Source organism: Thalia democratica, chromosome 3 (assembly GCF_965202585.1).
Source record: "Thalia democratica chromosome 3, ktThaDemo2.hap1.1, whole genome shotgun sequence".
NCBI lineage: Eukaryota > Metazoa > Chordata > Thaliacea > Salpida > Salpidae > Thalia > Thalia democratica.
The window spans coordinates 35,682,645-35,754,733 of record NC_139167.1 but is presented as its reverse complement, the minus strand read 5'-3'; the positions used below and the strand labels follow the sequence as shown (position 1 = coordinate 35,754,733).

Genomic DNA, 72,089 nt, shown 5'->3' with positions numbered 1-72,089 from the left:
CCATGTGACATTCTATGAAATTAGTTCTCATTAGGACTCATCAGGCAGACATAGTCAAGTTAAACCGCTGTTTAAGTCTATCTAAGCAGGCTTAAGTACATAAGTACTAAAGCAACTGCTTCTAAACACATTTTAGATATACACATTGCTAAAGATTGCCACCAGTTATTACTACTAGTTAGTTGATTAAGCGAGTTTATATACTATATACTATAAATTCACACTGAATCTGACAACAATCTCAAAAACGGATGGTTTCGTCATTTATTATACTGTACTCAAAAGCGAATGCTTTTGTACTAATCATTTTGTTCAGACCTGAACAGCGGTTCATCTTGACTATGTCTGCCTGATGAGTCCTAATAAGATCTAATTTCATAGAACTTCGCAAAGATTTTTGGATGGCCTTACAGTGCAGTCAAGTGCTTTTTATCTTTTCTTTTTTAATATAAAACTAAATAAGTGTTTTTTATAGATAATACTTTGTTAAACGAGTTATCTTACATGTTTATTTTTAGTTTCTTTAACTAAATTGTTCAAGTATTAAACTGTTTGTAATAAATTAATAAAAATAAGTTAGTTTATTACATATGCATTTTTTTAATTAAAAAATATTTATTTTTATTGAAATATGTAAGCTAACACATCGAAACGGTATATTTAAGTACTTAACCTTAAAACTAACGTAATTAATTAAGTCTCTAAGTTTAAGTAAACTATAAATATTTTAAAACTTTATTTTTTTATGATTATGCTTAACTAAATAGCTTTGAAGTGTAGCTTATTTTTAAGAAAGTATTTTCTTTTCATATGGAAAAATATTAGCTAATAGCCTCTTATTTATTATTTGCATTAATAAAATATTATCACAAATAAACGAAAATATTGTTTTGTAGAACTGTGATTTAAGTCTCCACAAACCATTTTAAGATTTTAAGCTGCATTGAAATTTTATTCCAAATATAATATATGTGTATTTTTAAATTAATTTAGACCAATGGTCTTCACAGTGTGCACTTGTGCTACACAGAAGTGTGCATAGAAAACTTAGTTTTGCGAGTTTATTTTAATGAAATATTTTGTTTATATATAATATAAATACTTTGCCAAAATTTAAAATAACAGTACTTAAAACATTATTTATATATTTAAACACTTTAAAAGTAAAAGTACAATAAGTAAATAATAGTGTTGGTATTAAAATGAATTTATTATTTAGTTATTTACTGTGTACAGCATTTAAAAAAGTTGAAGAATACTAAACTAGATATAAAAAACATAAAACTATGTAAAGTTGATTTTTAGCATGTAATTAAATGAAAATCAAAAGTCGAAGTAAATTTTACTGATAGTACAAAGAGTATTGTTAGAAATGTTATTCAGTAGTAAGTTTGTCAATTTAAAGTTTTTTCTAAATTATACATATTAAACCTAACTAATAGATTTCCAAATAAATAACTAATATTCAGACTGTCAAAACAACTTTTGATTGTTTATGTCAAAAAAATTAGTATCTTTAAGAGAATTTAGAACAGATGAACTTTGTTGAAAAAAATAAATCCCTTAAAAAGAAAATAGTGTAGTACAGTGCTTATTCACTTATCCGGACACATTGGGCAAGATTTTTCTGTAAACATGTCCGAATAACCAAAAATCCGGATAAGTACAAAATCAATTTTTTCATATAATAATATAACTGCCCCATATAATGCAATGCATAATAAAAGTGTTATAATAAAAACAAATACATTCATAGTAATTGTGAGTAATATATATTAAAATAATAAATATTAAAAGCTAAATTTCAGATTAATTAATTCATTTTCTTAAGCAGAAAAACATTAGACTTACTAACCCTCTGCAACGATATACGTTTCTTGAGGGTTAAGCAAGTAAAATTTACCTTTTTTAGTTTCAACTGCCCTAACTATTAACTTTGAAAAAAGATTAATTTCTGTTTAAGAGATAATATAAATTTAAAAAAATTATTGATTAAATTAAAATTTTTATACTGACTTACTTTACATGCTTACAGATTATTGATAACTAAGCTAGTTATGAACAAAGATAGAATGTAATCTTTAATAGTATTATTACGTCATAATAACAAACAAAATTGTAAAATTTATAAAATCACTTTTAAATTCCTTATAACATAAGAGCTTAAATATTTGTATCATACAAAAATGTAAGAGTTTGATATTGAAATTTTTTTTTAATACTCTTCTGAATGTAACTGTCCGGATAAGTGAGCGTCCGGATAATTGAAGTCTGGATAAAAGAATAAGCACTGTATACCTTTATACATCTTTTAAGATTTTTTTAGAAAAAAAAAATATCTAAAGATAAGTATTACTTCAACATAAGACTTTATTAAAACTTTAAAAAGTTGCATACACGTTGTTGTAATCTTTATGGAAAAGGCAGTGATAAACACAAGTCAGACAGATATGAAACGATAAAGTTCGATAAATTCGAAAGAAGTCATGTATCACTTTCTTCGTTTATCGGCGATAAGCTTTATAATTGGTTCCTTTCAGCGGCAGTTTTATTCATTCGTTCTGACATCAACAGAGGACTGACAACTGTGGTATCGATTTTGGAGCTTTTATCGTTTGTTTCATTTACAAACTTTGTATTAGCAGTGTTCTTGTTGTACCTCATTGAAAAATTAGGAAATCGGAAGCATTTGTACAATTTTGAAACGACGTGCTTTCTTATGTACTTGTTAATGTCTCTCTGTGTTGTGACGTACACAATAGGGTTCAGTAAAACGCTGAAAAAACTTATAATTCGGACTGTTGTTATAATGGCATGACAGTAGTTTAGATCCTTTTCTTCGAAGCCCTACAAAGTTTATTTAGACTCAAATAAAAGTTATTAAATTTTATCATATATTGTATTTTATTAAAAATGTAGAAAAAACGTTTGAAAACTAGACAGTATGAATAACGATATTTTTTTTTCAAGTACAAAAGTTTTTACACGTCACATGATTATTTAAGTAATTATTTAAAGTTTAAAATTAAACAAATAAGCAAAAAAACAACAACTTAGTCTTAATAAAACTTTATAGATTTTGGCAATGCTTAGCTATTTAATTTTTTTAAACTGTAGTATTCTGTAATTAAAAATAAACATTTATTATAAATACCTCTAGTCTAGTCCTACATTTTTTTTTGCAGTATGTTTTAAAAGTAATTTTTTATGTTTCAGTACTAAAGTAACGACTTATAAACTTATTGTAACTTAATAAACGTTTATATTGAAAATTATCTGTTAATTTGAAGTTGAAAACTCTTTGACTTAAATCAAATATATTGTCTCACTTTTAAACTTTAAACTTAATTTATATTCTTTGTCTATTTGTTAAACAGCCGCTAACATTAAATAAATTACTATTTTTCAAGTCATTAAACAATAAACTGGTAATAAAACGTTATACCTACATTTAGATCAATTAGTTTTATAGTTGTATAGCATGTTTTTATGTGTAAGTGTTATTTAAAAATATAAGTTTCTAACCAGCAACTAGTTGCTAATATTTAATAAAAATGGTTCGGAAATTTTATGTTTAAAAATAACTGTTTTACTAAAGTAATGATCAAAAAAAATTAATAAGAATAATGAGATTATTAAATACAACTTCTATATTTTAAATTGTACTTTTAATTTTAAAAGCATTAAAAAAACGAAGAAAAGATTACTAGCTATAGAAAACAAGTTTTGTAAAAACGAAAACTGTTTTCTTGAATAAAAAATTTTGACGAAAAACAAAACTAAGTTTAAAAAAAAACAAATATAACATAGTAATCATAGATGATAAAAATTTGTTTTATATGTATATTAGAAATGTAATTAACCCAAAACAAAAGAAATTATTAGAAAAAAATTTCAACTCTTTAATTTTACATTCGATAAATTTCAGTAAAATTTCTTATTCTTATAACGTGTAGTTAATTATATTTTAGCTATTAAACAAATATCTGCTAACTATATTTGAAGTAATAGAATACTTTAATAGCTTTATCTTGCTTTTAAAAAATACAATAAAAAAACATTTAATTTTAAGCTCAACAAGAATATTGAACTGTATAATTATTTATATAGAAGAAGCAATTAAGATAAATAGGCTTAAAATATATCTAACGTGTTGATAGAGTGTTCTTAAATTTTTGGATTAGATACAAAAATTAAACTTAAAAACCGCAAAAAACGAACTAAATGTTATCATTTGTTAAGCTTAATCGTCAAGTTATTAGAGTAGTCTAACTTTTGAACAGAGAATTCTTTGTCAAACTTTTTAAACTTAAAATCGAAGGTCAAAATAGTTAAAGTTTAAAAGGAGCTCATTTTTATAACCTGTTTTAACATTACAAACCTGCATAATATAAACAACCATGAATATTTTTTGTGGCAACCAGCATATTGAGAAGACAATCACGTAGGCAGTCACTGTTTTTGCAATCTTGATGTGTTTTTCAGCATTTTTGTAAGCTGCGGTTTTAACACTTAAATATCCATCTGTAAAAAATGTTATTTTCAACAAACAAACAAGTTGTTATATTGTACTGTTAGCGTTGCCAATAAAAGCTTTAAAAGTTACTTTTATCATACTCTAATTCAATACATTTTTTTGCTACTTGACTTAATTAAGTTTAAAAGAAACCTATTTTATTTTTAAAATGCTTTAAGTCATACGTTATGTTAAGAGATAATTAAACAAATAATTTTACAAGTTAAAAATATTAAAATAGGTAATTTATTGCTTATATATACATTTAACAAAAACTAGAATTTATTGCTTTACTAGTAAACTTAATGTTAAAAACAAAATACAAACTTGTCAAAAATATTATTGTTTATATCAAAATTTATTTGACAAGGTCAGCTAACGCTCACCGAAACCAGGTAATAGACCAAAGCAGTACATAAACATTTGTTTTATCATATCAAAAAAGATAGAAAAACAAATATTCTTAACTATCTCATTTTATAAATTATTAATAATGTCCGTTTCAAAAACTAAACTCAACAGTGGCTATTTTAAGCACTATGCAACTGTTAAACTGTTATTTGAAATATTTTATCATAATATAAAAATATTTAAATTACAAAAGGCTAAACTTGTATTAAGCTTCGATTTTAAAAACTAAAGACATACTTTTATTTTTAGTTCTGTCGGATTTATTTTCTTCAGTTTTTGTTACGACTTCCTTGCTTCTACTTGGGCAGGTGAAGTTAGGCGGAGTCATTTTTATTCCCGGACTGACTTGAACGCAGGTCTGATCTGTGAAGAAGCTCTCAGTTGAACTCGCTGATGCGTTGCTCACCGGTCTCCTCTTCCGGTCCACCATCCTGTTCACCGGACTCAACTTCAGTTTTGGCACTGAAGACTTGTTGAACTTGACAATGGGGCTCAACGTGGTTTCTGTCGTATCGCTGTGCCTCATTGTGGAAACGTTGGAGTTGAACAAGCTCCTGTCGGTGTTCATTCGGCTCCTGGCTCTCTTGTTGATCATGTAGGCGATCCCTGAATAGCTGATTGCAATGGCGACGTAGGGAAGAAAAAACCCGATGACCACGTCGACTGCAATCTTGTATATTTTTGTTTTGTTTTCGTAGTTTGGGGCACATGTGTAGCTACTTTCAATTTGTTTTGTTCCATTACTCTTAATCCATTCTCCATAATAGTACAACAACCCTTCATATTCATTTTCTCTGATATCTGGTACCTCGTCTTCTGTTGTTTTAATGAAAATCTTTTAAATGTTAAACTCGGTTTTAACAAGTGTTCTGAGTTTTAGAAAATCCCTATGATTAACAGGTGTATGTAAAACTTTTTGATAATAATTGAAACTTAAATAAAAACAATACTGATTTTTAGTTTCTAAAAGTAATTTTACTGCATTTTAAGTACAGTAAAAAAATTAACGAAGATTATAACGAAAACCATCAAAAAACAACATTTTATTTACAAAAGCTTGAACTTGTCTTAATAATAATCAATAAACAAACCCAAACAAGAGATACGAACAGATTTTATGAGTTTTTATCAATGTATTATTAACTTCATATTAATTTTTTTAACTTTTTTAATTTCTAACTTTCAAACTAATTGTTTGAATTTAAAATATATGTCATAGTTTTCAAAAGGTATAGTGTATTTTTTAACATGACTTATTTTGTTACATATTATCACTTATAAACATATGTATGTACTAGTTTCTACCGATAAATACTAATTTGTAAGACTAAACTGTTTTAAAATTATTTTTTGAATAAGAGATAGTGCAAATTAAATTTATTATGAATAAATACCAATTCATGATACTAGTGCATAAGCATCATAACTTTAATAATAAAAAAAAAAAACAGTGTTTGTTTTGTATTGAGTATAATATTTACAACGTATCTATATATAAATAATTAAATAAAATATTTAAATGTTTAAATAAATATTTAAATAAATATTTAAATATGTATCTATTTATTTATTTATCTCTGACGTAATTATGAAAAGTTGTAGATTAAAAACATTCAGTGCAAAAATTAATCTTTTATCTCAACAAACAACTAAAACTCACAAAACTACAAATATGTGACTATTACATTAAACTTATGAAAATTTTCTGAATATTAAGAGGAGCTTTTTTATATGACGACATAATTCACTTATCTTATTTAAGTAACCCTATTTTTTCAACGCATACACAACGGCCGTAAGTTCTTCAACTCAATAGCTTTTAAAGTATTTAATGTAATATTCACTTGTTTGTAGTTTTGTGAATTTTAGTTGATTGTTTAGTCTTTATATGGAAGATTAGTTTTTGCACTGAATATTTGTACTCTACAATAATTCATAAGTACGTCATAGTGTTTTTTGTTCTTTTGTATAACTTTTGTTTTAATGTTTAGCAGAGTGCACTTAATTTCAAACCAGCAGCTAACAATAAAAAACAATGTATTTCTTTATCAAACATATGTTCCGTTATTTTTAAACTCAAACTTTCTCATTAATTTATTTAAAAATGATTTAGTTTATTAATAGTTTTATAATAGTTTTTTAATAATTTATATTGATATCTAATATATATATATATTAAACTGAGTATATATATATAAAATAAGGTCAATATTCAAACTTGAACAACTTTTACTGAGCCCACTTGAAGGGCTTTTAAATAATTAACTGAGATGACTATTTTAAAAATGTTGGAACATATGTTTCATAAAGACAAAAAAGATCGTTTCTAATCTTCAGCCAGTTCAAATTTAAAATAAAAAGCACTTTGGTAAACAAAGATGTCAAAGTTTACAAAAAAACTTCATATTGTTTTTGTTTTTTTGTAAACTTTTGCATCTTTGTTTACCAAAGTGCTTTTTATTTTAAATTTGAACTGGCTGAAGATTAGAGACAATCTTTTTTGTCTTTATGAAACATATGTTCCAGCATTTTTAAAATATTCATTTCAATAAATTATATATTTATATATATATTAAAATATATATATCGATTTCTTTCAAGTTATAAATAAGTTTAGTGGCTTTAAAAAATCATGGCTTTAATCATTATAGAGGAAGAACGTCGAAATACCAACAAGAATAAGTTTAACTAAAACTTACTATCATATTCACTAATGTCGTTTTTTAACTCTTCGCAAGAATAAACTGTTTTGACATTATAATATGAATAAGCGATATTGCACATGAAATTTGTGCAGTTAAAAGCAGATATGTTATATCCTGGAACGCTTTCTATATTAATGATATCAAGTTTATACTTTATTTTCCAATCAATTGCTTCTTTGAAAAGAAAATGGCAATCATTCCAATATTTCCACTCTGGTCCTTCGTTTCCAGTATGCTCGCTGAAACTGAAAAAAAAAGTTTTATAAGTGAACTATGTAAAGACTACAAACTTTTGTATCCAATCTTGGAAATTATAAAACAATGTTTTTATATAATTATAAGTGTATAGTAAAAAGTATTTAAATTTTCTAACAGATTATCATTTTTTGAACCAATTTGTTGTTGATCACCAAAACCAAGTTTTCCGTTAATAATGCTCGGCAAAACACAAACAAAAGCAATTATCCAAATCAATCCACTTATAATGTATGTTAATTTTTTCTGTAAAATAGTAAAACAATTATAACTATCAATAAGTAATGTTATATTAGTCTTACGTATAACAAAACAATATTTTCTTTAAATATATATTTTGTTCTAAATTTTTAATAGTAATCTTTTATAATAACAGTATTAAACTTGAATTGGTTCTTGTCTTAACTAAATTAGCAAAAAGCACTCGATTAAAACAGATACTAAGACATAACTTCAAATATGTAAATGATGATAATTAAAACTTAGAAAAACTAAATAAGTTCGAAAATTTTAGTATTTGTTGTAATACACAGTTTATTTTTCTTAACACGCAATTTTTATTTCAATAATCCGAAAAACGCAGTTTAAGCTGTTTTATTAAAATGCTTCTTTCAATTTGTGTGCCTAAATTTAAAAATAAGGGGTTATTTATACAAATTAACTTCTATAAGTATTAAATATAGATCTTTTAAAAGATTTTTTTTTATAAACCATTTTATCAAATGTTTATCAAAACGTTTGAAATTGTTTATTTCTTTTTAATTGTGTTTTTTTGATAGTAGTAGTAAACAACTTGAAAAAAATGATTAATAAAAAACATAAAATTATATAAAGGATCTTTTGATTTAGTCGAGCAAAAATTACTTTAAGAAAAAAAAAAATGATAACAAAATATGCTTATAATATAAACTTTGTTTTCTTTAAAAACTGTTTGTCTCAGGAAACTATATTATTTCTAAGTAATTTTTCAAAACATTTACAAAACAAAATAAAAAGTTAGACAAAACGATTTTTTATAATGAAGAAAATAATAATTTTGTTTTTTTTTTCAATTTTGCTGTTAGTCTATAGAAGTATTCAAAACTAACGTTAAACTGATATCTTTGACATCTAATCGACTTCCAAACAGCAACAAATCTTTCTACACTCATTGCAGCCAGTAGAAATATATTTATATAAAAATGAAAATTGTATACCGTCACCACAGAATTTATTAACTTCATATTGAAACTTGAATCAATTTGGTCGCCTCCTTCTGTAGTAAGTGGTTAATGAAAAAATATTTGTTTGTTCATTAGTTTCAATGTTTTTTTTTATTTTTTTAAACTTAAGTTAAGATTTTATAACGAAAGTAATGTGTTTATTTTTTAGTATTCATAAAATTTAGACTTAAATTTTTAAGACTAGTATAAAAATACTTCAAATCATATTTAGATAGTTTTACTTTTACTTTTATTATTTTAGTCTAGTTAGACAAATTAAAAGTAAACTCGTTTGAAATTTTAAATCATATACTTTGAATCAGCTAATCAAATATTAATACCAAACGTATTTACACTCCTTGAAAAATTTGTACTTCAAGCTATTTGTATTTTTTGTTTGTTTCATTAAAACTTTTCCTTTCTTGTCTTGATTAGTCTGCATACTTTAATTCAAAAGAAAAACTTAGTTTCAAACTAAAAATCCAGAAGTTTTTCGAATTTATCAAATATTAATGCAAGACTTTAAAGTTTTAAAATTTTGGTTTTACATAAAAGTTTGAAACATGTTAAGTGCTTTGAATTTGGCTTATAATAATCTTGTAATTGTGTTGATTTTAAACAGATAACGTTTTGTGTTAGTAAATGCTTAAATATATTTTTCTAAGTGAATGTATAAATACAGAGTTTGTTATCAATCTGTTCTATGTATTACGTTTAACTAATGGTTTATATGTAAAAGAAACAAAGTCTAAATATTTGAAACAAATATAATACTAATATGGTTTTAACTTTTGAAAAATTTAAATAATAATCAATGCCAAAAATATTCTAAAAAAAAAATCATAATTAAAATTAAAATAGCTAAAACCAATACAACACGCTTTCGTAAGAAAGAAACATGATAATTATGCAACATTTTCCGGTTTACTTCAAAAGAATTATAACAAATTCTAGGCTTACGTATGTTGCCTTGTGTGTTTTTAGTAAACAAATTCGAAGAAAATTATGACGGCGGTAGCATACTACATACATAAACTACTGAGTATTGATTATATAATATGACTAAATCAATAAATAGATCGAATGTTCTAGAAGTTTTTGCTTAAAAGGAAAGCTACTTAACAATGCTGTTTAAACATTCTTTTATTACGATTAAAAACCCACTAATTTTCTTGCTTTTTCAATATTAGCTTAACTCTTGGTAAAATATAATTTAAAACAACATTGGGTTTTGCCTACTCAAACAATCGATGTTTTTTGTAATGTTTAAGCACTGTCAATCAGCCTTAGTTTGAATTAAGACCAATTAAACACAAAAATAATTGAATTTATTCTGTCATTAAACAGTGGCAAATAAGTTTAAACTTCTTTTAAATTTCACTTGTAACAGTCAGTCTACTTTTTAAATTTTTGATTATTAAAGTTAGAATTGTTATATAGAAAAACAAATTACTTCATATTTAATTCAAAAAATTATTAACTAAATTCAAATGTTTTTAAAAGTTTTCAAGTAGACCGAACGCATATTTTCTTTAAAGTACGAATAATTTAAATTATTCAAATATTTTATAAACGAAGAAATAACGAAGTATTCAAACAAAACTTTTTGTTATTAGTTATTTCGAAAAAGTTTCAAACTAAAAACAATATGAAATATAAAGTAAAATATTACTACTCTTTTAACAAAGTTAGAAATATTTTTTATTAATAAACACTATACACACTTATTCTTTAATTAATAAAATAAAAAGCACTAGGTATCAACTATACAAAATAAGTACGAAACAGTTTATTAGGTCTAAATATTAAAAAAAGTCTAAACTAATAAAAAATAATGTTTATATTTTTAATTTAACTATCCAAAATAATAGTTTTTTTTTTACGTTTATCAAATTTTGAAGCTAAAACTGTTATATATTTTAAAATTATTATAGGTTATCTGACCTTTACACATACACAAGTATCGATCTGAATACGATTTTTCAGTTTTTTTTTTTAAATTATCAACTAGTAGCCTAAATGTGAAAAAATGGGAGTAACTTTGTTTATAGTTAATTTTTTGATGAAATTTATATTTAAAATGTGTGAATCAAAACACATATGTTGTAATTATGCAACTAACGGGAATAAAAAAAATTTAATAAAACCCCATACCCGAAAAAAAAAATTAAGTATTTAAACAACAATTAAAATTTGTGTATAAAGGCAGTTGAAAGTTTGTAGGCTATTTAATTCTAAAGTTTAAATAAATATCTTATTGTAAAAAATTAAAGCATAGATAAGTAAAAAATTTCAGACAAACGTTTAAAAAAAAACCTAGTACTTCTATTTTTTTTGCAAGAAAATATAAAAATTAATAATAGTTGTTTTTAAGATAAAAACTGCACAGTATAATTTGTTTCTTTAAAAAATTGTGTTAACAGCAAGAATAACACATAAAATCGTTTATCTAAAAATAAATTTTCATCTCAATAATAGAAAACTAAAAACTTAATTTCAATAAGAAAATAATTTTAAAGTTATTTTTATATTTTAAATCTAAATCTATTAGGACAACCAAAAATTTAATTTATATATTTTTGAGTTATTTATAAGTACAATTTTTAAAAAGTGTTTGAGATATAAACTTGTTTATATTAATCTAAAAACTTAAATTTAAAGCTTAAATTCTCCCAAAACTAAAAAATTATAAGTTAATTTTTTATTTGAAACTTTAGTTCCGATTATTTTTTGTACTAACAATTCAAACGAACCGTTTAATATTTGGTTTTTGTAGCTGAATTGGTTTATGTGATAAATATTAAGTGAAGAAAACAATAACCACGTGATACAAACTAATACGTCAGTGATTGCAATTTGAATCATGTAAGATGCGTACACTGATCCTCGAACCTAAAAACAGTTAACCAATTTCTTAGACGAATAATTGAAACTACTGCTCATTCAATTGAGCTAAAGTTTTCATCATTGAAATTTATTTAAATTACAAAAAAGTTACTCGTTATTGAACAAAAAACGTCTATGGATATAACTATATGGAATTTAAAACTTATACTTTACAAGTATATAACTTATAAACAGCATATAACAAGTATAAAACTTATACTTTACAAGTTGAAGGACTTAGGTTTGTTTTAAATAAATAAGCACTACAAAATAAATAATCATATATAAAAGCTAATTAAACTATAAATTAATGTTTAATAAGAATGGAATATAGAACTATCTTAGACATCATATTGTAAACTTTAAACCACTAATGATTAAGAAGTAATTTTATATTCCATATATTTTGTATAGCGGGAATAAATTATAGATGTATTATTATAAGATGAACTAAGTTATTATGATTTATCATTAGAAAACTTATAATATTTCCATCAAAAGACAATGATTTATACTACAATTAAATTAATTTTTCAAAACAAACCTTATAAAGTTTGTCTTATACCAGCTTAAAATAAAATTGGTAGCTGAAAATATAATTTTTAATTTCATTAGGAAAATCGAAGTTTCTATAAAATATTCATTATCCAATAAAACAAGTCAACAGACGAGTTTAAGTTTATTGTTACTTGGTTTCAGTTTGCTTTTTTAAATAATCACTTATGATAAGGTTTCACTTTCATATAAAATTAGTTTTGTTTAAATATCAAAGCAATTTTATTTTTTTTAGTTCAAGCTTTTTTTTATAGATCGCAATATTTCAATTTTTATAAATAGCATTTATTCTACAAGTTGTGTAACAATTTGTTTTATTTTTTATTTACAAAAAATTCAAAGTTTCCTTAAAAGTAGTTTTTTTTACATAATAATTTATATAAAAATTCGTGACAAAAAAAGATTACTACTTATTTTCAGAATGCCATTAACAGGAAAGGCTAATTAAGATAAATTACTTTACTGAAAATACATGTAAATTTTTAATTTGACTAAGAAACATACCATACTTTGTATAGAAATAAAGAAGTTAAGTAAATCGAAAACGAAAAAAAGTTACTTTTCTAAAATAAAATAAACAAGGTACTTACAATTATAGAAAACTTTAAAAAAAAAAAAGTCTGTTTGTTTCAAAAAACATTAAAAGTTTAATTAAAAATTTTAAAAAACTATAAAAAAAATCAAGAAATAAAATATTTTTAGACAAAAATAATTCTTTTCTTTTCTAGTATAAAACTAATAATTAATTTTTAACCTGTTTCATTACAAAGAATACAACTAATATTCCAGTGTTGAGCAAAACGCCAAGTAGACACTGAACTATAAAAATAGAGTGACTTATAATTGAATTTTTAATTAGCACTTCTTCATTTGTCGAATTCCACAATTGTGACGTCATAGTCACAGCTTTGAACTTGAGTCACACTTCTATGTTAGTGAAAATTGTTGAGCACCTGATAAACTGAATTAACGTTAAAAAGCTGTTAATTTATTCAAAGCTGATTAAAAAATGTACTTTTACATGTACACTTTTACAGTTTTTTTCAAAATGTATAATTAACTATTTTATATAAATACATCGCTTGTAATATTCCCATTATAATTTGAATTAGTCTTAATAGACATAAGGTAGTAAGATAGACAAAACTCTATTTTTAGTTTCTGTAAGGTGTTAATATTAATACTACTGTTTTTACGCTAATTAAGAGCAAAAAAAAGCTAAAGACTAAACTAATACTTTTGCACGTATAATGACAATTCGAAGTAAGTTTTAAAAGTAATAATTATGATGGTAATAACGTAACAAAATATGCCTTCCATTACTGAATCCCATATGGCATACATCATTTGTCATTAAGTCATTTACACATTTGTGTTTGCTCATGACATGTATAAATTAAAAAGTCTCCTAACTTTCAAATTTTTTAAAAAATTGGAAAAACAAAAGCTTTTTATTTCATAAAGTTTTTCTGTTTGTGTTTAAATTTTTTTTAGTTAAGGTTTAGCTGTTTGAAAAAGAAGAATTTCTAAATTTCAATTTCAAACTTTTTATCTTTTTTATGTTTTGTTATTTTTGTAAAACATTATTCTTTAATTTATAAATAGATCTGGTAAAAAAATTTAAAACGTTAACATCAAAAAGATTTTTCTTATAATTTATTAAAAAAAAAAAGAAAAAAGACAACACCTTTAATTATAGTTTTAACAAAACTGTTGTACAAAAACAAAACCTTCATAATACAGTTAGACTTCAAAAACCTGGTCGTTTTTTACTTGACTTAAGACAAATCAAACACTGTAATATATAATAAATAGAACCAAATACTTTAAAAAGAAACTTTTATCAAATGTAAACCACATTGTACTGAAAATCTACCTTTAATCACAACATAAATGCATACAACATACATATATTATTCTACATTCCTACTAAAAATGCTACTTAACTTGAAGTGTAAAACTCTTTTGACTTTGAACTTAATTAAAATAAAAAAAAAAGAAAACAATCCATTGGCTTAAGTTTGTCATGTTATAGAAAGTTTCAGTGAGCAAAACCTTCATCTTACATACCGCTGACCACTAACAATGCGCAAATGTCATATAAATTACAAATCGAATTTATTTACAAACTTCGTCGTTTCGATACTCACATGTTTCTTTTTACTTTTTTGTTCTCTCTTTTCGGAAGCGTGGTTGGATATCAGAACGATTTGAAATCTAGCACTGATACTTTTTAAGTAAGCTTAAATTCTGACAGGCGAACAAACTATACAAAATTTAAATATTTAAATTGGTTTTTGAAACAAAAGTTGAATAAATGTTGTTCATTAGAATGTCCTGTGAATAAAAACTGTTGTAAGGAAGTTTGTTAACGTTTTGTAACTAAAACTTGAATAAATCTTTCAGCTTGCTTGAAAAACACAAACAATTTTACAGAACAACTTTAAATTGATAACTTAAACAAAATAATTATGAGATATTTACATTAAAAAATGTTTTAAAAAATCAAATATGTTTAGCTGTAGGAAAATATTTTTGAAATATCGTAAAAAATCATCATGCTATAAATGTAACGCCTTGACGTATTTAAGTACTTTTAATTAATAGCAACAAAAATATATTGTCTATTATGAATTAACCTAGAGTTATCAACTTTGATTTAATACAAAATTATACAAATTATCAAAAAAAAAATTAAAAACACCTCTTAACATTTAAAATATTTGATTAATCAGCAGCCCTACCCAAAAGTACGCGCGTCGCCAGTTTGCCTTGTAACCAGATTTTTTCACAAATTTTACGTAGAAGGCATTTTTCAACAAACTCAATTTATAGCAAATGTTGCGTTGAGAAAATTTCATAATTACAGTTTAGTAACGCTGCTTCACGCTGGAAACATCACTTTTTCAATTATTCCGAAAGTAAAAGAATTTATCTTTTTTTTACGATTTACTTTTGAAAATTTTCAACTTAGCATTTTCTATAAAGTTTTATCTAACCACAACCTTCCTTTTGCTTCAACATTACTTAGATTTTACAATTGTACAAACTCAATTTTAGTAGTTTAATATTTTGTTTTTTAGTTTTGTTTTTGAAACTAATAGTTTTAAGTTCTGTAACTAAATATAATTTTACTTCTTTAGAAGTAATAAATGAACAAAAGTTTAAATGTTATTTTAGTTTAGTTTAAGTTTTAGCAGTATAACTGACTTTATAACTAAAATGTAAAAAGTTATAACTGAAAAACTGACCGTTTATAAATTTTATGATTGAAAATATAAAACGGCTACTACCATTATATTTCAAAAATCATTTCAAGTATTATTTGTTGTTTAAATACTAATATACCTTTTTTTTTTGATATTTAATTCATTATGTTTTTATCAAGATTAAATATTTAAGGAAACGTTTTGCGGCCTGCGTAATATTATTATTTTTTAAACTTTGGCAAACCATAAAATTTTGACCATTTTAATGTTATAAGAATAGTAATTAATAAACATTTTATAAAGTATTAAAGCCATATGTATAAAAGATTGTACTGAAAATATTTCAATTACTCTATTCAAAAACTAAAATTGTAAACAGTAAGAAAAAATAATTAAATAGTTAAGATTTTAAATGTAATTGAAATTATCTGAAACCGCTAATATATACATTTTTATTTAAACTAAGCCAGAATTTTGATACATTATTTATTCTTTTATGATAAAACTAAATAGTTCATAGGTAATAATAAAATACTTACTACAATAAATTTTTCTCATTATCATGTTAAAAGTTATCGTTTTTATTTACCGTAAAAAATCGTATGTACCTGATCATATCATATGTACATTATCACGTACAGTACAAAAAACTAATAAAAAGATAAACATCTGTTCGAACAGCGTTTTAAAGTTTTATAATTTTGTTTAAACTTATGCTACCGAAATTAAAGCTACGTAACATTAAATTGCTGATTAAACCTTAAAAAAATCAAATTTAAAACTAATGTTTTATAGCTATTAAACTAAGAATTTCATTAAATACCGTAAAAGTCGTGACTTATTGTTGCACTAATACAAAAATGTCCATAAACTTTCATGACCCGTTTGTATATACACATGAAAACTATAATTTGTTTTGTATAATGTTCCTTAGTACGTAATAAGAATGTACCAACATATTATCAACCGAACGTTAATTAGAATTTATATTGTATACAACAATACAGTCTGATTGTTGACGCATTATAAATTTATTATTAAATTTTCTGTTCACATTATTAAAAAATCTGAACAGAAAACTTATGTGAGGTCATATAATTTCAATTGGTGAACTATAACATACTTTAACGTATAAAATCGAAAAATTGATTTAAATAATAAATTTCAATAAAAAAGAACAGTAACACTTTAAGGTAGTATTGAATGTATTTAATTCTATTATATTCAATATAACTTACTTTTAATAAAAAATATTGTTACAAATATTTTATAACAATATAACCTAAATCTATTTTATAGCTAAAAAAGGTAACAAACATACATATTTTTATTTGTATTAAACTTCATATTATCTTGTTTACTGTAACAACTATTTTTTTCAGCAACAAAATAAAACTAACTATTTCTGCTGTAAAACTGTTTTGGTTAATAAACGCTTTTAACACTAAGATTTTCATACACTTTTTAATATCGTTTATTAGATTTTACAGAAGAACTTTGTTGTCTCTGTATTAAAAACAAATAAAAACATGCTACCATGACTTAAAATAAGCTCTTTTTTTTCTGTTGTCAATACAAACGTTTTCTATGATAATAATCTGTCACAATTGTATGAATATCCTTGGCTGAAGTTTTGTTTTGAATTAATCCACGCGCTAGTACATGTCAACCACGAACAATATTTATCTCATTTTTGCGGCGGTTACAAATATGTATCAAAAATAATTGAGCAAGTTTAATTCTGGTATTGTATTTTCTAAATATATACTTTAGTACTTTGAAATGTATTCTAACACAACAAGCTAAAAAATGTTTTTGAAACCGGTCAACTTTTTAAATGGTATTTAGTGTTAGTTAAAATTTAACTTTAAATAAACATACAACATTTTGATTAAAAACAAGATTATAGTTGTACATTTTTTATTCACTAAAGCTTATTGTATCAATTATAAGATGTTTAAATTTTTTTAAATTTTATTAAAGTAGGATCAAATAGTTACAATGTAGTCATTTTAAAATCTAGTTATGCAATGACGTTTGTTTCCATGATCAACAAAACTTAATTCCTACCATAATTTGAATAAGAGCGAACAAAAAACAATGACTTTTAGAGAAACCTTTAAACAAGTTTTAATCAAAAAACTTGCGTAATGTTTTAGCTCGTTTAGTTTAACCAAAGTATAGTTTAAAAAGATGTTTTGTTTAAAAGTACTTGAAAAAATAAGGTAGAAAACATCATTCTAAGTTTTAAAACTAGCTTAGAGGAGATATCAAAAATTCTTTACGCATTAATTAAATTTTCAGTAAATTTAAATATTCATAAAATAAATACCCGGCATTTCTCAGTGTGTGATATGTTATGAAAATTTTTAAATGTGAAAAACTGTTTAAAAAAAAGAAAAGTATTATTTTTGCTTTATAAAATATAATTAGCTTTTTATAAACTGATTTTTAAATACCGTTTAAATTTTGAGAAATTTAATCTAGGTTAAACTTATAATTAACGACCATTTGAATAATATTTCTAGTTTGGGGAAGTGTATGAACTACTTGTTTTAAAATGTATTAGTGCATCATTGTAATACTGATAACAGCCTAGTTGGAATATTTTTAAATATTGAAAATAGCTTAAACTAAAACTGTAAGAACTCATATAATTTTAAAATTATAAAGTTATTTATTTAAGTAGTATCTTAGTAAAAACTTCAACATTTTTTTTTAATTCTTCAACTGAAACATTTAATTATTGAATTTCTTATTTGGTAATCTAAAAAATGTATGTTAATTTTATAGATAAACATAAAGCTGAAAGAATTTCATAAAGCTTTAATAAATTTTATTCCGCTAAGAAGGAATATTCTCAATACAACAATAAATTGAATTTTTAGTGGTAAGGTTTTCAATTGTTACCTGCATAACATGTTGTAACTCATAACTAAAAGATACATTAAGTATGTAATGTATTAAAAGTACTTTAACTTTTTTTTTGTTCTTAAATTTTATATTTTTTGTATAGTTTTATTTTTTCAGTTATTAGGTTAAACTTTACAACAAAAAGACCTTTTCCATTTAAAAAATGTACGTAAAATATTAATAAAAGTAAAAAAAAAATTATTACTTTTTTATTCCTAACGAAACCATAACATAAACAATAACTACTTAAAATTTAGTTTAATTAAAATACTTAAGTATTTAAGTTAAGTTTTTATACATTTTAAACAAACCATTTTAAATTTGTAACAAAAGGCGACGTAGTTTAAATTCCATGTTTTGCATTGAACTTAAGGCTAAAAAAAAACATTCCGATCAAAAATATCTCAATTATAGTTTCGTAAAGAGCCAAAGATATACTGAAAGAAAAAGAAAAAGCCATAAAAAAAATCAACAGACACTATTCTTAAAAAACTCGGTTTGGAACTTGCTTTTTACTTTTAAAGATTTATGTTGCTTTTATAAAGATAAAATAAAGTTAAAAACGAACTATCAAAAAGTACTTGTAAAACTCAAAGATTTTAACAATTATTACATATATTGGTTGAGCTTTAGTATAAAGATATATGTATAAGTATTTCGGAGCTTTAAGTCAATATAGAAATTGAAGTAATTGTTTCAAATTAAGTTATGTTCTCTTTTCTACTAAAAACATTACAGTTTCATGAAGGTTAAAATGTTAATTTTTTTTATTAGAAATGCCCACTAGTTTGACTATTATTACTATTTAAATGAACAATATACCAGTAATATATTACTACTCTATAAATGTCGTTTGCAACTGTTAAAGAAACCAAAATTTTAATTATAATTATAAGATATAACTATCATACTTATTTATTTATTTATATCCATATTTATTCATACGCTTTAGAATTATTAAATAAAATGTTGATTTCATAACGATATAATCTAATATAAAAAAAAGGTCTGAGAATGTTTTTTTAATGCCATTATTTACGCAAAAATGTATCTATTTGCTTTCAAATTTAAATAAATTAATATAAGAGTGTTTTAGTTAAAGGTTTTTAGTGAGATAGAATACAAATTTTAACATACATCATGATTTTTAATTTTTCACATACAACATGTTGTCTTTTAACTAAAATTTCAAAGAAATTAATGTACAAAAACTGAAAAAAAAACATTGTTAAATGGTTTAAAATGTTTTAAACTTTGACTGAAAACGAAACATCTAAAGCAAAAAGACTATTTCTTCATATTTAGTATTTAATAAATTAGTTTTTTTTTTCTGTAAAAATTGATTCTTTATTGCGATTTTATAAGCACTAAACTTATATGTTTCCAATTAAAAAATAAAATATAAAAAAGTGGGTTAATATTAACGGGTTAATATCTAGTAACGAAATTTTACTAATTTTCAATGAAGCTAAGGTGTTTATTAAAGAACTAGACTGTACTGGATATTCATCCCACAATCCATGCAACATTCTATGAAATTAGTTCTCAATAGGACTCATTAGGCAGACATAATCAAGATAACCCAGTGTTTGAGTCTAACTAATTAGTACTAAAGCAACTGTTTCTAAACACATTTTAGATATAAACATTGCTAAAGATTGCCACTAGTTATTGCTACTAGTTAATTGATTAAGCTAGTACATACTATAACTTTACACTTGATCTGACTTCGATGTCATTAATGTTTAGGTCAATAATGGTTGCGTCATATATTTTACTTTATCAAAACCGAATGATTTGGTACTGATAAAAATAAGTTAGTTTATGATACATGCATTATTTAAGTTATGGAATAATTATTTTATTGAAATATGTAAAGCAACACATTGAAACAGTATATTTAAATATTTAGTATAAAAACTAATGTAATTAACTAAGCCTTTAAGTTTAAGTATACTATAAATACTTTAAAACTTTAATTTTTATGAGCTTGCTTAAATAAATGAATAATATTTTACGAAGTGTAGCTTATTTTTGAGAAAGTGTTTTATTTTTATATGAAAATACATTAGCTAATAGCCTCTTAGTTATTATTTACTTTAATGATATGTTACCATTTGATAAATAAAAGTAATACTTTGTAGAACTGTAATTTAAGTCCCCATAAACATTTTTAAGATTTAAATCTGCAATTCAATTTTTTTAAATATAATTTCTGTGTAGTTTTTAAATTAATCTAGATCATCACGGTCTGCACTTATACTAAGTAGTGTGCACAAAATATTTATTTTTGCGAATTTATTTTAATGAAATTTTTTGTTTTTGTCTGATATAAAGACTTAATCAAAACGTAAATTTACAGTACTTAAAACGTTGTTTATATTTCAACTACTTAAAGAATAAAAGTATAACAGTGTCTAAAGTGTTTGTAGTTTTGTTAACACATGAATTTAATATCGTTTATCAAAAATAATAGTTATAAACTGTGTACAGCTTTTGAAAATGTTGAAGAAAACTGAATTAGATATAAAAAAAACTATGTAAAATCAATTTTTATCATGTATTTAAAAGAAAATTAAAAGTCACACTAAATTTTACTGATAGTACAAAGAATGTTGTAAAAAATATTATTCAGTAGTAATTTTTTCAATTTAAAGTTTTTTCTTAACTTATACAAATAAAAACTAACTAGTATATTTTCAAAAAAAAAAAAACAGATTGTCAAAAGTTGTTTTGCATGTTTCTGTCATAAAATGAATATCTAAAAAAAAAAAACGATCTAAAAATGAACTTTTTCAAAACAAATAAATCAATAAATAAAACTTTAAAGTGTAGTATATCTTTATACTTTTTTTAGGAAAAAAATTATCACAAGATAAGTATTAGTTTAACATAAGGTTTTACTAAAAGTTTAAAAAAAATTGCATTAACGTTGTACTTATCTTTATGAAAAGGCAGTGATAAACACAAGTCAGACAGATATGAAACGATAAAGTTCGATAAATTCAAAAGAAGTCATGTATCGCTTTCTTCGTTTATCGGCGACAAGCTTTCTAATTGGTTAGTTTCAGCGGCAGTTTTATTCATCCGATCTGACATCAATAGAGGACTGACAACTGTGGTATCGATTTTTGGGCTTTTATCGTTCGCATCATTAACAATCTTTGTATTAGCAGTGTTCTTACTGTACCTCATTGTAAAATTAGGAAATCGGAAACATTTGTACAATTTTGAAACTACGTGCATTCTTATGTACTTGTTAATGTCTCTCTGTGTTGTGGCGTACACAATAGGGTTCAGTAAAACGCTGAAAAAACTTATAATTCGGACTGTTGTTATAATGGCATGGCAGTAGTTTAGGTCCTTTTCTTCCAAGCCCTAAAAAGTTTGTTTATATTTTAATATAAGTTACTATATGTATCATGTAAAACATTTTTTTAATCTTCTACAAAAAAGTTTAAATTTAGACAATATAAATAACGATATTCTTTTACAAGAATAGAAGTTTTTATACGTCTCATGTTTATCAACTAATTATGTAAAATATAAAATTAAACAAAATAAAAACTGAAACTAAGTCTTAATAAAACTTGGTACTTTTCAGGAAAGTTTAGCTATTTTGATTTTATGAAGTTTCTAAATTCTGTAATTAAAAGTAAATATGTATTTTAAATTCCTCTAGTCCTACCTAATTTTTGTGTTGCAGTAGAATTTAAAATTTTTTTTATTTTTCAGTTCTAAATTAAGAAAATATAAATTTCTTATAACTTTACTAACGTTTAAATTGAAAATTATCTGTTAGTTTACTAAGTAGAAATCTTTTTGACTTAAGTCAAATTCATTTTCTCACTTTTCAACTTTAAACTTAATTCATATGCGTTATCTATTTGTTAAACAGCTAACATTAAATCAGTTACTATTTTTTAATTTCTTACACAATAACTATATATTAAAACCTTTTAACTATTTTCAAATTAATTATTTCGTTGGTTAAATAGCAAGTTTTTAATTTTCAAGTATTATGTAAAAATTAAATTTGCTAACTAGGACTTATTTGCTACTATTTAATATAAATGCTTAGGAAACTTTATGTTAAAAAATCTCGGACCAAACAAAATTGAATAGAATAATGAGATTATTTAACACAAATTTACATGTTTTCATTTAAACTTTTAATCCTAAAAACACACTTAAACAACAAAATTTTGTAAAAAAATGTATTTATAGTTTTCTTGTAAAAGTATTATAAAACATTATGATATGAAACATTATTATTTTAAATTAAGCAGAAAAGTTTATTTCAATTACAACTAATGTAAAAGAAGTAATGTTCAAAGGTGACCAGTTATAGAAAATAAGTTTTGTAGAAAACGAAAATTGTTTTCATGTAATAGAAAATTTGCAAAATAACAAAAGTAATTTTTCAAGATAAATAGAACATTGTATTTGTAGATGATAAAATATTTTTTCTAATTTATGTATTAAAAATTTAATTAACCACAAAACAAAATATTTTAAAAAAGTTTCAAATCATTTTTTTTTACAATATGATATGCTTCAGAAAAACCGGTACTGCTTATAATGTGTGATTAATTTTATTTTAGCTACTAAATAACTATTATCTAAATATATTTAAACTTATAGAATACTTAAAATAATAAAAGTTAGCTTCAAGAAAATATACTATAGAAAAGTTTGTTTTTTAAGCTTAACCGAGGACAGTGTACTGTATAATAAGCTACTCAAAGTAAGCCAAAAAGATCAATATACTTAAAATATATGTAACGTGTTAATAGAGTCTTCTTAAATTTATGCTTAATAAAAAATTTAAATAAAAAATTAGATTTTAAAACCGCTAAAAATAAAATAAATGTTACAATGTTTTAAAGTTTTTCTTCAAGTAATTAGAGTATTATAACTTTTAAACAGAGAGTTCTTTGTTAGACTGCCTTTTAAACTTAAAATTGAAGGTCAAATGAGTTAGAATTTAAAATGAGATGATTTTTATAATATGTGTTGACATTACAAACCTGCATAATGTAAACAACCATGAATATTTTTTGTGGCAACCAGCATATTGAGAAGACAATCACGTAGGCAGTCACTGTTTTAGCAATCTTGATGTGTTTTTCAGCATTTTTGTAAGCTGCGGTTTTAACACTTAAATACCCCACTGTAAAAAAATGTTATTTTCAACAAGCATACAAGTTGTTATATTTTACTGTTAGCGTTGTCAATGAAAGCTTATTAATGTTATTTTTTATCTTTCTTTAATTTGATAGATATAATGTTTTGCTAGTTCATTTAGTTAGGTTTAAATGAAACCTATTTGATGCTTTAAGTCATAGTTGACATGAAGAGATATTTAAACATCTTAAAATTGATAATTTAAATAATTAAAAAGTAAAATTCTTAAAATACGTAATTTGTGGCTTATATATACATATAAAAATAACTAAAATTTTATGTAGTGCTATACTAGTTAACTTAATGTTAAAAACAAAACACAAACTTACTAAAATGATTTTGTTTATACCAATAGTGATAGAAAAATTAAAATTCTTAACTTTCTCTATTTTGAATTATTAATAATGTCTATTTCAAAAATTAAACTCAATAGTGGACATCCTAAGCAATATGCAGCTATTTTAATGTTCTGTTATTATTTTATAATAAGATAACTCATAAGATTCAAAACTAAAGACGTACTTTTATTTTTACTTCTGTCAGAATTTTTTTCTACAATTTTTGTAACGACTTCCTTGCTTCTACTTTGGCAGGTGAAACTAGGCGGAGTCATTATTATTCCCGGACTGACTTGAACGCAGGTCTGATCTGTGAAGAAGCTCTCAGTTGAACTCGCTGATGCGTTGCTCACCGGTCTCCTCTTCCGGTCCACCATCCTGTTCACCGGACTCAACTTCAGTTTTGGCACCGAAGACTTGTTGAACTTGACAATGGGGCTCACTGTGGTTTCTTTCGTATCGCTGTGCTTAATTGTGGAAACGTTGGAGTTGAACAAGCTCCTGTCGGTGTTCATTCGACTCCTGGCTCTCTTGTTTATCATGTAGGCGATCCCTGAATAGCTGATTGCAATGGCGATGTAGGGAAGAAAAAATCCAATGACCACGTCGACTGCAATGTTATATATTTTTGTTTTGTGTTCGTAGTTTGGAGCACAAGTGTAGCTACTTTCAATTTGTTTAGTTCCATTACTCTCAATCCATTCCCCATAGTAGTACAACAACCCTTCATATTCTAGTTCTCTGATATCTGGTACCTCGTCTTCTGTTGTTTTAAATAAAAAACTTTTTAAATGTAAAAATCGGATTTAACTAGTGTTCTGAGTTTTAGAAAATCCCTATGATTTCCATGTATATGTAATAATTTTTTGATAATAATTGAAACTTAAAAAAATTTTTTACTGATTTTTAGTTTCTAAAGCGAAATTCAACTTTATTTGAAGTACTGTAAAAAAAATTAACAAAGATTATAACAAAAAACGTTAAAAAACAACATTTTATTTACAAAAGCTTGAACTTGTCTTAATAATAAACAAACCCAAACAAGAGACACGAACAGATTTTATGAGTTTATATCAATTTATTATTAAATTCATATTATTTTTTTAGCTTTTTAAAATCTAACTTTGAAACTAATTGTTTGAATTTGAAATCTATGTCATAGTTTTCAAAATCTATAGTATATTTTAATATGACTTATTTTGTTACATAATATCACTCATAAACATATGTATGTACTAGTTTCTATTTACAAATACTAATTTATAAGACTAAACAGTTTTAACATTATTTTTTGAATAAGAGATAGTGCAAATTAAATTTATTATGAATAAATACCAATTCATGATACTAGTGCATAAGCATCATAATTTTAATAATAAAAAAAACAGTGTTTGTTTTGAACTGAGTATACTATTTACAACGTATCTATATATACATTTATACTTGTTTTTTTGAAGTCTGTTGATGGTGAGAGAGGCTCTCCACTTTTCGTAGGTGCCAATTATAGAAATAACATACACAAAATAAACTTTTGCTTGGTACAGCTGTTTCTGCGTTTAATACGCGTCCTCAGCCAAGTTTTATTCAATGAAAAGCAAACTTGTAAGTACAGCAATAAAATTATACAAAATTAGGTATTACGTAATAATAGATAGTTGATTTTAGACAAAATTATTAACAGAGTTTTTAGATAAATTGCTTTCTATAATGTATGCATCCAGTTTGTAATTCGTTTCTTTTGTTTAAAGATTCAGATTTCTTAACTTTTAAAATTTCGATTTTTTCCGCATTGCACAATTTACATCCGTTTTTTAAACTGTATTTATTTTTCGTTCTTGTTAATATTTCCCACTGAATTTTAAAATTAACTTCGTCATTTTTTAATTTCCAAATGTACTGCGATAAAGTTGTCGTATTTTTATATTTTTCGTGTTTGAAGCTGTACTTGTGCTTTGTGTAGCGATTCTTGAACGATAGTCCAGTTGTTGAAAACATTGTTGTTGAAAAAGGAAATAGTATTGAAAAACAAAATAAAAGGTAAAATTCCCAAACTTTCTCAACAACAATGTTACATTACTCTAAAAGATCATAAACCAAACTTCCCAAATAAACTAAGTTGTAGAATAATTAATCCGGCAAAAACTTTTATTGGCAAACCTGCAAAAACTAATTTAGATAGAATCAACAATTTTATAAGATCAAAAAGTAATTTAATACAATGGAAAAACACTTACGAGGTATTGAACTGGTTCAATAGCTTAAGCAATAAACCAACTTCAAGGTTTATCAAATTTGATATAGTGAGCTTTTATCCTGCCATCTCAGCAACAATTTTGGAAAACTCCTTCAATTTTGCTGCAGGCCTAACTAAAATCACGGAAAATGAAAAAGAGCTAATCAGACATTGCTGTAAATCAATACTGTTCCACGAGGGTGAACCATGGTCAAAAAAGCATAACAAGAACAGCTTTGATGTACCAATGGGAAGCTTTCATGGCGCAGAAATTTGCGAACTGGTTGGCCTATACATTTTAGATAAATTGAAGAAGGAGAAGATCTTTAGAGATGGTAATTTTGGTATATACCGTGACGATGGTTTAGCAGTGGTGGACATCCTACCGGGACCAGATATGGAGAGAAAAGTCAAACATCTAAGAAAAGTCTTTAAAAACATTGGTTTTGATGTCACCATCGAAGCCAATCTGTTTGTAACAGACTTCTTAGATGTAACATTAGATCTTCAAAATGAAAGCCATAAGCCGTACAGAAAACCAAATGCGCATACGGTTTATGTGAATAGCAAGTCAAACCATCCAGAGCATGTGTTAAAACACATACCGGTTGCAGTGAACAACCGCCTCCAGAAGATTTCTAGCAGTCAAAGCATTTTTAAGGAAACAACCCAACAATACCAGGAAGCTATAAGAGAAAGTGGATACGATCACGAGTTAGCCTATAGCCACAAAAACGAGAAGGGTAACAACAAGAAAAGAAGGAGAAGAAATATTTTATATTTCAACGCTCCATTCTGCAAAAGTGTGGCAACACGGGTTGGGAAGCGCTTCCTAGAGATTGTGGACAAGAACTTTACTGAAAACCATCCATATTGTAAAGTTTTTAACAGGAAGACACTAAAAGTGTCCTACTCCTGCATGCCAAACATGAAACAACTTATAATGGCACACAATCGAAAGATGTTAGACACGCAGTACAAAGAGAGGAGAATGTGTGACTGCAAAAAACAAGAATGCCCAGTAAATGGAAGTTGCCTGATGGAAAATGTTATATATAAAGCGACAGTCATAACTGATAACCAGACCAAGTTTTATGTAGGGTCGACTGGACTATCGTTCAAGAATCGCTACACAAAGCACAAGTACAGCTTCAAACACGAAAAATATAAAAATACGACAACTTTATCGCAGTACATTTGGAAATTAAAAAATGACGAAGTTAATTTTAAAATTCAGTGGGAAATATTAACAAGAACGAAAAATAAATACAGTTTAAAAAACGGATGTAAATTGTGCAATGCGGAAAAAATCGAAATTTTAAAAGTTAAGAAATCTGAATCTTTAAACAAAAGAAACGAATTACAAACTGGATGCATACATTATAGAAAGCAATTTATCTAAAAACTCTGTTAATAATTTTGTCTAAAATCAACTATCTATTATTACGTAATACCTAATTTTGTATAATTTTATTGCTGTACTTACAAGTTTGCTTTTCATTGAATAAAACTTGGCTGAGGACGCGTATTAAACGCAGAAACAGCTGTACCAAGCAAAAGTTTATTTTGTGTATGTTATTTCTATATACATTTATATATATATATATATAAGATGTAACGTTAAAAGGCGTTAAATCCTGGAGATCCTGATAATATCGGAATATTAGCTAAGCTAAGCCTATTCTTAGAGCTTTTTGAGACTCCGTAGATCTATTCTTAAATTTATTTGAGAGCAGTGAAACGCCATTAGTTGAAATAAAGTTTTAACACAAGAACATCTGTGGTATATATATATCTTTATTTATGTATGACATAATTATGAAGTGTTGTAGATTAATAACATTCAGTGCAAAAATTAATCTTCCATCTCAACAAACAACTAAAACTCACAAAACTACAAATATGTGACTATTACATTAAATAATTTAAAACTTATTGATTATTAAGAGGAGCTTTTTCATATGACGACAAAACGATATGAATTCACTTATCTTATTTAAGTAACCCTCTTTTTTTCAACGCATACACAACGGCCGTTAGTTCTTTAACTCAATAGCTTTTAAAGTATTAAATGTAATATTCACTTGTTTGTAGTTTTTTGAATTTTAAATGAGTGTTTAGTCTTTATAAGGAATATTAGTTTTTGCACTGAATATTTGTACTCTACAATAATTTATAAATACGTCATAGTGTTTTTTATTCTTTTGTATAACTTTTGTATTAATGTTTAGCAGTGCAATTAATTTCGAACAGCTAACAATAAAAAACGATGATACTTTTAATCAAACATATGATCTGTTATTTTTAAACTCGAACTTTCTCAATAATTTATTTAAAAGCCATCAAAGTGGGCTCTGTAGAAGATGATATAGTTTATTAATAATTTTATGTTAGTCATTTAATAGTTTATACTATTAAAAATTAATTTTGATATCTAATATTAACGGCCGTTAGTTATTTAACTCAATAGCTTTTAAAGTATTTAATGTAATATTCACTTGTTTGTAGTTTTTTGAATTTTAAATGATTGTTTAGTCTTTATAAGGAATATTAGTTTTTGCACTGAATATTTGTACTCTACAATAATTTATAAATACGTCATAGTGTTTTTTATTCTTTTGTATAACTTTAGTATTAATGTTTAGCAGTGCAATTAATTTCGAACAGCTAACAATAAAAAACAATGATACTTTTAATCAAACATATGATCTGTTATTTTTAAACTCAAACTTTCTCATTAATTTATTAAGAAATGATTTAGTTTATTAATAATTTTATAATAGTTATTTAATAATTTATATTATTAAAAATTAATATTTATATGTAATATATATATATTAAATTAAGTATATATATATATATATATATATATATCAATTTCTTTCAAGTTATAAATAAGTTTAGTGGCTTTAAAAATTCATGGTTTTAATCATTTTAGAGGAAGAACGTCTAAATACCAACAAGAATTAGTTTGACTAAAACTAACTATCATATTCACTAATGTCGTTTTTTAACTCTTCGCAAGAATAAACTGTTTTGACATTATAATATGAATAAGCGATATTGCACATGAAGTTTGTGCAGTTAAAAGCAGATATGTTATATCCTGGAACGCTTTCTATATTAATGATATCCATTTTATACTTAATTTTCCAATCAATTGCTTCTTTAAAAAGGAAATGGCAATCATTCCAATATTTCCACTCTGGTCCTTCGTTTCCAGTATGTTCGCTGAAACTGAAAAAAAAGTTTTATAAGTGAACTAAGCACAGACTACATACTTTTGTATCTAAGCTTGAAAATCATAATAAAAAAAGTTTTTTGCATAATGATAAGTGAATATTAAAAAGTATTTAAACTTTCTAACAGTTTATCATTTTTTGAACCAATTTGTTTTTGATCACCAAAACCAAGTTTACCGTCAATGATGCTCGGCAAAACACAAATAAAAGCAATTATCCACATCAATCCGCTTATAATGTATGTTAATTTTTTCTGTGAAAAAAAACAATTATAATTATTTATAACTAACGTTATATTAGTCTTACGTATAATAAAATAATATTTTTGAATATCTTTATTTTACTTTAAATCTTCAATAGTTATCCTTTATAATAACAGTATAGAAATTAAATTGGTTTTTGTCTTAACTAAATTAGCAAAAAGCACTAGGTTAAAACCGATACTAAGATATAACTTCAAATATGTTAATGATGATAATTAAAACTTAGAAAAACTAAATAAGTTCAAAGATTTTAGTATTTGTTGTTTTACACAATTTATTTTTCTTAACACGCAATTTTTATTTCAATAATCCGTAAAACGCAGTTTAAGCTGTTTTATTAAAATGCTTCTTTCAATTTGTGTGCCTAAATTTAAAAATAACGGGTTATTTATACAAATTAACTTCTATAAGTTTTAAATATAGATCTTTTAAATAATTTTTTTTTAAACAATTTTATCAAATGTTTATCAAAACGTTTAAAAATGTTTATTTTTTTTTAATTGTGTTGTTTTGATAGTTGTAGTAAACAACCTGAAAAAAATAATTAATAAAAAACACAAAATTATATAAAGGAACTTTTGATTTAGTCGAGCAAAAATATGTTTAAGAAAAAAAAAATTAATAACAAAACATGCTTATAACAAAAACTTAGTTGTCTTTAAAAACTATTTGTCTCAGGAAACTATATTATTTTCTAAGTAATTTATTAAAACATTTACAAAACAAAAAGTTAAACAAAACGATTTTTTCGTAATGAAGAAAATAATAACTGTTTTTTTTTTTCATTTTTGCTGTTAGTCTATAAAATTATTCAAAACTAACGTTAAACTGATATCTTTGACATCTAATCGACTTCCAAACAGCAACAAATCTTTCTACACTCATTGCGGCCAGTAGAAATATATTTATATAAAAATGAAAGTTGTATACCGTCACCACAGAATTTATTAATTTTATATCGAAACTTGAATCAATTTGGTCGCCTCCTTCTGTAGTAAGTGGTTATTGAAGAAAGTTTTGTATGTTTATTAGTTTCAATGGTTTTTTTTATATAATAAAGTTAAGACTTTACAACGTAAGTAACGTGTTATTGTTTTTTATTATATATTTTAAAATTTAGACTTAAATATTTTAGCCCACTATATAAGTTTTTCGAATTAAATTTGATAATTTATACTTATTATTTTCTTGTTTTAGTCTAGTTAGAAAAATTAAAAACTAAGTTATTTGGAGTTTTAAGTTATATATTTTGTATAAGCTAATAAGATATTGTTACCAAACATATTTACATTATTTGAAAAATTGTACTTCGCAATTTTACTTTATTTTTTGTTTAATTCATTAAAATTTTCCGTTGTTGTCCTGATTAGTCTGCATATTAAAATTAAAAAAAAACTTAGTTCCAAACTAAAAAACGAAAAGTGTTTTGAATTTATTAAATATTAATACTACATATGTTTTAAAATTTTAAAACTTTGGTTTCACATAATAGTTTTAAAATGTTTAAGTGTTTTGAACTTGGTTTATTATAATCTTGTAATTGTGTTATCTCAAACAGGTCAAGTTTTTTGTATGTAAATGCTTAAATATATTTTTCAAAATGAATGTTATAAATACAGAGTTTTTTATAAATTTTTTCTGCGTCATTAAAATAAAAATAATGATGTAATAAAAAAAAACATTGTCAAAATGCTAAATAATTAAAATAATATGATTGTAATTAAATTTTAACTTTTGAAAAGTTTAAATACTAATCAATGCCTAAAAGAATTGTAATACAAAATATAAAAACAAAAATGTACTAAAAAATCATAATTAAAATTATAATTGCTCGAACTAATAAAACACGCTTTCTTATGAAAAAAAAAAAACATGATAGTAATACACTTTTTTCCGGTTTACTTCAAGAGAATTTTAACAAATTTCAGGCTTACGTATGTTACCTTGTATGTTTTTAGTAAATAAATTCGAAGAAAATTTTGACGGCGGTAGCATACTATATACATAAACAACTGAGTATTGATTGTATAATATGACAAGATCAATAAATAGATCTAATAGCTCACGAATTTTTGCTTAAAGGGAAAGCTACTTAACAATGCTGTTATAACATTCTTTTATTACGACTAAAAACACACTAATTTACTTTTTCAATATTAGTTTAACCCTTGGTAAAATATATTTTAAAACAACATGAGGTTTCGCCTACTTAAACAATCGATGTTTTTTGTCATGTTTAAATACTGTCAATCAGTATTAATTTAATTGAAGACCAATTATACACAGACAATAATAATTGAACTTATTCTGTCATTAAACAGTGGCAAATCATTTCAAACTTCTTTTAAATTTCACTTGTAACAGTCAGTCTACTTTTAATCTTTTTGATTAATTAGGTTAAAAATGTATTAATATTAAATAGAAAAAAAATCACTTCTGATTTTTATTTAAAAATTTCTAAGCAATTTCAATTTTTTTACAGTTTTTAAGTTGATCAAACGCATATTTTCTCGAAAGTACAAAAAAATATTCAATGTTTTTGTAAACGATAAAATAACAAATTTTATAAATATAGTACATGTTGTTAATTATTTCGAATAAGTTTTTAACTAAAAGTAATATGAAACAAAAAGTAAAATGTTACAGCACTTAAAAATAATTAGCAACATTTTTAACAAATATTATAATTATTCATTACTTTTATAAACATTATAAACACTTATTATTTTAACAATTAAATAAACAGCCTTTGGTATTAGCAATACAAAATAAGTAGGAACATTTTTTTTAGGTTTGAATTATTTTAAAAATGTCTAAATTAATAACTATTCCTATTTGTTACTTAAAACTATTCAAAATAAGAGTTATCTTTTTATTGACATTTAACAAATTTAAAAACTAAAACTTTTATAGATTTTAAAATTATTATAGGTTACCTGAACTTTACACACATACAAATATCGATCTGAGGATAACTAGGATTTTTTAGTTTTAGTTTTAAATTATCAATTAATAGCCTAAATGTGAAAAAAACAGTGGCATGAGAGTAACTTTGTTTATGGTGTGTTTTTTGATGAAACTTTTGTCATCTGTGATGTGTGAAAACAAATTTGTTGTAACTATGCAGCTAACGGGATTAAAAAATCGATAATAAAACCTCATACCAAAAAAAATTTAAGTATTTAAACAAGAATTAAAGTTTGTGTAAAAATAAAGTTGAAATTTGTAGACTATTTAAGTGTAAAGATTAAATAAAAATTTTAAAATAAAAAATTATAGCAGATAGAAGAACAAAAATTACTACAATCCTTTAAAATAAAAAGCAAGTATGTACTCCTAATTTTTTCGCATAAATATGTAAAATTTGATAATAGTTGTTTTAAAGATAAATATTCAATTCTTTGAAATAAATCTTGATCTCGTTAAAAGAAAAATGACAACTTAATTATAAGTTTTTAATTTTAATTAGAAATTAATTTCGATGTTGTTTATATACAAAAATCTGAATATATTGTAGATAACTAAAATTTAAATTTATCAGTTTTGAGTTATTATCATTAAAAGTTTTATTAAACGTTTTAGAAATAAACTTGCTTATTATAATCTAAAATACTTGAGTTTAAAACTTAGTTCTCTTAACAGTAAAAGGATATAAGTTTTTTTAAATATGAACGACATATATATATTTACGATTTTTTTTGTACTAATAATTTAAACGAACCGTTTAATATCTGGTTTTTGTAGCTTAATTGGTTTATGTGATAAATATTAAGTGAAGAAAATAATAACCACGTGATACAAACTAGTACGTCAGTGATTGCAATTTGAATCATGTAAGATGCGTACACTGATCCTCGAACCTAAAAACAGTTAATCAATTTCTTAGATGAAAAATAGAAACTACTGCTCATTCAGTTGAGCTAAAGTTTTCATCATTAAAATTAACTTAAGTTACAAAACATTTCTTCTTAATCAAATAAAAAACGTCCAATTTTATAGTAAAAAATTAAAAACTTAAATATTACTACTAATTAAGGCACTTAGGTTTTTTTAAAGTTAACAAGCCCTACAAAATAAAGATATAATATTAAAAAGCTAACTGAACTATTCATTAATGTTTGATAAATGAAATTTATAACTATCTTAAACATCATTTGTAAACTTTAAATCACTAATGATTATAAAATTATTTTATGTGCAATATATTTTATATTGCGTGTATAAGTTATAGCTGCATCTTTTCGAGATAAACTAAGTTATTATGATCTATCATTAGAAAACTTATAATATTTCCGTCAAAAGATAACAATTTTATACTATAGTTAACCTAATTTTTCAAAATAAACCCTTTAAAATTTGTCTTATACCAGCTTAAAATAAAGTTGGTAGCTGAAAACATAATTTATAATTTCATTAGGAAAATCGAAGTTTCTATAAAATATTCATTATCCAATAAAACACGTCAACAGGCGAGTTTAAGTTAATTGTTACTTGGTTTCAGTTTGCTTTTAAAATAATCACTATCGATAAGGTTGCCCTTTCATATAAAGTTATATATCTATATATCTATGTAGTTTAATTTTTTTTTAGTTCAAGTTTTTTTTTTGTAGTTCTTAATATTTCAAACTTTTTAAAAAGCATTTTTCTACAAGTTGTATAATAATTTTGTTTTTAATTACGAACAATTCTAAATTTCTTTAAAAGTAAATTTTTTACATAATACTTTATATAAAAACTCGTGACAAAAAAAGACCACTACTTGTTTTCAGAATGCCATTAACAGGGAAGGCTAATTAAGATAGATTATTTAAATAAAAATACATGTAAATTTTTATTTAACTTAAAAACATGCGATAGTTTGTAAAGAAATTAAGAAGTTAAGTAAATCGAAAACGAACAAATTTTACTTTTCTAAAAAAAAATAAGATATAAGTTTAAGGTTTAAGTACAACAAGGTACTTAAAGTTATGGAAAACTTGTATTTAAAAACAAAGTTAGTATGTTTGTTTTAAACAAATATTAAAAGTGTAATTAAATATTTTAATAACTATATAAAAAATCAAAAAGTAAAATAGTTTTAGATAAAAAAATATTAACTTTGTTTACTAGTATAAAACTGATAGTTAATTTTTAACCTGTTTCATTACAAAGAATACAACTAATATTCCAGTGTTAAGCAAAACTCCGAGCAGACACTGAACTATAAAAATAGAGTGACTTATAATTGAGTTTTTAATTAGCACATCTTCATTTGTCGAATTCCACAATTCTGACGTCATAGTCCCAACTTTGAACTTGACTCACACTTCTTTGTTAGTGAAAATTATTGAGATAAACTGAATTAACGTCGAGAAGCTGATAATTTATTTAAAACTGATTAAAAAATGCTCTCCTAAAAGCTTTTAGATGTTCAGAATTCAAATAATATATAATAAATTATTTTACGTTTTTAAAGTACAGGAAACAATGTAAAATAATGAAACAGTATTAGTAAGTATACAAAAGTTTATATAGATTTATCAAATTTAAGCTAGTTTGTTTATTATCGTAATTATCTATTTTCATTAAAAATACTACTAAATTAGCCATAGACAAAGTAAAAAAATTAAATATTGTTTTATAACAGTTGTAAAAGTTTAGTAAAATTCTTATATAATAACTATATAAAACCTAAGTATAAAAGTTACTTTGTTACTTTTAGTTTGCAAATACAACTGTAAAATAAACTGACTTCAGATATGCATACAAAACTTTAACACTAATAAAATATAGTAAACATAGCAACTTAAATTAGTATTTTAAGCTTTAACAAAACAAAGTTTTTTATTTTTTTATGCTTATTATTTTTTATCTACCTACCATGATAACCTTACTAAACTTAACTGATTTAAGTTTATTTTATAATATTTTCTAAAATCTTAAGTATGTGTTATGTATAAAATTAATTTAAAAGCGTTAAACTCTAGCTATATATAGCACAATTTAATGATTTAAAAAAATTGAGTTTTATAGTACAATTTTACAAAAAAGTCCATTTCAAAATTTTTGCTGAACATTTTTAAATCATAGTATTGCTAAAAATATTCCCATTTTAATTTAGATTAGTCTTGATAGACATAAGGTAGTAAAATAGACACAACTCTATTTTTAGTTTATGTAAGGTGTTAGTAGAAATACTACTGTTTTTTACGCTGACTAAGCGCTAGAAAAAAAATGATAAAGAACTAAACTAATTCATACATTTGCACGTATAATGACATTTTGAAGTTATTTTCAAAAGTAATAATTATGACGGTAATATTGTAACAAAATATTTCTTCCATTACTGAATGCCATATGGCATACATCATTTGTCAATAAGTCATTTACACATTTTTGTTTGTTCATGACATGTATAAATTAAAAAGTCTACCCACTTTCAAAAACTTTTTGTCAACTTGAAAAAAAATATCTTTTTGTTTCCCGAAAATTTTTCTTTCTGTATTTGAATTTATTAATTGAGGTTTAGATATTAAAAAAAAAAAATTGTGTTTTGACTTTAAATTTTTGTTCTTTTTTATGTTTTGTTGTTTTTGTTAAACATTTTCTTTAACTTATATTTAGACCTTGTATAAAACTCTAAAATATAAAAACTTTAAAATGATTTTTGATGATATAGTTTTATAAAAAACAGATACGATGTGAATTATTTTAACTGTAGTTTTTATAAAATTTTTGTAATAAAACAAAACTTTTATAACACAGTAAAGCTTAAAACACCTAGTCGTTTTATATTCGATAAAAAAAAAGAGTAAAATATATACTAAACATAACCAGATACTTTACAAAGATACTTTTATCAAATATAGACCACATTATAATGAAAACCTACCTTTAACCACAACATAAGTGCACACAACATACATTTACTATTCTACATTCCTACTAAAGCTGCTTCTTAACTTGAAGTGTAAAGCTCTTTTGACTTTGAACTTCATTAAAACAAAAAGAAAAAGAAAACAATCCATTGGCTTAAGTTTGTCATGTTGTAGAAAGTTTCAGTGAGCAAAACCTTCATCTTACATACCGCTGACCACTAACAATGCGCAAATGTCATATAATTTACAAATCGAATTTATATACAAACTTCATCGTTTCGATACTCACATGTTTCTTTTTACTTTTTTGTTCTCTCTTTTTTTGGAAACGTGGTTGGATATCAGCACGATTTGAAATTTCCAGTAGTGAAACTTTTTTTTAAGTAAGCTTGAATGCTGACAGGCAACATACTTTAGAAAAGTAACAACTTTGTATTTACTATTAATACAAAAGTTGAATAAACTTCGTTGATTAGATTGTTGTGTGAATTAAGACTTTATGTATGGAAGTTTGTCGAAGTTTTTTTGTAACTAAAACTTGAACAAAGCTTTCAATTTGCTTAAAAGACAAAAATCATATTACAAAACAATTTCAATTGATAACTTAAACCAAAGCATAATGAGTTATATGCATTAAGTAAAAAAAAAATATGTTTAGTTCTAGGGCATATCTTTTGAAAATTCGTAAAAAATCGTCAGTCTATTAATGTAACGCCATGAGTTGTCTAATTCTTTTAATTAATAGCAACACAAACATATTTTTCATTATGAATAAACCAAAAGTGATTAACTTTCATTTCATACAAAATGATACAATTTACCACAAAAGTTTGTAAAAACAATTCTTAATATTTAAAATATTTGATTTATCAGCAGCCCTACCTAAAAGCACCCGGTCGCCAGATTTTTGTAACCAGATTTTTTCACAAATTTCACGTAGAACGCATTTTTCAACAAACTCAATTCATAATACAAGTTGCATTGAGAAAGTTTCATAATTACAGTTTAGTAACGCTACTTCACGCTGGAAACATCACTTTTTCAATTATTTCGAAAGTAAAAGCATTTATCTTTTATGTTACGATTTTCCATTGGAAATTTTCAACTTAGCATTTTCTAAAAATTTTATCTAACCACAACCTTCCTTTTGCTTTAACATTATATAAACTTAACATTACTAAAATTAAAATAGGTTAACTTTATGTTTTTCACGTTTTTTTCGAAACTAGTTTTAAATTTTGTATTTAAATATTGTTTTCCTTATTTAGAAGTAATCAATTTACAAAAGACTAAATATTTGTTTAGTTTAGTTTAAGTTTTAGCAATAGAACTGCCTTTAAAACTAAAATATAAAAAGTTATAACTGAAAAATTTAACGTTTACAAATTTAATGATTGAAATAGTTTTTAATAATACTTATTTTTTTGTTAAAATTTTGATAAACATTTTCTTTGTTTTTTAGTTCATAATGTTTTTATCAATATGAAATTATTTAGGAAATGTTTCGCGGCCTACTTAAAATTATTATCTTCTAAACTTTGGCTAACCATAGAATTTTGATCATTTACAATGTTGTAAGAATAGTTAAAAAAAAATAATTTTAAGTATTTAAGCCATATATTTGAAAATTGTACTGAAAAAGCTTTAATTATTTATTCAAACATTTAAAACTTGTAAGTACTAAAGAGAACTAACTAATTAGTTAAGATTTTAGTTAAGAAAATAATTATTCAATTAATTTTAAAATACGATAAACCATTCTGATAAAAAAAAAAGACAATACAGTTTTTATTGTGTTTTATTTTTAATAATATTTAAAACTTTTATGTTGTAAAACGCAAAAACTTAGTTTATGTTTTCTGAACAGTTTTTTAATAAGATTTAAAACAAGTATAAGATTTTTTCTTTCGGTAACAAACGCTGCTTTGAAATAAACTAATAATAGTTTCTTTCTTACTGCAAGTTCAAAAATTTACAACCCGTTATTACAACAAATTTTACTTTTATATATGTGTAAGGTTTATCCTTTTGAAGTACAAGTAGTCTTTTTGTTTTAATAATAAAAAGTGATTGAAAAAAAATCATCTTAAACAATATTACAATTGTTCAATAATATCTTAAATTTTTTAATAAGTGTTTTTATTTATTTTTAACGTTATTGAAAATTAAGCCTAATCCTACTGTCCTACTATGTACACTATTAAACTAAAAATAAATGAAACCACTTAACATATGTTTATTAAAACTAAGTTAGAGTTTTGAATTAAATAAATGACAATTTCTAACAAAACAATTACTAAAATAAACTTTACTTATTATTTGTTTTACAGTTATCGTTATTATGTACAGTAAAAAATCGAATGTATGTTATCATGTACAGCACAAAAAACAATTAAAAACATAAAAATATGCTCAAACAGCGTTGTAAAGTTTTATAATTGTATTTCAATTTATTCAACCGAAGTTAAAGCTACCTAACATTAAATTGCTGACTAAACCTCAAAGCAATCAAATTAAAAACAATTTTTTTTATAGCTATTAAACTAAGCATTTCATTAAATACCTTAAAACTAGTGATGTACCGGACTCACTATCCGGGTCCGGGTACGGCCGGATATTTCCATTTTTGTCTGATATCCGGATCCGGCCGGATTCTAATTTGAAAAAAAAGTCCGGATCCGGTTCCGGCCGGATTCTAATTTGAAAAAAAAGTCCGGGTCCGGTTCCGGCCGGATTCTAATTTGAAAAAAAAGTCCGGATCCGGGTCCGGCCGGATCCTAACAGAGATCCGGCCGGACCCGGATCTAGTTAGTAAAAATGAGCATACTGAAAAGTACTTTTTTAAAAACAAACCCTGAGTAAATTAATAAGAGTTATTTTCGTCAGTTAAAGTTAAACACCTACCGTGATTGGCTCATTTTGTACACGTGACTAATTTACATTTGTTTAAATTTAAACTATGAAATAAACATTTAATGAAATGAAACTCTTTACATATGTTGTAAAATTGATAACTTTGGAATAAATACTTGCATTATTTATTGTTTAAAGTTGAGCTCAGAGAATATTTAGAGTTAAAACGGTTGAATGTACAAGCCAATGAGAATCATATGACAAAATGTTTCAAACTAAATACTGATGCAACAAAACATCAGAACATGACAGGCAGTTAAATGTAAGCAGTTAGTTAGTTTGGTGTGTAGCTTGAAGCAACAACATATCTTGAACGTTTTTGTGAATGCTTATTATAAGTAATGTTTTGTTTTAAAAGTGAATATTTCAACAGGTGTTTAATTGTTTAAATATTTAAGCTAGGTTTATAGTTTGATAGTTTATTAAAAATAATACAGTTTCTTGTTTACTAAAAGTTTTATTTAATTTTTAGTTTTTTGTTTTAAGTCTTTTGATATAGATTTAAATAGCTTTCAGTTTTTAAAGTGTTACCAAAGTAATTGATAATTTTGTATTTGCTAGTATTTCTTGTTGTGTTTTATATAAAAGATTCATGACTCAAAACTGTCGTGCCTGATTATAGAAAGTAGTCTCAGTTAGAATTTAGTATTTGTTAGATATTAATTAAATAAGGTAGGATTTAATTATGATGGGTAGTGCTAATAAGTTAAGTGTACCACAATCAGTCCACAACTTTACTACCAAATTGTCAACTTTTGCTAGCTGTTCTACTGATTATTAGATTAAAGTAATTTTTTCAGTTTTTAAAAACCTCATTCTGACTCAAGCTTGTTTATACTCACTCTAGCTAGTTTTATTGACTTAAACAGTGGCAACCATGCTAGTTTGAAAATTTTTGGGAATTTTAGAAAATCTTAGACTGCCTCAGGCTAGTTTAATTTTATATAAAAACTCAGGCTAGTTTTCTTTTTGATTTTGAATAAATTTGAGCTTATCCAGTTTTCAATATTTTGTAATTTTCTAGTGTATTTTGTTCAAGAACTTGATTTCAGAATTTTAATTGTAAATAACACCTAAATTTGTAAACCTTGAGGCTAGCTGTTCTACTTATTATTAGATTAAAGTTCTTTTTTTTTCAGTTTTTAAAATCTCATTCTGACTCAGGCTAGTTTATTCTAATGATGTACCGGATTCACTATCCGGGTCCGGCCGGATATTACCATTTTTGTCTGATATCCGGATCCGGCCGGATTCTAATTTGAAAAAAAAGTCCGGATCCGGTTCCGGCCGGACTCTAATTTGAAAAAAAAAGTCCGGGTCCGGTTCCGGCCGGATTCTAATTTGGAAAAAAAGTCCGGATCCGGTTCCGGCCGGATTCTAATTTGAAAAAAAAGTCCGGATCCGGGTCCGGCCGGACCCGAAATTGTGGGTCCGGTACATCACTACTTAAAACTCGTGACTTATTGTTGCAAAAATACAAAAATGTGCATAAACTTTCATACACCGTTTGTATATACACAAAAAAATTATAGTTTGTTTAGTATAATGTTTCTTAGTACGTAAAAAAAAATATACCAACACAATACCAACCAAAAGTTAATTAAAATTTTTATTGTATACAACCATACAGTCTAATTGTTGACGCATTAAAAATTTATTCAAAAAAATTGTGAACAGAAAACTTCTGTGAAGTCATATAATTTCAAACAGTGAACTATAACATATTTAAATGTATAAAATCGATAAAATGATTCAAATAATAAAATTCAATAAAAAAGAACAGTAACACTTTACTGTAGTATTTAATGTATCTAGCTCTCTTATATTTAATATAACTTATTTTTACAAATAAATATTGTTATAACACTATAACCTGAAGCTATTTTATAGTCTAAAAAGGTAACAAACATGCATATTTTTATTTGAATTAAACTTCATTTTATCTTGTTAACTATAACACTTTTTTTTCAGCAACAAAATAAAACTAACTTTTTCTGCTGTAAAACTGTTTTGTTTAACAAAAGATTTTAATACTAAGATTTTCATACACTCTTTTTATATTGTTTATTAGATTTAACAAAAGAACTTTGCTGTCTGATGTATTAAAAACAATTTAAAAAATTCAACCATGTCTTCAAAATAAGCTCTTTTTTTCTGTTATCAATACAAATGTTTTCTATGATAATAATATGTCACAATTGTATGAATATCCTTGGCTGAAGTTTTGTTTTGAATTAATCCACGCGCTAGTACATGTCAACCACGAACAATATTTATCTCATTTTTGCGGCAGTTACAAGTATGTATCAAAAATAATTGAGCAAATTTAATTTTGGTGTTGTATTTTATAAATATATACTTTAGTACTTCAAAATCTATTTGAACACAGCAAGCTAAAAAAATTTTTTTGAAACCGGTTAACTTTTTGAATGGGTTTTAGTGGTAATTTGAGTTCATTTTTAAATAAAAGTTTGTTTAAAACAAATGTACAATTGTACATTTTTTATTCACAAAAGCTTATTGTATCAGGTATAAGATGTTTATAGTTTTTGTTAGTTTTATCAAAGTAGGATCAAATAATTACAATGTAGTCATTTGAAAAATTAGTAGTGCAATGGCTTTTGTTTTCATGATCAACAAAACTTCATTAATACCTTAAATTTACTAAGAGCGAACATAAAACAATGACCTTTAAATAAGTTCTAATCAAAGAACACGTGTAACTTTTTAGCTTGTTTTGTTTTACCAAAGCATAGTTTGAAAATATATTTATTAAAGTGTTTTAAAGAGTATTAATGTTAAAAAGCATCATTTTTAGTTTCAAAGCTAGCTTTGAGAAGATATTGAAAATTTGTAATGCATTCATTTAATTTTTATTAAATTTAATTATTTATAGAATTAATACCTGACATTCCTTAGTGTGTGATGTGAAAATTTTTAGTTTTTAAAATTATGTACTACAAAAAAAAATATCATTTGTACTTTTAAAAGTTTTACTATCTTTTTATCCTGTTTTAAATATGATATAAATTTTGATAAGTTTAACCTAGATTCTAATGATACATAATAACATTTTGAATAATTTTTCGGTGTGCAAAAGTATTTGAACTAATTACTTCATAATATATTAGTGCATCATTGTACTACTGATAACAGCCAAGTTGGATTACTTTTTCTTTATCGAATATAGCTGAAACTAAAACTATAAGAACTCATATAATATTAAAGTTATAAAAGTTTTTATTTTAGTAGTATCTTACGCAGAATTTTAACAAAAAAAAGTTTATTTTATAACTAAAGCACTTAATTCTTGAATTTCTTATTTGGCGATCTGTAAATGCATATTTAATTGAACCTAGTTCTAATAAACTAACACATAAGATGAAACAATTTTATAAAGCTTTAATAATTTTCAATCCGCTAAGTGGTACTATCCTCACTACAACAAGAAGTTGAAATTTTAGTGTTAAGGTTTCTCAATTGTTATCTTTATAACAGGTTGTAGCTCATAACTAAAATATTATTTTATTTGTAACGTGTTTTAAATATTTTAATTCATTTTCTATTCCCAAGTTTTAAACTTTTTGTATAATTTTTTTTAGTTATTAAAATAAACCTTACAACAAAACGACACTTTCAATTTAAGAATGTACATACAACATAAATAAAATTTTTTAAAAGATAAATTTTTGGTTCTTAATGAAAAAGTAACGTAAACAATAATTACTTAAAATATAACTTAATTAGCTTACTTGAGTAATTAACTTAAGTTTTTAAACATTTTGAACAACTCACTTTGAATTTTGTAATTCAGGACTACGTAGTTTATATTCCATGTTTCACATTGAATTGTAGCTAAAAAAAATAGAATATATTGATAAAAAATATCTCCATTATAGTTTCGTATAGTGCAAAAGATACACTAAAAGTAAAAAATAAAACCATAGATAAATTTGTTTAAGCAATGCATCTATTAAAAAAATGTTTTGTTTAAAAATACTTTGAAGAGTAGTAACGTAAAAAAAAACAGGATCGGCAGTCAAGGGTCCAAACCGCTGGACCATACAGGCGCCCGCCTGTATACTCTATTTACAGTATATAAACCGTTGAGTTTAAATGATTTTTAAACAAAACGGCACTGATAATTCTAATCGGCACTGATTTGTTGGCTTTTCTCTTTTCTATAAAAATGTTTTGTTGTCAACATTCTTTACAATGTTTAAAAAATTTTAAATGAAGAGGTGGAGCTTGAAACGTACTAGGGGGGTTGAAGTAACATAAACTACTGTTTTTTGAAACGCAGTTTATGTTACAACTACTGAAACACTTTATTAGAATATTAAAAACCTTAAAGAAACTTACCAGATATAATATATTTTCGAAAAACCAGTTTAAACTATTGTATATAAAATTTTTGAAAACAAGTTTAAGTTTAAATACTTTTATTGTTTTAAAAAATATTGATAATTTGAAAATGAAATAAAAGTAGGCGCTGTACAGCAAGCCTATTTTTTTTGGCTGCCGGATTTGGCTGCAGAATCGGAAATCGGATAATCGAACCGCTCGGCCATTCAGGCGCTCCATGTATACTCTAATTTAAAGTATATAAACCATTGAAGTACAATACATTATGAAAATAATATTCAACAACTTATATAAAATCAACTTAGATGTATATGACGATGAAACAAAGTTTAAGTTTCAATAGATTTTTTCTTTTAGTAAATATTGTAAACATAATTGAGAAAAATAAATTTTAAAGAAAATAAAAAGTACAAAAGAAATATTTAGTAAAAATTGAATGTTCTCATATTCTTTGTTTTTTAATGTATATATTTTTAAATTATAAATAAACCACATTTTCAAATAATTTTTATAAAACCAATATAATTGTATAAGAAACTTTAGAAATCAAGTTTAAACTTCAATACACTTATTGTATTAAAAAATTTTGAAGACATAATTTGGAAAAAAAAAAGTAGGTGCTGGACAGCCAGCTAATTTAGTTTCGGCTACAGGTTTTGCGTACTATGCTCATGTCCCGATGGAATTACCATCTTCGTCTGAAAAGACAATCTAGTACCTTACAAGGTTTACAATCTAGTACACATCGGGCTAACAAGAGTGCCAGCCGCTGATCGAATTATTATATACTTGCGTAGTCATCCCTATAAAGAGCAACCACCGGGACTCGAGCTCGGAGGCAGTCGGAGAACCAAACTGCTGGACCATTATCAGGAGCCCACAATCAGGAGAACCGTCATTCAAAGAGCAAAAAAATCACACTTTAAGTTTTTTTTAAACCAATTAAGTTAAAAATATTCCTTAGTATTGTTGACCTTGTTAGTGATTGTCATTTTTAAAAGTATTAAAGTAAATTTAAATGTTTTATGACAAACTGAATTTTGCAGGTTGTATAGTTAAGTAGTTTATAGTTTAAATGTCGCAAAGCATAGTGTGTTTATACAAATAAAGTAGAAGTAAGCTTCTATGACTCGTAAATGATTTAAAAACTAAAAACTGATAAAAGTTAAATTCTAAAAACTAGAACAAAAGTTAGTAAAGAGTTCATATTCACGTATGACATTATTTTGTTTATACCAGGTGTATATTACGTGATCAGCAATGTATTTTAAAACTCTCGTTTTATTTTATTACTACTAAATCATGATTTACAAAAATTTTGTCATAGTGCTTTTTGTTTAACCTTGTTATATAAAAGCTAACATTAAAAAAGTTATAAGCAAAATAAACTTTTCAGCAACACCGCAGTAAGTTAAAATAAAGTTTTTTTTCTAACTGTGTAAACTAACAAATATTTTAAGTACTTTTTAAAAGCTCTAGAGTTTTAAAAGCTGTATTTTGTATTGTTATGTATTTTTTGCTTGGCTTTTTAAATGCAAGTTTTAAAAGCGATTCATTAATGAATACATTTTCTGTTATTATAGTTCAAATAACGTGCGTCCAACAAACCAGTATAAAAAATACTTTACTAAGTAAAATTCAAGTCATTATTTACTTTGCAATTTTCAAAGCGTTTAACTTTACAAAGATTTTAATAAGGGATGTGCTGGTTTCAAAACAGCAAAATTTTTTTTTTTTTGAATTTTAAGACTTTTTTTTCAGGCTACTTAAAACTTAGAATTTAGCGAAGAGTTAAATGCTTAATTAAAAAAAGCTGTTTGCATTTTAAACTAATTGTGTTAGCTAAGATTATGTACAAAAATATTACTTTTATTAAACTTTTAAATTATTTTTAGTTTTCCAACAAATAAGCTAGTTTGTATTTTTGTTGTTACTTTCCAAAATATATTTTTGTTTTAGACCATATTTTATTAGTTCTTCAAAACTGCATAATTATAAAGTTTAAAAAAAACTCTCGTGTTTATCTATTATATCCGTTTGATAAACTTGGTCAGAAAATTAATTTCAAATCTGCCTTATTTAAACATTTAATAAATTATATCTCTACTACCTATAGTCACTGACTATAAAGTATAAAAAACTGGTAAACACAATGAAAAAAACTGAAGTTTTCCATAAACTTGGGTTGATCTATACACCGTTTGAATTTAAAATTTTTTATACAAATTTTGAATTTTGTAGGCTGCCAAGCTTTGCATGTAAAATATTAAAAAGCTAGCAGCTAGCAGACGCGCGCGTAGAAAAGCAACCAAATCAGTAGGCCGCCGTAGAAGGTGAAACTACAAGCAAGGCAACAAGCGCAGTTTATCGAAAACAAGTGAAAAATTTATCAAGACAAAGCGCTCACAGCTCATGTTAGGGTATTTTTAAAATGTTTCCGCACCCCTATCTAAAACACAAAGCGTCGCCATTGCGAAATTACTTGTTAATTTGTGCTAAAATCAGAAAATTGTTAAGCTAATATTTTTTTTTTAAATTTAATTTTATAAAAAAATTGGTTAAACTTCAGAACTTTACTTACAATAATATGGAAGAAGTTGATAAAAAAGTATACAACCACGAAGTTAGGGCAAAAGACAAATCGGTGGACTCAATTTACAAAATGCAGATTGTTTGGTCTAACGTTATACTTTATACTATTTTTCATATTTTTACCTTTGTTGCTATTTACCATAGCTTTTACGCCAAATATCAAACTAACTGGTTTCGTAAGTGTTACTAATGTGGTATAGAATTTTATTTTTTTTAATTAAGAAATAAAAGTTTTGAAGTATATAGTTTTCAAACCTTATTATTTTTACTATAAAAGTTTCAAAATTTAGAACTACATTAACTAAACTACAATGTGTGCTAAACTTATTTTGCGTTTAACAACTTATATGAGTCATAAATCAAACACTTCGTAAAATTTTATTTATTTTATATGAAATTTTTGCTTTATAAGATTTATATATTAATTACTATATTATGATTAAAAAAACCTTAATTATGTTTTTGTTCAAAACAATGAAGAATTTCAACGAAAACTTGTCAAACATTTTTAAACGATTGGCGTAATCGAATGCATAACCGTTGTATTTTAAACTGTTCGATCTGACAGAGCTGGGTTGTTATTGGATGAGTATGCTGGCAACTGTAGCAGGTCCTCACAGGTTGTGGTCTCACAAGTCTTACAAAGCAACTTTGCCATTGAAAATATTCCTTGCTTGCTCAAGCATGATTGCTTATCAGGTTAGTATGTTAGTTACAAAACATAAACCATTATAAACTACACTCTGAAATTAGGCTTCTCGAAGTTTTTGCATGTATTTTTACAATTTTTTTTTCAATTTATTTTAGAGTTAAAAGTTTTGTTTTTTAAAAACTAACTTCTTGTTGTCTTTACTTCAATAAAAGAAATCTAAAATTCTAATGTAATCTATGTTTAATTTACAAACTTAACTTTAATTTGATCTCTATTTTTTTTAATGATGCATTAATGATTGGATATTAATAAAAGCAATGTACTATTATTGCGTTTTCAGCTAGTTACGTATTTGTTAAAAGTAATATTAAAACTTAGATTTTTTTATTCCTTTTTAATGTAAGAAAAGATTTCTTTTGTTTTACAATAAATTTTAGGGTTACATGAACATTCATAAAACGACGGTTTAAATTCTTATAAAAAGCCTTAAGCGGCTATACTCTCACTTTGTCACGTGTAGATTTATTATAGTTATTGCATGTATGTTTTCAACTAAATTGATTTTGTTTAGTATTAAAAATCTTGCTGTAAAAATATTTCATTTTTCGACTTAGCTTTAAACTAACTTTTCAGATTAGTGTAAATTAAAAATGTATGAATGATTTATTATAAAAAAACTAAAAAATATGAAAATAACCTTTAGTTATTTTTTTGTTTGACATAAAAAATGTTTTATTTTATCAAAATTAACTCGAAAGTTTGATGAATATTCAAATAAAGACAATTCTTTTTTTTTAAACAACTTTTTACATATCAAATAGTAACTAGAATTTAAAAAAAAGTAAAACAATACTACTTCAAGACATAACGAAATTATGATAATGCGAGTTCTTTTTAATTTCATGTTTAAAAAGAAAAGTCAAAATTAAAAAAAAATTCTATACTTTTCCACAACTTCTTTAAGATTAATTCAAATCAAAAAGAAATATTAATTCTGGAAATCCAAAGTTTAAACTGTGATGTTGAAAAAAATCGAAACTTTATTTTTAAAAATGTTTAAATATAATTAACAATAACTCAAACTATTCTAAATTTTGTTGTCAGAATTTGAACAGGTGTATATACTCTATCAGTATTTGCCATTTGTATCACATAACTCAGTGTACGAATGGGCGAGAGACCACAGAGTCCACCACAAATATTCAGATACCGATGCCGATCCGCACAACAGCAGAAGGGGATTTTTCTTCAGTCATTTCGGGTGGTTGTTGTGCAGGAAACACCCGGATGTAATCATGCAGGGAAGAAAAATCGACTTTAGCGATTTGCATGGTGACCCTGTTGTCATGTTTCAACACAAGTAAAATAAAAAAATAATCTGAATATCTTAAAATGTTATAAATTCTTACAATTTCATTTATTAAAAATGTTGCAAAGATTTGAAAGTAGTTTTTTGATAAATATATTATAGCATAAATGATCCTTATTCAAACTTTACAGTCAAGCATATTTTAGACCTACTTATACTTTAATTGAAATTTTATTAACACTTATGGCTTTTACGAACTTAAGTTAAAACAAAATTTAAATACAAGGTTAACTTTATAAAAACAAAGTGTGGTAGATTTTACATTAATGCTAGTAACCAAACTTGCTTGTTCATTTAGATTAGAACAACAGAAGTTGTTAACTATTTTATTAAGAAAAACATGGAGTCATTAAATATTAAATTTAATCTTCGATCATTACAACAGTTGTTGGTTTATTCATTAAATAAAGTTGCCGTAAATAAAACTGTTTTAAAATAGAAAAAAAGCAAAATTGTAAGCAAATCTTTATGTAGGATAAAGTGTTTTAGAAATGAACTGACTATTTACAAAATTGATATTTTCTACAGGTACAAGTTTACTTTCATGGCAATATTCACGTTCATACATCTACTGGTTAGTTGGTTAGTTATTCAAAAACTCAGTCTTTATTTGATTTTTTTTGTTTTTTGTAAAAATAGTGTAGTAAAATGCTTGGTTTGAAATAATTTCATTTATCGGCTTCTTTAAATCACTTTGTTTATTAGTTTATTACGTATTCTGTTACATTTTTGTTGTATAAGAGCAACATTACAAAAGTAACTAATAAAGTTTAAAAATTTTAACAACTCGAAACAATAGTATAAGCAGAAAAAAAAAAGTTTGCTGATAAATCTTATTTATAAAAGTTTTGAGATTTAACAACTTAAAATTTATACACTAATCATTAATAGTAGTTATACCTATATAGTTATTTTGCATTTTAAACATTAAGTTCACTTTGCTAAAAGACATTTTAAATTAGAAATTATAGATGTTATATAGTATTAAAAAATAAAACTATTGAAAATTTAAACAGGAACTTTTTAAAGCATAAATCATAGTTATATCTTCTTTAGTATTGCCTGTTATACTTTGGAAGGAAAGTTTGTTGACTTCATTTTTTGTATGCGTTTTAAGGTATGCATTAGTGCTTCATGCAGTTTGGTCCATTAACAGTTTTGCACATCGCTTCGGTAATAAGCCCTACGATAAAAACATTCAGCCATCAGAAAATCTATTTGTTGCTTTTTTTGTAGCTGGTTAGTTGTATTCAATAAATTTGAGCATTACTTTTTTAAATGCACCAAAGCTTAATTTGGTGACAAATATTTTTTTTCTAATAGCTGATACATCTTAAATAAATAAATATATATATATATATATACATATGTATAACGTTAAAAGGTTTTAAAATACTTTATTTACTATTCTGACAGAATAGTTTTAAAACTACGTTCTTCCTTGCTTGATTTTGGTACCTAAGCTTGGTCCCCCTGTATAAATAAAGAGTTAAAGACATTAACAAAATTGATTATGTAAAAACAAAGTTTATCCGTTTTATATGTAAGTGTTTTAACATACCCATTACATCATAAAAGGATATTATAATTAAACTTGGCTTAAAATCTCTAGAATATAGAATAAAAAAACTTGATTTACTATCTCTTTATAAAATTATTAATGGCGAGTATAAGGCTTTTATCAATTAGGTTTTTTTCAAAATAGCTAAGAATTGAGAGAAAATAATGAAAAAATTACTTGTAAACATTATTTCTAAAAAAGTTCAGTGAGTCAGTGAAAAAATTAATTTTTGCACAGAACAAAGATTATGTTGAATTAAATGCCACAGGATTTAGCTTCGTGTGTGATGGTAAAACAAATTCGTTTATAACTAAAAGGATTTAATTTAAGTAGTATAAATATCAGCAAAATTAAATAATTTTCCCTAAAAAATAGCTTAAATAGGTTTATGTAATATCAACTTCATCTATATAACTACTGATAATTTTTCCTTACATTGTATTTATTAGTTTAGTTTGTCTACAACTCCCCCTTAGAAAATAGTTATTTAGTTTTATTATTTTTTTATAAGTATGCTATGATTTCTAAGCAATGCTTCTAGAAAATTAATTTAACTATATATAACTTAAATTTGTTTTATGTTTATTTATTTTGTTAGATGTCGAATATGAATTTTTTTTTTTTTGCGTATCCTGTTAATTACCTATGTTTTGATCCATAAATACAACATAGCACAATAAACAATACAATAGTAAAAAATAAATAAAATTAAAACATTATTTTTTTTTTGTTAAACTAAGTAAGTATTGTTTCATTTATATTTAGTATTATAGTGTTAAAAAATGTTTTGATATTGTCTAAAAAGTATAAAGATTTTGTAATATTTTATTTGTAATAATAGTGTAAATCTTACATTTAAACATGTTTTTGTTTAACAAGGTAATCACTATAGGTGTTTGTAAGACAGAGTCATAAGACTTGTGAGCTTTAAACACAGAAAAAAGCTCATAATAACTTATTTAGTTAACCTTATTATAAAACTACTACAATATTTTATAGGTTTTAAATGTATTGAGTCATATGATTTTTATTGAAAGATTTTATATTAGTTCAAATGATTTTAGCTTTTTTGTTTAATTTTAAGCATCTTCCTCAAAACTTGTATCCAAATTAAATAAAAAGAATCCATTTTAATTAAATAAACTCTAAGTTTTAATAGCGAATTGATACAGGCGAAGGTTTCCACAACTACCATCATACATTTCCAATGGATTATTCAGCAAGCGAATTTGGATTGAAGTTGAATTTCACCACATTGTTCATTGATGCCATGTGCTTCCTCGGCCTTGCTTCTGACCGTAAGAAGATGTCTGATCAGATAATTGAAGCAAGATCTAAGAGAACTGGAGACAATTCACGGAAAATTAATAACTAGTTTTACACACGGACGATGTAGTAATTTAATATTAGAATTTTTTAAGATTGTAATTTTTCGTATTGTAGTGTATTGGTTTTAGTATAACGGTTTTACTTAAAACAGATAACACAAAGTAGTTTATTTTTACACAGGATCATTTTTAAACAAAACTTCTTTAAGACTATTATTTATTTATGAAATTGTTTTAAAACATGCTATAAAAGTATAAGGTATACTTAAAAATTCACATGTTATTACTTGTTCAAAACTTTTGTGTTACTGTTTTTGATTGAACTAAATTTTTGTTTTTATTGAACTAATATTTGTTTTTATTTATTTTCCTAAATATTTATTTTTATATAAATTAAACTTTTTTCTTGTATATCAAAGTTTAAGTATTTATTCTTTTACATCAACTTTAGCTATAAGCGTTATGTAATGAGTAAGTAAGACCTACTATGATACTTATATTAGGCTATCCTTGGTTGTAAATAGATAATATTCAAAAGTTTAAAACCGTAAACCCAAGTCTCGATATAAAAATGTTAGCTTTTGATAAAACGGTAGAAGTTAAAAGTTTATAAAAAGAAAAAACTAAGCTTAAAATGATAAAATTCAAACAAGCAGATTGTTAGTTAAGTTGATGTGTAAACTTAAATCAGGGTTTTCCAAAAGGGCCGATATTGCCTCGTTGGGCAAGTTTACAAAATCAAACAATAGTAAAACGACAAAAGGGTTTGGCGATTTTAAGTTAGTGTTTTTTCTTACTTAAATTTTGTTGCAAGTTATGAACTTAATAATCTTATTACTCTAAAAAAATTAAAATAACTATTTCTTTTAAATAAGACATAATAAAAAATTTTATTTTAACCAATAGCTCAAGTTTGTTAGTATAATACATCTAAAATACTTAATACCAAATCTTATTGATACTGATTGTTTTTTATATAGTAAGCTTTAAAAAAATGCCAAAAAAATGAACTCGTTACAAACTTGATTTTCAAATTAGCATGATTAAAATGAAATATTGAACGTACTTTATATTTCTATTACGGATTTTTTAGATATAAAAACAAATACTTATCTACTTTAACCAGTAAACCATATTCATTAATTATACATTTGTTGGTATCGTTTTTATAAACCGTAATAACGTTTAGTAACCTTATTTTACAACTGAAAGAATGATCAACATTTTTTAAAACTAAAATTTAATTCAAAGTTAAATGATATTACTTAAAAAAATGTTAAAGGTATGCAAAAACTTTAGACAAAACAATTTTTTTAACCTAATTAAGTTAGGAAAAATTATGTTAAAAATGTAACAAACTAAAATTATCGAATAACTCATAAATGAAAAGTTAAAAAGTTTTAGGGTAAAATTTATCGCGAAATATATATGATATAAATTATAAATTATAATAGATCTTTATGAACAAAGTGATTAATCTCAATTTAAGTTAATTATATGTGTTTAATATTAGTACAATAAAAATACATCTATCACCCGAAACGGGTAAGTATGTTGTGTTCAAAATCAGTTATGTTTTAAATAAACTAAACTAAAACCAAAAACATACAAAATGGTGCAAGTAAATAAAATACTAAAATGAAAACCAATGAAAAATTTACGTTTGTGAAAAAACATTTAAAAACTTATTCTGTTTTGATTTCTCGGCAAGCTTTACTTTAGTAAAATAAAAGTTTTTTTTTTATTTGTTAATAGAAGGTCAGCATTTGTTGTGATCATGTCATCAGCATGAATTTAAAAAAGATCTTAATAAATAAAATATTTTTTATGGTTTAGGTTGGTTTAGCAAGAAAACAACTTAAATTTTTACCATAGAAAACAGCGTTTGATATAAATAAACATGTATTTAACGATCGTTGCTTACTAATAAAAAACTTGTTTAATGTAAATTGTAAAAAATACAACAAGACAAACACAAGTAAAATTTAAAGTTCAAACTTTCATACAAAGATTTAAAACAATTTTGTAAGCAGTTTATTGTTAAATACTAAGAGTATAAAAGAAATAGTAGAATCGTATTTAAAACAACACAAAGCAATACAAAACTTATTTCAAACAGTACAATCTTATAAGATTCAATTAACAAATTACTAGATCCTTCGTTTGTAAAACAAATTATTAATGTTTCGAGAATTGTCTCCAGTTCTCTTAGATCTTGCTTCAATTATCTGATCAGACATCTTCTTACGGTCAGAAGCAAGGCCGAGGAAGCACATGGCATCAATGAACAGTGTGGTGAAATTCAACTTTAATCCAAATTCGCTTCCGGAATAATCCATGGGAAATGTATGATGGTAATTGTGGAAACCTTCGCCTGTATCATTTTCTTTTAGGAAACTATTGTTTACCAAATTAAATTTAAGCTAATTTTTTATAAAAAAGTCTGAAAACAAGTTTACATTTATAATGTTAGAAGTACAACATTAACTTAAATAAAAAAGTAAATATTTTATGAACTATTATACAAGTTATACGTATGACCAAAAATGTTTTATGTATTGTAATAACAGTCGTAGTGTTAAGCCATATAAATTTAAGACAAAAAAAAATGTGTTTTAGTTTTAAAATCTAATAAGTTTTATGACTTTGTATTACAACGTTTATAGTACTTACTTGTTAAAATAAACAAAGCAGATATAAAACTTTTTTTTATTCTAAACTTTAAGCTTAAACAAAGTTTTCATCGGTATACTCAATTTTTTTAGATAGTCTGATCCTGAACTTAGTTATTGTACATGATGATAATTAAAAACAGTAAGTTCGTGTTTAATTAAAAATTGTTTAACGTTTTAAATATATGAAACAACACAGCAAATAAAAAATGTTTTTGTGTATCACTAAATTGAAATTTTGTGCACAGTAAAAACAATAACGTCTAAATTTATAACAAAATTACTAAAAACAACTAACCTGCTGCAAAAAATGCAACAAACAGATTTTCTGATGGCTGAATGTTTTTATCGTAGGGCTTATTACCGTAAAAATGAGCAAAACTGTTGATCGAACAAGTGGCATGAATTACTAATGCATACCTAAAAACGCATACAAAGAATGAAGTCCACAGGCTTTCGTTCCAAAATATAACAGGCAAAACTGAAAAAAAATAAATAGCTTCACAAATATATTTTTTAAACGTTTAATATAAGTTATATAAGTTATCAAACATTTTTAAAATTAAATTTAAAACGTCGATTAGCAAAGTAAATCTAATGTTTAAGATAAAATATACAAATTACGCATTATAACTGATAATAAAAAACAAAATAATCTAAAGTTGTTCAATCTCATTTATTTTAAAAGCAAGAAAGAGTAGCAAACTTTGAAAATTAATTTCTTCAACTACTATTTTGAGTTGTTAAAAATTCTTAACTTTATTAATTATTTTTGTAATGCTTAACAAAGTAAAAACAAAAAGCCAAATAAAATATTAATGGTAAAATATTTTTGACGAGAAGTTCACGCTTTTAGTGGAAATAACTTCATGCTTTCAATAAACACGCCTTAAATTTTTTGCATTGTTTATTTAAGTTTTTGTTCTAGGTATGGTAGTTAAAGCTTTGTAACAAATAGCCAAAATTTGTTATCAATAAAAGTTAACGCAATACTAGTCTAAGCTTATTAAATTTTTAATGCAAAAGCTAATTATAAGAAAATGGTTGCTACTTGAACATTTTACATTTTACTAAACGTGTAAAAGTATCTCTAACTAAACTATACTTTAATTGTGTACTACATTAAAAAAAAAAGTAAGTGCAATTAAATTTATTAAATAGCGTCTATGTATTAAAATAGTTCTCTTAATACAAAACTTTCACATGAAAATTTACTCTAAAAATGTATTAATTTTAAAGTTATGCTATTCTAATTATTTTTTATTAATACATATAGTTTGTAATTAAGTTTTATACACATAAACTATAGTCAATTAAAAATTTTAAACTTAAAAATATTCTTCTGCAATATAGAAAATAAAACTCAATTATAAATAAAATAAAAAGTTTATGTTGAATATCTGTTCTCTAAAAGTTAAACAAGATTTTGATTATTTAAAATTATTTTTATTTTTATTTTAGTAATTAAAATTAGTAAAATTACCATAAATTGGCTCAGCTATTAAACTTGTTAACGTAATTACTTATGTTATTTGAAAGGATAAATGATAGTTTGCAATATTGCATAAATGATGACTTTTTTCAATTATGTTTGTAAGTATTATCCTTTATTAAAGTCTAAAAGAAAATATGTTCAAAAGGGCAAACAAGACTCTTTAACTAAATAATTAAATTATTTGACACTAAAATAAATCTTTCCTGAAATAACTTACAACAGCTGTTGATGTATACATTATTTTAAAAGGTCAGAAATTATGAAAAACTACTAATTTAAGAAATTTTTTACTTTAGAACAAATCTAAACTTAAAGTGCAACTCTTTTAAATTTTCGAGCTGAGCTTCCCTGAAACTATAACTATTTTATTTTTCAAATTTACATTTAAAACAGTTTAATCTTTCGATTAAATATTCAATAAGTAATTGATTATTAACAAACTAACCGGTAGGCAGTAGAAACGTAAATATTGCCATGAAACTAAACTTGTACCTGTAAAAACAATCTACCTTAGAATTTAGTAAATAATTGCTGTTCTCAATACTTCCGAATTATTTAACTTTTAGTTGAATGTTTTTTTAAAGTCATTGTACGAAATGAAATATTAATATTTTTTAAGAAAATCTAGACTCAGCTTAGATAATAACAACTTAGTTTTAGCTTATTTTTGTTTTCTTTTTAAGAAAGTAATTTCAAAACCTAACAAGACTTTATACAAAACAGTTTACAAAAAAAAAAAAAAACTTATAAGATCTCCTGATTATTAAAAAACATTTAAAATTTACTTGTGTTGAAACATGACAACAGGGTCGTTATGCAAATCACTCAAGTCGATTTTTCTTCCCTGCATGATCACATCCGGGTGTTTCCTGCACAGCAGCCACCCGAAATGACTGAAGAAAAATCCCCTCCTGCTGTTGTGTGGGTCGGCATCTGTATCTGAATATTTGTGGTGGACTCTGTGATCTCTCGCCCATTCATACGCTGAGTTCTGTGATAAATGATAAAGCTTTGGATGAACAACAATTAAAACTCTGAATTGTGTCTAACTACATCTTTTTTAAAAATAAAAACTAAACGTTTTTTTACCATATTTTTATTACTGTTTAGATGTCAAGTAACATTTTAAAAAAATTAGTTTAATTTTCAGTTATGAATAAAACATATTTAAACTAAACAAAAATTATTAAAACGTTTAGAAGTTTTAAATTTAAAACCTAAAAAAAAATAATTTTTTTTCTAAACCATTATAACCTCACTAATTACATTAAATTTTTAGGTATTTTTTTAATTATTTGTACTTCAATTTACGTTTTCAGGTATAGCTCAAAAAGACTTTATATTTAAATTTAAATTTTCAAGTTTTAAAGGTTTCTAAATTAACATTTTACCATTGGTTTTATCAAACACGTAACCAGTATAAAAACATAATGATAATAAATTCTTTTTGGGTAGGAGTCAAATATGCACGAAGGGATACTTTTGCACGAAGATTATTTTAAACGAAGGTTCACTTTTGCACGAAGATTATTTTAAACGAAGGTTCACTTTTGCACGAAGATTATTTTAAACGAAGGTTCACTTTTGCACGAAGATTATTTTAAACGAAGGTTCACTTTTGCACGAAGACATTTTTGCACTGTTGAAGTTTTTTTTTTATTATTGTTTTTTTTTCTTAATTTTTTCACTGTCACTGTTACCCCTAACTCTTAACCTCGGTCAGTTTTTTTTTTTTCTTTGTTAAATTAGTTTTTATATTGCTTTTTTATTATTATTAGTTATTATTCATTTTTTATATATTTACTTTTACTTTTATCACCCCTAAAGCCTAACCTCGCTCGGTAACTTTATTTTTTAGTTTAGCTTTACTTAATTATTTTTTTTTAATAATAATTTGAGTTTTTATTTTTCTTTTATACTACAACTATTACTGTTACCCCTAACCTTACCCTTGGTCAGTAAATTGTTTTTTTTTTTTTTTGTGTTTTTATTAATTGCAATAAGTGCAAATAGTCTCTTCGTGTAAAAATTACCCCGCGTGCAAAAGTCACCCTTTATGCAAAAATATCCTGGTGCAAAAATGTCCTTTCGTGCAAAGATGTTCTCGTGCAAAAGTGTCCCTTCGTGCTTATTGACCCGTTCCTATTCTCTTTTTGGTTTACAATAATAAAAGTATTTCAAATCCACTTATCAAAAAACTTATAAAAAAAATTAAATGTGTTAAGTAAACTTATAGTATGATATTAATCTTAAAATATTTCAAATAGTAAACAAAACGACAATAAACGAAAGTTGTATAAAATATGACTTTTAATTCTAATATAAACCAAGTAATTTCAAAAATTCGTGCCAAAAACTTAAGAATCTACAAAATGAAAGTACGCCTTAAAACGAATAACTTATACTATATAATTATCATACTAACCTGATAAGCCATCATGCTTGAGCAAGCAAGGAATATTTTCAACGGCAAAGTTGCTTTGTAAGACTTGTGAGACCACAACCTGTGTGGACCTGCCATAACTCCTATGGTACTTATCCAATAACAACCTATTTCTGTTAGAACAAAGTATTATCATTACAACTGTTGTGTATCTAATTTGGCAAGTTTTTAATTATAAAAAACTATTTATGTTTGTAAACGTTATGAACACAGACTTTAGTTGTTTTGATAATTTTAATATAGTATTTGAAATAAAAACTATAGAAAAAGCACAAAAATCAAAAAAAACTCATATGAATTGTCCTGTATATGGATTATATATGTTGTTCAACGTAAACTAAAATGTATACATATTTGTTTTAACAATTAGTTTTACAACTTACGAGTTAAGTTCAATAATATTCATAAATAAAAGCTGAATGCTTAAAATATTTAGTTTCTAAGCTAATTAATTTAAATCAAATAATAAAATAGTAATACTAACGAAACCAGACAGTTTGATATTTGGCAAAAAAGCAATGGTAAATACCAACAAAGGCAATTATATGAAAAACAGTATAAAGAATCACGTCAGACCAAACAATTTCCATTTTGTAAGTTGAATCAGGAAATTTGTCTTTTGACCTAACTTCGTGGTTGCATACTTTTATATCAACTTCTTCCATATTAATTTCGTAAAAAATCTTAAATTTCAATATTCTAGTAGATTATTTTTGTACAAAAATTTTACATATACTAAATAATGTACCAAGTAATTTTAGAAACACAGTGGTGTCTTTGTACCTAAGATATTCTTATAGTCTTTAATATCGTAATAATATTATATTATATGAACTTTCTAAACTAACAACTTGCAAAGCTTTGTAGACAAAAAAGTTCAAAAAAATTTTGAAGTTCAAGTGTAGTACAAGTAAATTAAAGTTTTTATAAAACTTTAGTGACTTTAACTTTGGCTTCATATTTTTTGAAACTTTTAATCAAAGTTAATTTGCTTATAGCCATCCAGTGACTAAAGATGGTATAGAAGTTATACTTTTTTAATATAAGTAGTTAGATTAAGGTGATTTGAAAACAGTTTTTTTTCTAACTTATTAAACCTTTTAATGTATAAACACGAGAGCTTTTAAGAACTTTATAAAACGACTTTGAAAACTAAACAATGTATTATCAAAGAAAGTACTTTTGTAAAAATTAAAAAAAAAATTACAAATTAGTCTAAAAGTTGAAAAAAATAACTATTTTTTTGAACAAACACCCTACTTGCTTTATTATACAAACGAATTCTAAAAAATAATCCTCTGACTTGAAGCTTAATTTTTAATTTTAGCTAGTCTAAAGGTGGCAAATTTATAAAAAAGTAAAACAAAATGTTTATAAATATGACAAAAGTTTCGGTAAATCATGATTTAGTAGTTAGAAAATAAAACAAGTGTTATAAAATACATTGCTGATCACGTAATATACAAGTGGTATAAACAAAATAATGTCATACGTGAAATATGAACTATTTACTAACTTTTGTTCTAGTTTTTAGCCTTCAAGTTTTATTGACAGTTTTTATTTTTTAATTAATCAAATTACTAAATTATAAACTTACTTGAACTTAATTTAAATATTGACATATTAATTTACTGTATAAAAACTACATCTATTTAAATGTAAAACCTGCAAAGTTTTTAATGATTTAAAAGTTCAATTTGTTACTCAAAAGCCTTAAAAATGATTAATATTAATGTAAAAAATGCTAAGGAACTTTTCATCTTCTATTGTTCTTAAGTAGTTAAAAACTTTTAGCTCACTAGAAAAGTTAATTTTTATTTATTATATTTTCGACAAAGCTATTGAGTTAAATATATTACTGATTTAAAGCTCAAAAACGATTTAAATTGTAGTAGAAATATTTTAATTTCAATTGATAAGTATTTTATTGTGTAAGTTTACTAAAATTTTTTGTTTATTAAAGGTTCAAACATTTACTTTCATAATATTTTTTAATTGGCTTTTAGTCTAAAAAAAAAACTTTTTTGTAACTAAATATTTTAATTAATTTGTTAGCTACATTCAAATTAAGTATACTAACTTGGCATATTTTTACTTTTAAAAAACTATCAAAACAGTTTAAATGTTTTAATTTCATGCAAAGCAAGTTTAAATGATCGTAAAGTGATATACAAACTTTGTCAAACGTTTCTAACAGAAAAAAATAACAATAATTAAAGTATTTCCCTTATTTTTTTCTTTTGTAAAACTTTTGCCTTTAATCAAAACTTTTAAATATTTTCGTTAAAATACGATACTTTAGATTTCAAAAATGAGTTTTATCACTTATTAAGCTTGTATTGAATTTTTTTTCAAAAAGATAATAATTGGCTGGTAAAAGCAAATTTTTGTGCATAACACTGTCAGTGTATACACTTTAATGGTTGTTCAGTGTTTTTTTTGTTCGATAAAAAAAATAAAACAGCACTAAATTAAAAGTTTGAAGAAAATTAAACTCTAAATATAATTATGTGGATTTAACTTTTGAAAAAAAAATTCAACAACAAGAAAATTTTCCAACATTTTATAGCTTTAAGAGCATGTTTTTGAGCATTTAAAAGTTTAAGTTTTATAGTTTTAAAACTTTTAACAAGCGAAATTTCAAACGAATCATTTTTATTATTTTTTAAAATTTTTTATACCTTTCTGGTAAAAAACAACGTTGGCTTAGTTGGAAGCTATATGATATTTTTTCAAATTCGGCTATAAGTTTTGGTTTAATCAGCTTTTCTGTCGTAGTTTAATCATATATATATATCAACTTTATAACACTTCAAAACGTTTTTTAGCTTAATATACTTTCAAAATCATTTGAATTCTAACTTTATGTTTTTTCTGTATACACCTACTGATTTCGTTTTACTAAAAATTAGTTTTGTAAGTGTTAAAGTCATTCTTTTTTTTTTATTAAACTAAAACCAGCTTAACATTAAAGTTACCTAGTTCATATTACTATTTTACAAAGCTTAATTTACCTTAACTTGTTGCGTGTTTTTATTTTGCAATAGTTAAGTAAACACAAAAGTACAAAGGTGTTATTTGCTTGGTTAGTAGTTTACAGGTTGTTAGTGTTTTTTAGTTAGCAGTGACCACTTCAAAGTTATCAAAAGTTCGTGCCAGGTTAATACAAGCGCGTCGTTGTTTTAGTTCTATAACAAAACACGTGTAGTGTTATTCAAACAAAGCGGAAAAATTCCTTTAAAAGCGAATGATTTGTTTCAAAATAAAACAGTACGAACTAGTCCTATCAGAAAAACTAAGATGAAAAACATGAAATCGGCTGCTTTTATAATTTTCTTCTTAATTTTTGTAAGTTTTAATTTTTTTAACATGGCTTAAACGTTTTGTTTTCTAAACTATAAGTAACATAAACAAAAGAAAGCAATAAATTTTTTAAGGTTTTAAAAAGAGCTACAAGCACGCCAATAACAAGAAGCTGTCATCTACCACTACAAAATGAAACATATTTGACATTTCAGTTATTATATGACTTAAACTGGTACAATCCTGATTATTATATATCTGAAAATCTACCCAATGAGTTTCCTTCTCAATCAATATCTCAAAATGAAGGTTAATCATTGTACTTTATTGTACAAGTTATGTTATAAATTACTGAGGAAATAGGTCTAAAATCTAATATAAATAAAAGTAAATTAATTGAAATTAACTCAATTAGTATATAAGCTTAAGAAATTTATAAAAATTGGCTGGTTTTAAAAAAATAGCTGATATTTATAAAGCTCAAAAACAACATTTTAATTTTGAAACGCAATTGTTTGTTCAGACAACAAAAGCGTTGATGACGTAATAGCTGAATACGAATCAAAACTGGCGGAAGCTCGAGAAAACATCAAAGAAAAATACTTAAACCCGCAAATAACAATGCTGGAGTCGGAAATCGATGCAACTCACTTGGAACTTGTGAATAGATACAAGGAAGATTTAAACAAAATTGTGAATGAAAACGAAGCTACTACCAGCATGGAGGATGCATCGTTTTCAGTGGACACGCAGCCAGAGGAACAAAGTTATTTAGAAAACTGTCAGTCTGAATACATTACCCAGTTGGAGGAAAACAAAATGAAAGCGGTTGAAGACTTTAGGCTTGAAGTTGAAAAAGCCATTGATAACATTAAGAAAGTTCACGAGAGACTGATTGCTAGGTAGTTATTATTTTTATAAAGCAAATTGCTGAATTTTTGACCGAATTTGTTTATAATAAAAAAAGACAATAAGTCTTCCATGCACATTTTAAGTTCAATATGTTAATTTCCTTCCTATATTGCGTAATAAAAACTGCTCTTTTATAGGTTTTGCAGCTGTTTGATAAGCCGACAAAACTTGCTTACAAAGTACAATGAAAAAGTTGACAAAAAGGCTTACGAAATTCTATCAAGCTACCAAAACAAGGCAGAAAACATGCTAAAAAGAAGGTTACAATACATAACATCCACGTTTGACCGACTGTACGATACTGGTAACATAAACTAGTACTTCTTCAATTACATATATATTTATTTTTATAGTTTTAAGTGCAAATTCTAAAAAGAATTTAAAATACTCAGGAGTTATATTTTAATTCTTAACATTTTGTTTCAGCTAATAAAATAAACCATTAATTTTTTTTGTAACAATGTATCTTTATTTAGGTCTAATTGATGAAAGCTATGACGAACCAATAGAATACTATAAGAAAAGTATAAATAAAGAGATTTTAAACGCAATAAAAAAGTTTTATGACCAGTTAAAAGAAAAAACCGAAAGTCTAAAGCAACATTACAAGTTTAATTTGAAATGTACTTTCAACTCGGGAATTACAATTGATTATGAACCAACGATAGAGTTTTCGAGGTTAGGTTTAACCTACTAGTTTAATTTTGCTATAAATAACTCTTAACTAATGTATGAAAACAGTGTGGTGGAACCGTACATTGGTGAGCTTTATAGAAAAATAGATTCCGTCAAAAACTTTAATTATGAATGGATCGGAGCTGAATTTTCAAACTTAGAAAACTTTGATTCTGACAAAGGTATTTTTAGTCTTTTTTTATAAGACTGAATCCTATTTACGACTAGCAATTTGTAAAAACATAGTTATCAGTATATTTTAGTAATAATAATTATTTTTGAACTAAATTGAATTACATATAGTAAAATTAAAAAAAACATAACGGCAAAAGAAATAAATAGTTTTTTCTATAAATATTTTTTTTAATCACTTTTGTTCAGATAAACTTGATTGTATGAATTTGAATGACTCTATTCTGAACATAAACGAAAAATCCACAACTTTACTTAACCAACTAAAGGAAAAAGTAGCAGGGTGGAAAAAAAAAGTTGAAGAGTGGAAGAAAGATATGCTATTAGTTTCTGAAGAAAAATATAGAGCTAACTCTAAGTTAGTTATTTTTAACTTAGTTTTTTTTTTCCATTATTTTTAAAACTATCAAGAAAAAAAAACTTTATGTTTTAAATAACTTTCCAATAAAGTTTTTTTACTATCAAAAGCTTAGTAAAACTCAATAAGAAAAACATTTTTTAAGCAAGCTATTTAATTTCTTTCTTTAACAAAAATAATGGTTATTAAACAAAAGTTTGACAGAGTTCTAAGGTTTAAAATAACTGTTATTAACATTTTATTGTTGTTGTATTACAGAAAACACACTTATTATTTAAGTCTTTAAAACTAAAGAATTATTTTTTACAAAATCTAAAATATTGGTTTGCATGATTTTAAGTTGTGGTAATAAACATGTATTTAAACTGTTAGGTTAACGAAAGAAAACACCAAAAAATCTGAAATTTCTCCCCGAAATGCCAACTTTAAACAATACTTAAATGAAAGAAGTAGTTTGTGGATCACAGAACAGGAAAATAACTTTTACGCTGAAATAGCGTCTATAGAAGAAGAAGTTTGCGAGAAGATAGAAACTTGGAAGTCAAGAGCTATAACGCATGTTGAAAGTATACTAGAAGAACTAACTCAAAACGAAAACTATTTAGAGCGGGTTGAACTGTACAAAAACAGATTGGAAAAACAAAGAGAAGAACAAAAACTGTTCCATGAAACACAACTATTGATGGTATAGTTTTTTTTTAGTTTTATTTTTACTACTAGTTGGCTTATAGGATAGTATTGTTTAAAGTTGTTAAGTATAGGCATCGTATTTTTAGTGGGTAATCAAAAGCTTGTTTGTTGCTAGTTATGTTATTTAGTAATCTCAAAATATTTTATTAGTTTCTGACACAATTATAGATTGGTGGCATGGTATCTTTAGTTCGTTAACTACTTATCTAAGGACATTCAGTTAATTTGGAAAATCGTTTGCTTAGATAAGTAGTTAACGAACTAAAGATACCATGCAACCACTTTAAAACACTAAAAATTTTAATAATAACTCATAAAATCAATTATAAATATTCACTATAACTTACGGGGTATCATCATTTTTGAAAAACCTGCTTACAACATTATACTTTAATATTATTAAGTAGAATCAACTAAGTTTTCTCCTACTATAAACATTTGATTTGCTTAAGACTTGGTTTTACAATCTAAGTTAATCAAATCACGGAGTATACTCATAGTATACTGTTTAGTTGTTACAAAAACTGTTTCTTCGTCTATAAAAAAGTTAACAGTTTAACTTACACACAGCTATCCAACGAGCACAAGCAAGACTTCAGTGCATTTTATTCGAGCGCGTTCGGATCAATGAAGTTTGACGAGGAGCTGCAAAAACTTCGCGCTTCCTACTTCTGCCTTGTTGACGCAAAAGTTGAGGCGGCAATGAGCCAGTTTGCAGACTATTGGGACAGAGCTCAGCAAAGCCTCATTGAGGATTACAAATGCGACTTGTACAAGAAGGCGAAAGTAGCTGTTCCTGACTTGGAGCTGAGTTACGAGTGGGAACTGAAGAAGCCTTCGGTTAGTGCTTTCATGTGGAGATGATTGCGGTGCTTCATGAAGTTGAAGCGAAAACATAAACTGTAACTTTTATTAAATATTATTTTACTGTGTAGAAAAATTTAACGAAACATGATTCAAATAGTTATTTATTTTAAACGTACGTGTAAGACTTTTATTACAATTTTTTTTTCTTTTGTTTTGTATTCATGCATACCTCTGCTTTAAAAGTTCATTGTTCTATAATTTTTTTTTTGATTCGTTTAGAAAAACTAAATTTTTAAATAGTATTTAAGTTTTTAAACTACAAGCTTCAAACTTTTTTCTTGTTTCTTACAATAAAATTGCATTATTCCTATATTAGTGGTAAGAATAGTACGTACTATTGAATAATGATGTATTTAAGCTTATACTTATGAGTAAAACAAAAACAAGTCTAGTCTGAAAAATTATTATTATCAGATAAAGTTTTTCTCCTGAACTGGAACCAACTAATTTAAATTTAAAACAATTATCAAACACTTACAAATTTTTTTGGGAAATTTACTAATCATATAACCCATATATGGTTTAAGTGGTTGATTGAGATATAACTAAATATATTTAAATAAAAAATACTTTTAAATACTTTGAAAAATAATAAAGAATTAAACTACATGGTGAAATAAGACAGCTATAGTTTTCAAAAGTATTGCCACCCAGCATACCAAAAATCTAATTATTAAAGTAGAGCCGTTATAAATGAAGCTTTCTATGTCTTACGGTACTAAACTTTGTAGTTATTTGCGCTAAATTCATCGAGATGCATTAAATTTTAGTGTAGCAAAGTATAGTATTTACAACCTCTAAGTGATAGAAAACTGTGCAGTTGATAAACATTTTGTGCTTTTTCAAATTTCAAAGGTACACCATGTTTACATGAGTTACAATTGCGTAAATAAGGTTTATTGTGAAAGTCAGGTGCGTTTTCATACTTAAACTAACAAGTTTAAAAACAGTAACTTTGATTGTTGTTTCATTTATTTTTAGGTAGATAAAGAATAAAAAAATATATTTAGCATTAAAATTCTCATAAAAAATTAGCAAAGTTGTCAATTCATAACGGCATTATATTTGTATTAATTAATTTAGTTTTTTAATTTTTGTAGTAAAAACTTTTCAACTCTACAATAAGTCGCAGACCAGAATTTATGTATGACGGACGTAGTTATGTGTAACTTATACTATCACATCACAGTAGATCACAATGATGAAACTGTAACATCACAGTAGATAGCAATGATACAACTATCACATCACAGTGGATTAAATTGATACAACTGTTACATCACAGTAGATTGCAATAATACAACCACCACATCACAGTAGATCTCAATGATACAACTATCACATCACAGTAGACAACTATCATACAACCTTTTTTTTAATTTAAATCAACCTTTTACGCAACAATATAAAAAAATAGCATTGATTAGAGCTTTAACAAATTATATACAATATTTAAAATAAAGTTTACAGTGAGTTCAGCCAAGTACGTAAATATAATGTAACAGTTTAGTTATTCTTTGATTAATCCTGGCTTTAAATATAATATAAAAATGTTTACGCACTTGATTAAAAGACTTAGTACTTTTTAGAGTTGTCGTACGTTTACATAAATGTTTTTCCTAAAAGTTTTGAAAATTTAAAAGTAACTGTCGGAAAGCCATCACTTTAAGTAGTATTTTCCAGTAATTGTTATTTACATGTTTGTATTGTTGCGATCTACTGTGGTGTTTAAGTTGTATAGTTGCGGTCTACTGTAATGTTATAGTTGTATCATTGCGATATACTGTGATGTGATGGTTGTAAAATTGTGGTCTTCTGTGATGTGATAGTTGTATCATTGCAATCTACTTTGATGTGATAGTTGTAATGTTGCGGTCTACTGTGATCTAATAGTTGTATTATTGTGATCTACTGTGATGTGATAGTCGTACCATTGCGATCTACTGTGGTGTGATAGTTGTAATGTTGTGGTCTACTGTGATGTGATAGTTGTGTTGTTGCTAGCTACTGTTATGTGATAGATGTATCATTGTAATCTACTGTGATGTGATAGTTGTATTGTTGCGATCTACTGTAATGTGATAGTTGTTTTTTTGCGATCTAATGTGATGTGATAGGTGTATCATTGCGATCTACTGAGATGTGATAGTTGTATTGTTGAGATCTACTGTGATAAGATAGTTTTATATTTGAGATTTACTGTGGTGTGATACTTGTATTATTGCTGAAATTTATAATTAATAATATATCTATTCAGCGTTATATATATGATAAAATAGAAATTTATAAGAATAAATTGGTGACTGATAATAAAAAACAAAAAGAGTTGTTTCCTTGTTATTTTAATTAATTTTTTTTTTTAATGTTTGTTCAGCTAATTACTTTCTGTGTTAAAACTTTTTTAGTTTCCTACCTTTGGTTGATTTGTATAAGTGACGTTATTATTTATCCACCTTTAGTAAGCCTAACAGTACTCCCATAAGTACTGTTAGGCCAACTATCTCGCCTTGTACTAGGCGAGATAGTTGGCCTTTTATTAGGCCTCTGCAAAATTTTGCAAGTTTTTAGTTTTTATTGTACAGCAAGTTTGTTATATGATCGACCCCTCGTGTTTTAGTGACCGTGTGCAATTTTGTCTTCTTGCAATTTTGAACTGTTTCCCTATAAATCATACTCATAGTTTTAAATAAATATTTTCATAAGTTTTTTAGTCGTAAAGACGATTAAAATTTTGCTGTTTCAATAACTATAAACGCAAAAAAATCTTTAGATTCAAGTAAAAATCTAAAAATACGACAACGTAAGTAAGTTACAAAAGAGTTGTTGCTATTGCTGCCTTGAACTAAGCAGATTAGATCATTCAGCAATTTAGTTGCTGCTACCGAATCGACTCAATTAAATATGTCTTTAAAAACCATAAATATATTAAGAGCTTTTTTATCAAGAGCAATCTCTGCTAATCATTTCTCAAGTTTTTTAATACGATTTATATTTAGATATTAAAATTGTTAAGCTGTAAATCCACAGAACTTTTTTGATCTTCCTTTTAAACTTATACTGTTTTCAAGGCTGAGGTTAAAATAAATAGTAAATTCCATGATAAGCTTTCAATTCAAAATTTAATATGCTTACTATTCTTTCCATCAAGAGTTTTTTTACAAAAGATACTTCATAATTAATGAACAAGTCTTAAGTAGTTCTACAAAGGCATTTTTCTTTTCTGGTCTGGTTTATCTTTTGAAAAAAAAGTTTTTATTTTACTTCCGGTATATCATTTGCACTATACGAAACTATAATGAAGAATTTTTTTATCAATGAATTCTTTCTTTTTTTTAGCTACAAATTAAATGTGAAACATGGAATTTAAGCTACGTAGTCCTAAATAAAAAAGTTCAAAGTAATTTGTTTAAATGTTTAAAAACTTAAGTTAATTACTCAAGTAAGCTAATTAAATTAAATTTTGATTAATTATTGTTTATGTTACTTTTTGATTAGGAACCAAAAATTTATTTTTTAAATTTGATAAATTTTGTATGTACATTCTTATATGGAAAGTGACTTTTGTTGTAAGTTTTATCTTAATAACTGAAAATAATAAAGCTATACAAAAAGTTTATAACTTTGAAATGAAAAAATAAGTTAAAGTAATTAAAATTTTAATATTATATGAGTTCTTATAGCTTTAGTCTGAGCTATATTCAATGAAGAAAAAGTAATCCACTAGACTGTTATCAGCAGTACAATAATGCAGTAATAAATTTTAATATAGATAGTTTATACACTTTCACACATCAAAAAAGTTTATTCAAAATACTATCATCCTTCATCAGTTAAATCTAGGTTAAATTTCTCAAAATTTAAATAATATCTAAAAACAGGTTAAAAAAATTAATAGAACTTTCAAAAGAAGAAATAATAATTGTTTTTGATCAAAATTCTTTCACATCTAAAAGTTTTCACAATATCACACACTGAGGAATGTCAGGTATTGATTTTATCAATATTTAAATTTACTGAAAACTTAACAAATGCATTAAAAATTTGCAATATCTCCTCAAAGCTAGCTTTGAAACTTAAAATGATGCTTTTTTACGTTTCTACTTTTTGAAGTACTTCAATAAAAAAATATTTTTAAACTATGCCTTGGTAAAACAAAACGAGCTAAAACATTACACATGATTACATTGGATTTAAACTTATTTAAAGGTCACTATAAAATTCATTGTTTTATTTCGCTCTTAAAAAATGTAAGGTATGGATTAAGTTTTGTTGATCATAGAAACAAAAGCCATTGCATTACTAACTTCTAAAATGACTTCATTGTAACTATTTGATCCTACTTTGATAAAACTAACAAAATTTTAAACATCTTATAACTGATACCATAAGCTTGGTGAATGAAAAATATACAACTATACACTTGTTTAAACGAACTGCTGTATGTTTATTTAAAATTAGATTATAATTAACACTAAATATCATTCAAAAAGTTAACCGATTTCAAACACATTTTTGTAGCTTTTTATGTTGAAATACATTTTAAAATACTAAAGTATATGTATTAAGAAAATACAACACCAGAAATAAACTTACTCAATTATTTTTGTTACATACTTGAAACTGCCGCAAAAATGAGATAAATATTGTTCGTGGTTGACATGTACTAGCGCGTGGATTAATTCAAAACAAAACTTCAGCCAAGGATATTCATACAATTGTGACAGATTATTATCATAGAAAACGTTTGTATTGACAACAGAAAAAAAAGAGCTTATTTTAAAGACATTGTAGCATGTTTTTTAAGTTTTTTAATACAGAGACTAATAAGTTCCTTTGTGAAATCTAATAAACAATATTAAAAGAGTGTATGAAAATCTTAGTATTATAATCGTTTCTTAAACAAAACAGGTATTGAAATACAGTTTTATTTTGTTGCTAAAACAAAGTTGTTGTAGTAAACACGATAAAATGAAGTTTTATTCAATAAAAACACTGTATGTTTGTTACCTTTTTTTAAATATAAAATAACTTTACTTTATAGTGTTATGAAATACTTGTAACATTATTTTTTTTTTAATATAAAATATTTTAAATATAAGAGAGCAACATACATTCAATATTACATTAAAGTGTTACTATTCTTTTTTTTTGAATTTTTTTATTTGAAACATTTATTCGATTTTATACATTAAAAATTTGTTATAGCTCACTGTTTGGATGATAAAATTATAATGATGTCACAGAAACTTTCTGTTCACACTTTTTCTAAAAAAACTTCTTATGCGTCATCAATCAAACTACATGGTTGTACATAATATAAATTTAAGTTTGGCCTGTATTGTGTTGGTACATTGTTATTACGTATTAAGGAACATTATACAAAACAACTTTTTTTTTGTATATACAAACGGGTCATGAAATTTTATGCACATTTTTGTACATCTGCAACAATAAGTCACGAGTTTAACGGTATTTAATTAAACTCTTAGTTTAACTACTGTAAAATATATTTTTTAATTAATAGTTTTGAGGTTTAGTCAGCAATCTAATGTTAGGCAGCATTAATTTTGGTAGCATAAGTTGAAAGAAAATTATTAAACTTTACAACGCTGTTTGAACATTTATTTATGTTTATATTTGTTTTTGTACTGTACATAATGATGTACATATGATATGATAACATACATACGATTTTTAACTGTAAATAAAAACGTTAACTATAAAACAAATAAGGAAGAAATTTTATTTTAGTAAGTATTTAATAATTATTTGTCAAATATTTAATTTTATCAACAAGAACTAAACAGTGAACCAAAATTCTAGCTTAGTTTAAATAAACATATAAATATGAGTGGTTTCTGTTATTTTTAAATTAATAGTGTAGATAGTAGGATCAGCATTCATTTTTATTACTTTTAAAATTTAATAAAGATACTTAGAACAAAAATTTTTATGTAAATGAACAATTGTAAAATTGTTTAGATAGATTTTATGTTTTTTATTCACTTTTTATTATTCTAAACGGGATTATTTGTGCTTTAAAAGGATAAACCTTACACATGTATAAAATAGAAATTTGTTGTAATAACAGAATATATTTTGTTGTAAATTTTTGAAAATGCAGGAAAATCATTGACTATTAGTTTAATTCAAAGCAGCGTTTGTTATCAAAAGAAAAATTTTATTCCTCTTTTAATTTTGTTAAAACAGTTATTTAAAAAAAAAAGCGAATTTTTTGCTTTTTACAACATAAAAGTTAGAAATATAACTAAAAAAATATCAAATTTGCTTTTGAAATCTTAACTAACTAATAAATTCATTTAATATCTACAATTTTTAGTTTTTGAAAAGAGTAATTAAAACTTGTTCAGTACAACTTTTATACACATAGTTAAGATACTATAAAAAGTACTTTTAAAAAACTATTTTTATAATATTGGAATGCTCAAAATTTTATGGTTGGCCAAAGTTTAGAAAATAATAATATTACGCAGGCCGCAAAACATTTTCTAGATAATTTAATCTTGACAATTCTCGCAAAATTGTTTCATAATGGACTAAAACACGAAAGAAAATGTTTGTTAAAATTAATTTAACAACAAATAAGTACTGCTAGAAATTATTTGTAAAATATAATAGTAATAGCAGTTTTATAATTTCAATTATTAAAATTATAAACGGTCTGTTTTTCAAATATAATTTTTTATTATTTTAGTTTTAAAGTCAGTTATTTTGCTAAAACTCAAACTAAACTAAAATAACGTTTAAAATTGATTACTTCTAAATAAGTAAAATAACAAAGGAACTTAAAACTAGTAGTTTCAAAAACAAAAGTAAAAAACAAAAAATTAAACTGTTAAAACTGAGTAATGTTAAGTTTAAATAATGTTAAACCAAAAGGAAGTTATGGTTAAATAAACTATATAGAAA

At 24.8% G+C, this 72,089-nt stretch overlaps 3 protein-coding genes and 1 pseudogene across 4 annotated transcripts; 1 reads left to right on the top strand and 3 right to left on the bottom strand.

Moving 5' to 3' along the window:
* Window positions 1-2,520: 2,520 nt before the first annotated feature.
* LOC145832224 (uncharacterized) lies at window positions 2,521-13,428 on the bottom strand. The gene is made up of 8 exons (XM_082939546.1): window positions 13,285-13,428; window positions 11,843-11,981; window positions 8,976-9,142; window positions 8,006-8,133; window positions 7,627-7,877; window positions 5,165-5,743; window positions 4,382-4,524; window positions 2,521-2,847 (listed from the first exon to the last, which is right to left on the bottom strand). Exons 1-8 carry the CDS (start codon window positions 13,426-13,428, stop codon window positions 2,521-2,523), a joined length of 1,878 nt encoding a protein of 625 aa, XP_082795672.1.
* An 8,182-nt stretch (window positions 13,429-21,610) lies between these two features.
* On the bottom strand, window positions 21,611-36,809 carry LOC145831736 (uncharacterized). Of its 2 annotated transcripts, XM_082939058.1 has the most exons (9): window positions 36,787-36,809; window positions 35,051-35,270; window positions 33,637-33,775; window positions 30,738-30,904; window positions 29,778-29,905; window positions 29,397-29,647; window positions 24,362-24,940; window positions 23,683-23,825; window positions 21,611-22,030 (listed from the first exon to the last, which is right to left on the bottom strand). In XM_082939058.1, the coding sequence occupies exons 2-9, from the start codon at window positions 35,192-35,194 to the stop codon at window positions 21,668-21,670; spliced, it is 1,914 nt and encodes a 637-aa protein (XP_082795184.1). In that variant the 5' UTR covers window positions 35,195-35,270; window positions 36,787-36,809; the 3' UTR covers window positions 21,611-21,667. The 2 variants fall into 2 exon arrangements, with proteins under 2 accessions (XP_082795184.1, XP_082795185.1); XM_082939059.1 differs by lacking the exon at window positions 36,787-36,809 and having other exon boundaries at window positions 35,051-35,491.
* A 9,828-nt stretch (window positions 36,810-46,637) lies between these two features.
* LOC145832223 (stearoyl-CoA desaturase 5-like) lies at window positions 46,638-51,599 on the top strand (annotated as a pseudogene).
* Window positions 51,600-53,702: 2,103 nt separating this feature from the next.
* LOC145832222 (stearoyl-CoA desaturase 5-like) lies at window positions 53,703-58,827 on the bottom strand. Its single transcript, XM_082939545.1, has 6 exons — window positions 58,692-58,827; window positions 58,145-58,275; window positions 56,505-56,710; window positions 56,165-56,211; window positions 54,523-54,705; window positions 53,703-53,926 (listed from the first exon to the last, which is right to left on the bottom strand). The coding sequence occupies exons 1-6, from the start codon at window positions 58,825-58,827 to the stop codon at window positions 53,703-53,705; spliced, it is 927 nt and encodes a 308-aa protein (XP_082795671.1).
* Between the last annotated feature and the right edge of the window lie 13,262 nt (window positions 58,828-72,089).

What these genes read in the sequence shown, in the direction of transcription:
- LOC145832224 (XM_082939546.1), bottom strand. Translation starts at nt 13,428, where the DNA reads ATGACGTCACAATTGTGGAATTCGACAAATGAAGAAGTGCTAATTAAA. An exon ending in GTCAAAGATATCAGTTTAAC is followed by an intron (nt 8,134 to 8,975) that starts GTTAGTTTTGAA and finishes ACTATTTTACAG; the next exon opens with AAAAAATTAACATACATTAT. An exon ending in CGACAGAACTAAAAATAAAA is followed by an intron (nt 4,525 to 5,164) that starts GTATGTCTTTAG and finishes CATTTTTTACAG; the next exon opens with ATGGATATTTAAGTGTTAAA.
- LOC145831736 (XM_082939058.1), bottom strand. Translation starts at nt 35,194, where the DNA reads ATGACGTCAGAATTGTGGAATTCGACAAATGAAGATGTGCTAATTAAA. An exon ending in TATTCTTTGTAATGAAACAG is followed by an intron (nt 33,776 to 35,050) that starts GTTAAAAATTAA and finishes AACTGTTTTTAG; the next exon opens with GTTCGAGGATCAGTGTACGC. An exon ending in TGGTTGTTTACATTATGCAG is followed by an intron (nt 22,031 to 23,682) that starts GTTTGTAATGTC and finishes CAAACTTTTTAG; the next exon opens with GGCTTGGAAGAAAAGGACCT.
- LOC145832222 (XM_082939545.1), bottom strand. Translation starts at nt 58,827, where the DNA reads ATGGAAGAAGTTGATATAAAAGTATGCAACCACGAAGTTAGGTCAAAA. An exon ending in TCATATAATTGCCTTTGTTG is followed by an intron (nt 58,276 to 58,691) that starts GTATTTACCATT and finishes TTGTTCTAACAG; the next exon opens with AAATAGGTTGTTATTGGATA. An exon ending in GTTGTCATGTTTCAACACAA is followed by an intron (nt 56,212 to 56,504) that starts GTAAATTTTAAA and finishes TTGTTTTTACAG; the next exon opens with GTACAAGTTTAGTTTCATGG.